This window comes from Pimephales promelas, chromosome 14 (assembly GCF_988280905.1).
Source record: "Pimephales promelas chromosome 14, fPimPro1.hap1.1, whole genome shotgun sequence".
NCBI classification, from domain to species: domain Eukaryota; kingdom Metazoa; phylum Chordata; class Actinopteri; order Cypriniformes; family Leuciscidae; genus Pimephales; species Pimephales promelas.
In genome coordinates this window covers 22067303-22121939 of record NC_142782.1, presented here as the reverse complement: position 1 = coordinate 22121939, position 54637 = coordinate 22067303, and the positions used below count along the sequence as shown (strand labels likewise).

Here is a 54637-nt window from a genome sequence, read left to right as displayed (position 1 = left end):
TCATGACTTTTTAAAATAGAATCTTAACATTGTAGATCAGTGATGTTTAGTCTAAATTCTAATGAACTGTTCTCATATTAACTCAAATGATATCAGCTGAGGCTGTTGATCAGTATCATGAAGGATTTTCAGGAAACTTTACAGCGGAATGTTGTACTAAAACAAGCCTAACACAATACTGAAGTGCGAAGTCATTTGGCACAACAACAATGGAACAGCCAACATCTCTCCCTCTCAATTTTTCTTTTTCAATAAAAAGTCAGATTGTTGCATGGCTTCCAAAAGAATGCAAAAGTTGTTTGATTGGTGTCATCACTCAACTCCTCATTCACCAACAAATAGCATATGCACTACTATAATAACCCCTTAAAAGCCAATATTCAAAATACTTTTCAGTTCAACAGTAGGTAAGAAGTGAAAAAGAAAGTGGATGGCTGGAAAGATTGGGAGACAAATATTTATACACCTATTGTTTGAATTTCTACAGAACTAGTGAACAAACAAGAACATTTACCAGTGACTCAGAACACAGAAACAAGGAACATGAAGCATAGCAGTTGCCAACAATATTGCCTCTAATGTAAAAAAAAAAAGGGTATTTTGCCTTTATTTATTTGATTCTAAAGGATAATATGATACACAGAGAATAGAAGGGAGACAAGATTGTAGGCAACAAAATACAAATTGAAAAATAAGATTGTTTCTTTTCACAAGACCCCTTTCCATACAAAACTAAAATTATTTTTTTAATTTTCGTCACATGAAAATATAGATTTGTCTTTATACATAGCATCTCAGTTACTTTTGCCACAGTGTACTGCATGTCACATGACCATTAAACGTTCAATTAATTACGCTTGTGGAATGATATGTTCCCTCATATTTTGGATGTTGTCACAGTAATCAGTAATGTATTTTTTAAAACTAGATATTTAATAAATAACATTGGTCATTTTGATGCTAGAATTCATGCACCAGGTCTACAGAACAGCCATGCCTATCTATCGTTTTAATAAATCAAATGTCTTAAATTCTATTCATAAAAAAAACCTTTCACCTCATCTCACTGTGAATGGGGTGTTTTGCAAGGCTTCTAATCTTGGTCATAATTTGACAAATATTAAGCAAGCCAGATTGATTTAGGCAGTTGACACTTGAGAGATAGTTACCCCAAAAATAATTTTCTCACCATCATGTCATTCCAAACCTGAATGACATTCTTGCTTCTGTGGGACATAAAATAATATATTTTGAAAATGTTTAAGCATTTTTTTTTTATCCATACAATGAAAGCTAAAATAGTTCTGGACCCCACCGACTTTCATTATATGGACAAAAACAGTTTAAACATTTTTCTTATGTCTTCAGCAGAAGCAAGTTATACATATTTAGAACAACACGAGAGCAAGTAAATAAAACTATGGGTGAACTATCCCTTTAAACAAAAGCTGAGGTGGTGGATTTCACTCATCCATCCGGTATCTGACCAACCCCGTTAACATGTCACAGTAAATGGTTTAGCACAAATGGAAACTCAATACAGGGGTTTAGAGGTTAAAGAGTCAGATGACCTAGTCCTGATAACACCTCCATTAACATTAAGCAATTTTACAATTTACAGTAATTTCCCCAAAATTTAGATTTTATAAACCAATTGTAAAGCATGTGTGTGCCACATTGAATACTAGACACCTTACAGACTGAAGGGAACCATGTATGGACAACGACACCACAGTGACCATGCAAAAAACTATATATAAACACTCAACAAACACCATTACAATCATCACCACACATGCATACACCCAAAGCCACCTCTTCATCTCTCTCTCTGCTCAGTAAAAATATAGACTATTTTATGCTCTTAAAGTATCTTTGAACAAGAGCAGAGATTTGATGTACACTAATCCTCTCATGTTTAAAGGGTCAGTGAGGAAAATGTAATTAGTTACAGTACAGTGTAAAGCATTTCCTGTATAAACAGGAAATTATGCTATTGATATGAATACAACAGACAGGATATGGCATACTGAGAGTACAAGTCGATTAAAAAAAACAAAAAAACTTTAAAACCCCTTAGAGTTAAAATGAAACCTACTGACACATCGACAAGAACAAGACGCAAGATGCCGTTAAAGCTAAACCGATACAGACGCAACGATGAGGTGAATGAACTACAGTACATATATACTCATGTGACTGCAATAGAACAAATCCAATCCAGTGTACTGAGATCAGTGTCTGGCTTCACATTCAAAATCAGCCTGAGAGAGAGCGAGAGAAAGAGGAAAAGATAAAACTAGACAAGAGATCCGCTCTTGAGCACAAACTCCACAGGTGTTCCCTCTCTCAGGAAGACGAATCTGCATGGTGTTCTGAGCATTTCACAGCCTTGCATAGTATCTCTGATTGCGGGGGACTCTGATAACAGACAGACAGACACACACACACACATAAATCGAGGCTGTCGAGGTGGATGAGGCTATTTGAAGGCTGACTTCAACTCTTTGAAAGCGGCTTGTCTTTGTTTCTTCTCTTCCGCCTGACGCTTCTTCTCCTCCTGCTCATTACGGATTTCCGCTTCAAACCGGTTTGATTCGTTAATGGCCTGCACCTGTCACAGAGGAAAATGTACATTTTAGGTGATCCTAAATTGAATTTTCTTATCAGGTGGGATTCAATGCAACACATCTACGAAGGAAATTCAAATAATTATTAAAACAGAGCTATCAGGCTAAGATGGTGAAAATAAAAGTATTAAATGTCATGATTCTTTACTTTTGCCTCAAAGAATGATTTGGCTCCCTTCACTCCCTCAGTTGACACGTCAATCTCCGACAAACGTGCCAAGACGTGAAGTCCACTGTCCTCTGCCAGCTCTCCTGCTGCTGCTTTTCTGAATATAAGGAGAAACTAGAGGAAAGGATGAAGGTGATTAATGTGGGGAATGTTCACCCCAGAAAAAGTAGTTTCATGTGAAGCAGAACTCTTCAATAGTGTACTTTTTGCTGTGAAATACGGCCATATCTGTAACTAACTGTTTTGACACACAGGAGCATTTACCTCTCTGAAACTGAGTTTCCCATCCAAGTCTTCGTCTACTTCTTTAATCATGTTCTTCAGGCCCAGATGAGTCTGAGGTGCTCCGAGTTTCTCCATCATCAGCTTCAGCTCCATCAGATCGATGAAGTTATCCCTCTCTGAATCATACCTGCGTGCACACAAGAAACCAAATTATTGAAGCAAAAATGTATGCACGGTTTCTGAAAGGATCTGTCCATTTCATCACTGGTGATATTACTGCAATGCCTCCAATGACCAATAGAGTGCAGTGCTGAAGAATAACTGAACCCCAGCTTAGCAGGAACAATTGTCTGTGTCGGAAAGCACTCCTACACTCTTAAATAGTGCTCTATTTGAGGGCACAGCCATTTGTAGTGGTGTCGAACTTTATATCCGTAACACGACTCGGATGTACTGTAATGAAGTGCACTTTTTCATTACTGCAGTGATCAGTAACATAGGCCTATCGCTGAGGAGACTGAAAGCTTGATCACAAACAGTTGCAACAGATCCATCCTTGAGTATCAAATGATGATGAATGATCTTACAAGGAGTTGTTCTGAGACAGTGCTATGAATTATGGGGATAAAAAGCACTGGGTCTATCTTTATCATTATAGGGTTGTTGTGTACACACACACTGCCAACACACATTTTTGTTCAAACACCATAATAGGTGCCCTTTAAGAACTAGTATGACCAACTTGCAGTTAGTTAGAGTACATTTTGGTATCAAATTAGACCAATCTACCATTTTATGTACCTGAAATTACAAACAGTCTTGATCACTAACTTGATGACTAACCTGTAAAATTGATGTCTAACTTGTAAGACTAGTCTTATCAGTTTATGCAACTGGCCCTATTACAACCAGTCTTGTTTTCACTTATGTACAATTAGATATGGCGTCAACCCACATTATATAAAGTTATATACATTATGCTCTGCCCAGCATCAATATCATTAGTCAGAGCAGAAGTGTTTATTAACCTGATGTTGAGATCATCTTAATGCCTCCCCTGCATTTTTAAAAAACAGCTTATGAGCTGTTGGTAATTTATTGAGTTAATAGCAATCAAAGACAGCAGTGTGTACATTTGGCAGCATTAAAATTTGGGACAAATTTTAAACACAAAATCTGCAGACTAAACATAAGCTAAACATTCAGTCATGTCTCGTTGATCTTAAATCTCTCTCACAAACGAACACTTCCTGTGCTACAGCAGAGATGAGATCGCTTATGTCTTATAAAACAAGAGACATTAATATCTGCCTCCTCTTCTTTTCTATCTATAAAGAGAATGTGTGCTGAACTGATCCACAGTTGCACATTTTCAGGTGCAAAGGTCAGAAAATTGTATGTTGGTGGGTGAGTGGTTGTGCAGCAATGTGTTAGCGAGGATAGACTAGTCATTCGCAATCATTATGTATGAGACCACTTCCTCCACACGTCCACGTACAAGCAGAAACACGCATATTGCCCAAAGATGAGGTTTTACGTTTCCATGGCAACATGGTCATTTTATTAAAGGGTCATGAAACTCCCCTCTTTCAGCTCAAGTCTAGCTCACAATCTTTTTGAAAAATGCAACTTAAATGGGCATGGATGGCTGTGAGAAGAAGGAATGGGAGTGGGTGTGGCACAGCACGGCAGGGCAGGGCAGGGGAGAGCGGGATAACTGTCATCGGCCTGTGGCCCATGCATATCAACTCTCACTAAAAATCAGTGATAAAACGTAAAGGAAATGCTCGAATTTTTATAGCTGGCAAAGTTAAAGTCAAATGAAATACACTGACATCTTATTTTTTTTTCCTTTCAAAAGTAATTGACTGCCCTGCCTATATTAGCCTACAGCAAATTGTAATTCTATTTAAAACGCATTAATCTACATGTACAATTAAAAATGTCATTATAAAACATATATGTGTTTATATACACACACTATAAATGCATTGTTTTAAAGGATTCTAAAGGTATACTGCTCTTGCCTGGGTGAATAGTAACTACTCGCTGAGTTTTGTTTAAGTTTAAAGACAAGCTTCCGAATAAAAAGTTCACGGAGACAGAGAGGCAGAAAGCACATCCTGTGTATTTTCTTTATTTTATAAAAGCACACAGTTTTGGTTTGATTGTAAGTGGACACATAAAAAAGTACACATTTAACAGTTTATTTTGTCATATTTCTTAAGTCTGTACAGTATGACCATAAATAAAGTATTTTACTGCTATGTGAAAAAAATCCAGCAAAACGCGCCGGCGCGTTTGTCGACCCCAGAAGTTTAACAAAACTAAGGCAAGTAAAATGGCCACGGTTACATTTTAGACACACACAAACACACACCTCTGAAGGGATAGAAAAATTCTCGGGACTTGGTACCGCATCACTCACAAGACGCAACTCGGATTGGTGAACAAGGCCGAAGTCCACCAAGCTCTCTCGATACCAAAATGCTTGCTACACACACATAGATTAGATGTGTCCGTGGTTGATGGCCGGCCAACCACCTGCAGCCAGAGTCTATGCAACGCACTGAAACTTTTGCTCATCTACTGCGCGATATTACAGTTTGTCTGTCATTGGAAAGATCCACGTGGTGTCATGAATAATTAAGAGACAGTGTCTTCTCATAGGATAAGAAAAATCAGTCTCATGAATAATAACACCGACACGTCCACAGAGACAGAAGATTTTAAACCCGGAAGACAAAAATAGCGGAGAAAAAAAAAAAGTAACTATTTTCCCTCTACTATTAAATCTAACAGATGCTAACATTGTCTTCAATGGTGTTCAACACACATACCTCTGTTAAAATTTTAGAAAATAGGGTTTAGGGTTTCATGACCCTTTAAAAGTAGAGGCCAATTTTTAGATGAGGCTCTTATCAACTATTTGAAAAATCCTCTTCCTCTTATTCTCACTTCCTATTTATTTTGTTCTTCCTTCCCTCAAAGATACACCTGACAGTATCGTAAGATTACTTTACAATGCATTTTGGACATCTATATTTTGGACACAAATAAAACATAAGATAAAATGAAGTAAGAGAAATTAAAATATTCTGACCCATTCCCATTTCCTTCTGGATTCTGGTGAGGAGTTTATCCCTTGTTAACCTCAAGGCAATCCCAGCATGCAGTGCACCCTGCTCATGAATATGGAGTGTGTCCATCTGCCTCAAAGACATAGCTATTGTATTCCTGTCTACCGACACAAGACACCCTGCTGATGCCAAGTCTCTCTCACACACTTAATAACTCCTCATTAACCCTGTATCACAAACTAACTGACATCTTCCTATCAGTAATTCAAAGGCCAAAAGAGTCTGTTCATGTTCAGGGGTACAAAATCTCTTAAATTAACTCTTCATGCTGTGGCATCTGACACATTGGGCTAACCTTGATCACAGGGCACTGAAAAATGCTGTTTGATGAGAGATCGCTGTTGTGAAGCTTGTGTTTCTCTGTGACCGCTGCTATCGTGTGTTTGGGTAAGGATTACAGTACAGCAGCAGTTAAACACACTAATGTGATTTCAAGGCAAGCAAGATTGAGTTGGTGGTTTATTTTTAAAAGGCAAAATCAGATCACTTTGGAAACCGGGCAACCCGTGTCCATAGTGGTTTTAAATCAATAATTTACGTCTGCATATGGTTAGTCTGTTTAACAACAGAAAGGTCAAGCATGTCCAGTGCAATTAAAGGTCAGCTGTAATTTAAATCCACCATGTTTAATTATGCAGTCAAACCTCAATGCCCGAAATCACACAGGGCTAAGCTTACTTTTGAAAACCTTGCTCTTCAATGACCCAGATTTGCCAAAGATTACTGCCAAGCTTCGATTTTCAGTGTTCTTTTTATTTTATTGTCATCGGTCAAGCTAAATCACTGTGTTAAATAGTGTCACTTCCTCTCGGTCATGCTCAACAGGTGTTTTTACCATGAACATTGTACATTTTAGGATCTTTTGTTTTACCCCAACCCTAATTTACATAGAATCTGACATAGCCTGCCAGATAGTTTCAGAATTTGCAAAACGATGTTAATCAATATGGCACATTTCCTGTCTTAAGCCTTGAACCAAAGGAATAAGCTTTGAGATAAACCACATCACTAAAATTGTTCCATGAACTGTTTGGGGTTATAAAACTTCTGATCTAGGTGTATCTTAGTTTGTGTAAGATCAAATGGTAAAAAAAATCTGATTCCATCTACTCTAACCATGCGTTTTGAGGCACGTCACAGGTCATTAACAGCTCCAAAGTGCTAAAAACCCAAAAAGACAAAACAGTAACAGTTCAGCTGGTTGCACAAATCTGGGACATAGATTATTTCTTACCAAATGCAGCTTTTACAATCTATATGTACTGCAGATGCTGCCCAAGTGCCGAAATAAAGAAATTTTCCCCTTTTAGTCACCAAGTGCAACTTCAGGAAGATCAACATTTTTGCCCAAATAAGTCAATAACTTGAATACCTCACACTACAAATGATTGAGGAAGCAAATGCAATCAGCACTTCCTTAGAACCATGAGAGAAATGAGCAGATTCAAGCTTCCTTCTGCCTTGCAAAAAGGTTTGACTCATTTGATTGGCTTTGCTGATGCATTTGAACCATGAGTGAAATCACGAGCTGTTGTTGGAAAGAAATCAAGTTTGATGAGTAATTATAGTCAAGAGAAGGAATACACAAGCTAGCATGTAGCTATATTTGTGCTCTGAGTATTTAAAACAATCCCTCTTTCAAGAACTCTTGAAACACTTCTCCATGCAAGCCTGAACTTGAATGCAAGCTAAGGAATTTTTTTCTTGCTCTTTAAAAAGGTAAATGTTTAAACTTGCAACAAGTCTCAGTGTTGGAGTTGTGCACAGGGACAGCTAATGTGGGTTAAGCTCGGGTACTGCTGACTGCTCCTGAAGATGGACCCGAATGTGCTGATAAATGTATCCTGCATACTTGACATGACACATTTTAGAAAAACAAAGACCGCCAGAGACCAAGTGAGAGAGAATAAGGAACAGGAAATGCATGAATAGTCTTGTGAGAGCTTCGATCTGTTATTTCAGCACTGACCCCAGAAAAGCTTACTTGCTGCACTTCCAAATTCCTTCTCAAAATAAATTAAAGGTTTTTAAAACAAACACATCAGTTGAGCCATCCAAAAGCAGACATCTGATTTAAAGACAATCATTTTGAAATAGGCAACTTAATGGACACTTCAAATCAAAGACATTAGCATCAGTTCCTTATAGACAACTCAAAGACTGTGTAAATATAACAAGACCGTTCACTCATATTACAATGAATGGGAGAAAGTGCAGCGTGCAAAAAAATCTAAATAAAAGAGACAATTGGTAATTTGTAAAGTCAATGCATCACTGCAACTGTCCTTTAGAAGCTCTGGTTCCCATAAAAACAGATTTGTCACCTGGGATTAACATTTGAGCATAGGAAACAAATTATGGGACAGTTTATATCAGATTTTGTTACTGCTTCAAATGTAATATGTTATTTAAATGCAAGTTTTCTGCTGAAAAAAACCCCCATTAAATTCTTTTTAGTTGACCATGCTTCTCGTCGGCTAACATTTAGTCAACAAAAAATTGGACAGATTTTATTATCTAATTATCTTATTATTTAATCTGCCATAGTTTCTATAAGCACTACAATCACTACAATTTGTATATTGAAAATGTATTTGACAGTTTACTCTACAACAATAACTAAGATTTATTTCATTTTTAGAGAAGATAGGTATGCTTATTTTATTATCACAATATTTTTTTTACTACTTTTTTTTACTGATATTTTTGTAAAATTCAATGTAAAGGTACTGCAAGACTTCCATAAGACAACAGCTAGTCTGATACTTGGCAATCAGCAATAGCTTCTAAGTTGGCATTGGTTAGTGGTCTCTTTAAACTTGAGTAGTACTAAACTAAGTTTAGTAGTGAAAAACATTTTAGCGAAACTGTTGATGCTAACCCCTCTACTAAAATACCACCAGTAAAATTCATGTAGACTATTACTTAAAGCAACCATAATGGATTGTGCATTGTGGACTTTGAAAGCAACGGTTTGTCAGAATGTGAGGCATGCAACAGGATTTGAGATTAAGCAATTGGCTAAAATGCTGCCTGATGTTAGCCTTAATACTCATGCCTGTCAGAACAGTCATGCTTTAATGCATGCCTATAGCTACTGCTGATTTAATTATAAAAATGTCTGATTAAATTTGAGTGGAATGATGTCTTGGAGCTAAACAGAGACAGCAGTATACCAGGCTGCAGCTTAAGGTGGTCTGAAGGACACACACTAGCATTTTCTTTAATATCAGCACATCATGGACAAAACTTCATACTGCACTATGACGCACAAGGAGTGACCAACCAACACTTTTCCATCATCACTCCCTTTTCTATCTCTCTTCCTGCCAATTTTCTTAATCCAAAGTTGCCAAGCAACAGCTAACGGGAGAAGTCATGGGAAAACCCTCACAAACAAACAATCAATTCGGAGCACATTCTTTATGATGGCCCAGTGTAACAGGCGTGATCAATCAGGACCACACAAACACCTAAAATGTTTGTTTGAGCATTTTACATCCACTTCACATCTGTGCAGCGTGTGTGATGACATCATTCACGCTCAATTTCATTTCTGGAGATGAGATGGGACGTGGGAATGGTTCGGAGAGAGACAAGAAACAGCAAGCCTCAACATAAGAAAGAGAATGAAATCAAGGTCAATTACATAACAGATGATTAGAGAATTTAAACATCCCCATATTATCAGGCACAACTTGATATGCAAATCTGAAATGAACAACCTACACAAAATCATTTCTAAAAGACCTTTCGTAACCTTTGAAAGGGATTGGTCAAAAAAAACACAAAGATAACTGTTAGAGAATACATTTCTGCTTTCAAAGCAGAAGCTGACAGCTTCCCGTTCATGGCCTTGCCACCACCATCCGATCCACTTAAATCAGTTTCCCCATGAATTAGCGGAGATCAATAGCATTCAAGGCTCTTCACAAACTTGAAATTCTTGCACAGATGGTTGCTTTGAAACTTCTACAATCAAGAATATTGACAGCAAAATGTTTCAGATCATTTTAAGCTTCTCCACTTGAAGATGATCCAGGCTTCGCAATTCTGATATTCAATCCAGCTCACAATATGAAGACAGCGTGCTAAAAGCATGAAGGTTTACATTTTTTCAAGATGGATCATTATCCACCCACTCCATAGATGACAGTCACTGCAGTACTGATTAACATGCAGCAAACAAAAAGAGAACCAAAACTGAACCAAAGGCTCAAAACTGCTGCGTAACACACTAGAATGAACCCTATTGATTCTCGCATGTCAAGCGAACATGCTTGAACTTCCATTTATCATAACTGATGTGTGTGTTGATGAATGTTTATATGTGAATAAAACACTAAGTTAAATCTTTTCAGTGTTAAATCTGCTGAGTGTGTGATTCGCCAATTTCTGCGAAGTTTATTTCTGTGACTAACCGTCTAATCAATATTTTGATGACTAAGCCTCTTCTTGTAAACTAATGTTTAGTTGACTATCAAGGGAAAGCCCTACCTAAAAGCATGTATGTTTCTGTGACTGTACAAAGCCCATGAATATTTAATGAGGTAAGCACTGATGCAGTTTTTGTTTGCAGCAAGGCACTGCATTTTCCAGCGCTAACCTTGATCTGTCGGGATTATAGACCAGGTGACTAAACATTAGTCCTTAAGCAGAATCCTTCATGGATCAGCCAATGGCCACAAAATCCCATAGGCTATTTATAGTGAGCAAAGAGTGCAAAGCATGAACATTTTTTTTTTTTATCACAAACAGAAAGAATAAGGAGGAATGGCCTGGTGGAACAAGAACTAGAAGAGGATAACTTCCTGAAGGAGTACTGAGGTTACATATGGCCTTTCTGGAAACATAACAGCTAAACTAATGCACTTCCTGCTGCCTAAATGAGTCATTAGGAGCATGTGATTGTGTGTGAAAGCCAAATAATGGTGTGCGTCTAAATAAACCTCACACCTACACAATTACTGGCAACGTCTGCAGAAAAAACACCCCTTGCGCTTCTGGCAACTGTCTTATATTACATTTTGCTGTTAAATTGTTAAATTGAATGACGAAAACCAAAAGGGAACCTAATTAAAAGTTTTAGAGACTCCATTCAAGAGCTTTGTATGGTTTGAGTGATCACTTGCTATCCGTTTTAAAGTGTAAATACCCCCCTTTAATATCTTATTTGCTGAGACAGCGTGCATTGATTGGCTTCCTTTTTTCTCTTAACTTTGTCTTATCCTCTTAGGTCACTGTGTCAGTTGGATTTAGCAGCATGCGGGAGATTTTGTGGATAAATTCCTTGGCTGTATTTACTTTTAGTGCATCTACATCATAGAAGCACAACAATACCCTGCTATCCAAACTGAACAACTGCGCTATTTTTTCCCAAACATACAGGATATTCAGAGATGAGGAAATGGGTGATTTAGAGAATAATCACATCATTCTGTTCTCTGCAGGGAGAAAGGCATAACCATTTAAGGACTTGGCAAATATATGAGCTTGAGAGTGAAGTGTTTATTGCATTCTGCTATAATACATTATGCATGACTACAATGAGTTTATGATGGCCGCCAATGAGAAACAAGCTGTATTTTTCCTACTGACATCTCACTCCTACACCTCTGTGCCCTGCATATATGTCATGACTTACGTCTAAACATTCCTAAATGTTCAGATGTTATCTTTTCTAGGAAATATGTCCTGGAGAAAAGTGTACAAGCAAAAAGAGGCCAGGCAGAAAGAGGAAGAGCACAGAGTTATCTTCTGCTTCCCGACTCCGTAGGAACACGCCTCATAGGGCTAATGCTTCTTGCTCATACTGTATGTAGGCACAGCATGGGGCCTGCAAACATAATCTCTCAGCCAATTAGGGCAACCTGCCATTCACATGATCAGAGACCGTAATGAGCGGGGGGATAAGAAGGGTTGGAGTTCATCTGTTTGAAGCATCTAAGATATAGCTGCCCCTTAAAATATCATACAACTGCATGCAGAAGTAGAATGGATTTCCATTTACTGGTAAAAATGAATCTTGAAAAATCAAATTTTGACATTATAATCATTATACATTATAATTGATAGTGTGAAAAAAGAATTCATATTGAGATTTGTGTTTATTTATAGGTGTTTTTACACCTTTGACTGCAAAACCCCGTTTCACTGCCTGGAATTCCAGTAGTTTCTGCGAATTGCAGCAATCCATTTACAAAAAAACATTTGAGAACGTTTTTTTGTGTTGGCTGCATTCAAACTTAATACCAACGCTTTAACTCAGTTTTTGCCAATTGCAGTGACTCCCATTTACTGTGACTCTCTCTCTCTCAATTTCAAATTTGCTTTATTAGCATGACTGTGTAACACAATGTTGCCAAAGCATCAACATATTATATATAAATAATAAAACAAACAAGTAAAACATAAGTATAAATCATGTCATATCATTCAGCGTCACTGAAGCGGATTGACAACAGAACCGGAAGTCCTGAATAAAGTCGAAGTTTTTGTTATTTTTAAACCAAAATGTATGTTTGATGCTTCAAAACATTCTAACTAGCCCACTGATGTCACATGGACTACTTTGATGATGTCTTTATTTCCTTTCTGGACAAGGACAGTATACCGTGTATAAGTTTTCAATGGAGGGACAGAAAGCGGACTAAATTTTAAATATCTTAAACTGTGTTCCGAAGACGAACAGAGGTCTTACGGGCTTGGAACGACATGAGGGTCATTAATGAAATAATTTTCAATTTTGGGTGAACTACCCCTTTAAACAAAGTAGGTGCATTCGACAGATCCTACAAGTATTTTAGAGTACTTAGCGAACCGTGAACAATACATGCATTTATACACATTATTATCAATTACCACAGATATGTAAAACATCTGGGTATAGTGCCATTTTTTTATTCTGATAAAAATAGAAAATATGCAAATCACTACTTATAACAACCATACAATGAAAGATAAACGACCTACGCAAACAGTTTCACATTAAAATTCCCCACAAAAACCACCTAGAAATGATGGGTTTGAATGCTGATCCTGAACCAAAAGTTTTGAATCCCTCTGAAAAGTGACCCGAGGGCAAGGCAAAGCCTGCATTCCTCTTATCAGCTGGACTCTGGCCAGTCTGTGGCTGTTACGCAGTTCTTTCTCTCTCCCTGTGTTTTTTCTGCCTCCCTCTGCATATAAACAGTTAGAAAGTAACATTGAGCCTTTATCGAGTACTGAATGTACCAACAGAATGTGATGCAAAGCTAAGAATATCAGTATTAGTAGAGGGTCATAGGTATGAGATAATCAATGAGTTCTTATGACTGCATAGTGCATACAGCATAAAGCGTTCCCAACCTGCCTCCTCACCAGCCTAATCCATGTTTCGTTATCTATATTCAGGGCTTCATGTAACAGCACAAACATCTACTATATAGCTGGAAAGTAATAAATCAATTGAAGATGAGCACAATCATCTGTTGCTATAAACCTGTATGGAGCTAAACAAAGATTCTAAAAGGGGAATAGACCATGAAATCCCCTAGCTAATGTTTAACCTGTGAAGTAACCTGCGGCTTTGTTTAACTGTGACAAAGGTAGTTATGCACACTTCACACTCTCCTAAATATGAAACCGGTCTCATTCGGCCCATATAAAGCCAAGGGCTACAACATCAAAGAAAACTAAATGAAACTAGTGCTATTTCTCACCCTGGGCGTGGTCTTGCAAAGTGAACTCGGCGTTTGGCTGCACAAAGAATTCGTTTACAGATACAATAGAAAAGGTGATACTCTGAAACGATAGTCTATTAACAATTATGTAGCAGAAGAAAAAGCTCCAGCAAGCCTTTATCTACTTTTGTAACACCCATGTGGTTATCTAGAGGTAATGAAACCATTGCGATACATCTATTTTGCAACTAGATTAACCAGTTGAACAGCCATAATGAATTGTTTTCTAATGCAGATTATTCTAAATCAATTATTTAAAGAGACAGTTCAACTAGAAACTACATTTTGGTCATCATTTACTCACCCTCATGTTATTCCAAACCTGTAAGACTTTCTTTCTTCCGCAGGACAGGACACACAAGAATCTATTTTGAAAAGATTTCAGTCGTTATTGTCCACGGAGTTCAATGTTGGTTTGGACAAAGTGACTTTAATTGTGTGGACAAAAAAAATAAATATTGAGACACTTTTCAAAATATCTTCTTTTGTTTTCCATAGAAGAAAGTCATACAGGTTTGGAATGACATGAGGGTGAGTAAATGACAATTTTCATTTTTGGCTGAAGTATCCGAATCAATGTGCTTATTGTTAACTAAAACTAAAAACTGAAAAATAAAGCTATATAAAAGGCCATAACAAATTTACAAAACAATTAAAAAAAAATGTTTAAAGCTAATTCAAAATATAAATAAATGCTATAATAGTATATAAATAATAATAAACAAATGTAAAAAAGAATCTGTGAAAATAAAATATCACATTCTGATAAATTAAATTCATGTGTACGAAAAATGCTACACAAGCCAACTCATCTAGATGCAAGGGGCTCCTCACACAGATTTGGGCGGTCTGGTTTGGCTAATTTACAACAATGGTAGCTTTGTTTGATAGCAGAATCGGGGAGAGGAACCCATCACTTCCTCAGTGCACTAGTTTCTCAACTAGCCCCCTTTCTCACATCGCTGAGGCCTGTGTGAAACCGACTCTGCAGTCACAGCTTCAGACTGACCACTCCACCACAGAGCGCACAGGGGACGCATTCCTAGAGCGACTCTCACGAAGATTCGGCTTCCTGTAGCTGCCTCTAGTTCCCAACATTCAGCTCAGAGGAGTTTCTTTTGTTTCCTTCAGTGAAATTAGCCTGACATGAAAAGCCCTGTGCCAACCCTGTATGCAGCAGACAGCATTTACAAAAGCTCTGACAATAGTTGCAAGTCGAACGTGGGGAAAATTCTAAAACTGCCTTCATTCAGTAACCATAAAGGAAGAGAGCAGTCTCACTAAGAATCCGGCCAAGGTGGCAACAGAATTGTGTCATAGTGGGCAGTCTAGACAGCACGGCATGCCTTTTGGTTAGAGATGCAATTAAACCCGACCATGACCTATAAGGGACTTTCTCAACCCATGGTTCAAAGTCCTACATATATCTATGTGTGAAAGCAGGTGGAATATAAATGATACAGACTTGGGTGGGGCTGAGGTTATGGTCCTTTCTTAGATGTGTGAAAGAGTTTCAGCCAAAACATTTGCTGCAGAACGGAGTAAACAGAGAGTGACAAAAGTAGCATAAACATTCAGTTAAGATTTAACTGGACAGAAATATGAGTAAAGACCTTATTAAAAACATACTAAATTAATAAATAGGCTAATGTTGAACTTTCATTTTAAAATAATAGGCTACCTAAAACTAAACCAGAGGAAAAATTGTCACGATGTTTCTTCTAGGTCATTTATGGTAAATTCATTGGACAAATGGTTGGATGGACAGACAATTAATTTTAGATAGATAGATAGATAGATAGATAGATAGATAGATAGATAGATAGATAGATAGATAGATAGGACATGAACATGTCGTACATCTACTGCAACAGCACTGCAGGAGTTAGAGTAACTTACTCTTTGAACATCTTCTCCATGTCTTTGATCTGCTTCCTCGAGAACTCCTTGAACTCTGTGTAGGGGTTGAAGACCTTCATGCTGGGCTGCTGATGTCCACCGACGCCCTCGTTCAGCTCCCCGCGCCGCTGCAGTTTGGCTCCCAGCTCTGAATCCGCGCTGGCCGTAGCCGGTTTCTCGTGAGCTCCATTCTCATGAGAACAGTCCAAAGCCACCGCGTCGTGGTCGCCGTCCTCGATCTGCAGCCGACGGTTCAGCTTCGATGACAGCTCGTCCGTTGCCATTTCGTCTTAATCTGAAATCTATATATCTATGGGCAAAATACAGTAGGATAAAATGCTGCAAAGCGCGTGGTCCATATAAAGGTTCAGTGGGTTAAATCCAAATTCAGATAAGCATTTGGTTAAATACGTTTGAAAATGCAAATCGTTCGACTTATAACTGTATGAACTGAAGGGATAACGTTACGCGTCTGTAAACCCACTGATTCAAACGGACAGCGCTCGTGCGTATGATGACGCCAAGTGATCGCTGACGGTGAAATAAGCTCGTGCGTAGCCTACTATGCAATAAGATGGACACAAACCCGCTTTTTTACGCCACGCCTTTTAAAGAGACTCACCGGACACGAAAGACCACTTACAACACCCCGATGATACCTTTTGATATTGCACAATATAATCTCTCCGCGTGCGTTTTTAGTTTCAGGAATTTCAGGACTGAAATTCAGGTTGTTATATGGCGTCATTTATTTCTCATGCGAACCAACTTCTTTTGTCGACCAATTCCAAAGACATTAAGCTGTTAAATTATCATGACATCCATTTTATAACGACCAATACCAACCTGATTTATTGTTTTATTTTATTTTATTTTATTGCTAATCTATGTTAACAGGCTCAATAAGGTTACTCCTAGCTCGGTATTTTACATTTTACCATGTTTAAATCCATTCCATTATTCATCAGATATTTTTGAATCAGTTCTGGGAAAAAAACAGCAGATAAGAGATGTGAGAAAAGCATTCATGTATAAAAGATAAACATAAAATATTGTTTATTTCAAGCAGGAAATTGTGTTTATGTGGGTGTATGTGCTGAGGTATTATTAGCCTATCATGCATGTGAGATATAAGCATTACATCTGAAGGCATCAGCGGAGTGACTAAAGGCTGATTCATGAAACAGGAAGTCACACACACACTATTTGAGACATCCCCCATGGTTAATGGAGGAGGGGCTGCTACCTGCGTTCTCTCCTAATATGGAGAAAGACAGAATGAAACATAGGATTTCACCACAGAGAAAGGAGTGTTTAGACCATCACACCTCTCTGAGGAGCTAAATGTGATTTGGCATGCTGTAATGCACCACAAAGTGAAAATCTTTCCTGTAGTGAATGGTGAAAACCATGTCTGCATTAAAAGGGCCAGTACTCCATGGTTCCAGATGTCTGCTTTATAAACACTTTTCTCCAAGAGAAGATTCAGATATATTATGATAAGCATAAATCATTGGGGGCTTCGTTTACTACTCGCTGGGAAGGCCCTTTGCCTGAAGGAAATGTGAACCGTAATCCTTTCTGTACTCTTGGGATATATCTGGCCTGGGTCTGACAAAAAAAGGAAGGGAGTTGCAGAAACACACACAAATCTCCCCTTGTCTCTTTCTGCCATTCAGCTTATTCGGCCCCTCTTTGTGTTTTATATATCTCTTTTTTTTTTTTTTTGTCTCTGACCAATGTGTATGAATGAATACAATCCATTCATTCAATCAAATAAGATACAATAAAATAAGATTGATAAGACCATGAAGTGAAATTACTAGGCAGTAATGCAAATCTCAAATCCTTTAGGTGTCTAAAATCCAAAAACGTAACATTCGCTAGGTCATGGTAATATCTGTACTCTAGAGTGTTGACTCATGAAAGTGAAATCATTTTTTGACAATGACCTAGAAAAACAAGGTATCACAATTTAGCTAAGCCGCTGAGTTGGTGTGTGTGTGTTTATGTATTATACAGATTGCACAGCTCTCAGCTATGTAGCGCTATAGCAGTAATTGAGCATCATGCTAGTGCGAGCTGTTTGAGTCTGGTCTTTGGATGGTTGCCCAATCTCATAACAGTGCATTTTCTTTGTGTGAGAATAGAAACAGGAAGTCATGCAGAAAAAAAGAGGTTAACTTTTGGATAAAAAAGGAAATAGGCAAATATCCAACATAAATATGCATTGTTGTAAAATATTAAAGCATTATGTTTGACTAAAGTAGCAGATTATCTCAAATATCTATGCCAGAAAATGTATTTTTAATGTACTAGTACTACCTAAATCATACATACCATTTGTCTACATTCCAAAATGTATCAGACTGCAATTCAAGGCACAACGTAAAGAAATGTTGCATTCTTAACATTGCCACACAGGGCACTATCTGTCTGTCAACAAAGATTTTAAAAGAATGGTTGGGGGGGAGCATTAAGAATCATTTTTCACACATGAACTTGAACCTCTGAGTCCAGACCTCAAATTCACTGAAAGTATTTGGGATGTGCTGGAGGAGACTTTACAGAGTGCCTGACTCTTGCATTGTCAGTACAAGAACTTGAACAAAAAAAATGATGTAGGCTACCTCTTGATGGAAATAACATCACAACATTTATTTCTTTACTCTGTAAAGTCTACTCCAGCACAAAGACTTTCAATGAATTGAAGGTTTGGACTCAGAGGTGGCAGTTCATGTGTGAAAATGATTCCCTCCCAATTCTTTCACAATTTGAGCCTGACTCTTAACATTGTCATGAAATATGGCCATGATATGTCTTCCTACACGATTGTTTAAGAAATAAAACCAACACAATCCATCAATAGGTTTGGAGGAACTGTTGCCAAACTGATAACATGCTAGAAACATTATAATCACTGCAAAAATTATCCAAACATAGAGTCAAAACATTTTAATTCAAACAGCAACTTTATTTTGCCCGCACAGTGTATATATCTAAGTGAAGCGGCTTCTCGAAATGAGAAAAAAATGTAGGGAAGGATCGTTGTTCTTTGCTAATTGCTGTGATTTAATGTGAGTGAAATGTATTTGCTAACAAAATTAGGAAGCTAACAATTTTGCTATATGGATATATTTGCAGTTTTATAAACAAAAAAAAAATTAAACCACTATAACTGACAAATTAGCAGTAAATTAGGTGAAATGACTTGACGTCTATGACTTGATCGCAGGCCGTGCACTTATAGCAATGGGTGGTCATAGTGAAGCTGTGTTTGTGTCCGCAAGCTTCAGTGAGATGGGAGCTCTCCTAGCATTTGAGACAGACTGTCTAACTCAAGACAGTTTTACAGTTCTGCTGCTCTTTTTATTCTAGATCTTTCTTCAAAGCCTGCAGCTCACGCTTACTCCTTCAACGTCTCCTGCCAGGTCTTTGTTTGCCCCACTAAGGCCATTATAAGCACACACAGACACACCCACGCAGAAGGCAACAGGAAATTCAGATTTGGAGTCTGTAATAAAACAACTTCAAGGGAACATGAACAGGGATTTAGGCTCTATTTACAGCAGTGAGTCTTAAAACACATTAGGCTAAATAATGAATTAGCTAGTGCTGGTGCAGCTGGAGTTGTAAGACCTATTAATGACCCAGTGTGATGTTTGGCTATAAAACTCCCTGCAGTCGAGCCTGTGGTGGATGACTTTAGCTCAGCGCCTGAACTAATGCCATCCACCACAGGCTCGACTGCAGGGAGGCTCTATACATTTATCCTGGAATCAAACGCATACACGCACATAAACACAAACCGGATAATGACAGTACTAGTCCCAAAGGAGAATACACTGACAGGTCTGTGAGTATAGTACAATGAGATCAGCTGTTATATGAATTATTAATGAACACAAGACCAGTGAGACTATTGATGCCATCTAAGTGAGAAAAGGAGCAGCTTTCTGATGACATTTACTGGATTCATTCAGAAACAATAGACAGGTCTCAACAGACCTGGTCTGACAGCTGTCTATGTGAGTTTCAAAACACCAGTAGGCAACTACAACAAAACAATATAACTAAACAAAGAGAAAGTTGTATATCTACAGTTTTTGGCTTAACTTAACCCTTTGACATCATTTAATCCAAAAGCAAATTACTGCGCTTTCAATCTAAACTCAGTTTTGATTGGTCAATCGCACCAACCATATCAACGCTATCAGTCCACTCATCTAAATAAAACTGATGCATACAAACACAACTGGCGCCATCAATTAAATATAATAAAAATATCAAAATAAAGGGATTTTTGGAATCCCTCACTCCAGATAATGATCGTATTCCAGCTGAGCTGCAGCAATGGTAAGTTTTAGTCAATTTGTTTGTTGAATTATAATCACAAGAATGACATGGCCATTTTCTTCCACATCTTGAACCAAAATACACCTCATCAAAACTCAATGGCACTATAGGTTTTGAGACTAGTCAAGGCTGCTGGCTGGACCATTACCACATCTGTTCAGTGTGAGTTAAGGCAAAGAGAAAGAATGGGCAGTCAATAAACATGCTCAGCCAAATGCAAGGGCGATATCAACCAAAGACACGTATTTTGTCCCACCCTTAATCAGCCATGTCAGCCATGAATTCCCTGAAATGTATAAGCAAGGAAAATAGTACGAGAGAATCTTAACCTTAGACACAAATGCACTGAGACATAATTTGGCAGAAATGATGTAGTCTCATGATGTGCCTTGATAGTTTATCCTTGTTAATCTATTGGTGTGCTAGCTAGAAGACTTAGACATGGTGTAAATCATTTTAAAATGCATTATGTGTATTGATCCCTCTGGCTTTTCTGAGCTAAATTAAATAAGAACATTAAAGAAAGATAAATTAACAAACAGAAAGGCACTACAATGTAGTTACACAGGCTCTCTCTCTCTCTCTCTCTCTCTCTCTCTCTCTCTCTCTCTCTCTCTCTCTCTCTCTCTCTCTCTCTCTCTCTCTCTCTCTCTCTCTCTCTCTCTGTGTGTGTGTGTGGTTGTCAAGCTCCCTGCCAATCCGTCTCTACACGGCATCACTATCCAGCTAGATTCTTCCTCAATCACCCCATCAAGGTCGGTCAGAAATCTTGGAGTAATCTTTGATGATCAGTTCACCTTCACAGACCACATTACAAAGACAGCTTGATCATGCAGGTTTGCTATGCACAACATTAGGAAGATCAGGCCTTTCCTAACTGAGCATGCAACATAACTTCTCATCCAAGCCCTGGTCATTTCTAGGCTTAATTACTGCAATTACTTAATTACAGCTCTTCTGGCTGGACTTCCATCATGTGCAACTAAACCTCTACAAATAATCATCCAGAACGCTGAAGCTCATCTTGTCTTCAATGAGCCCAAAAGGGCCCACGTCCATCTCTCTGCACTGGCTACCACTCGGTGCTCGCATCAAGTTCAAAGTGTTGACACTTGCTTAGAGATTTACCACAGGCTCAGCTCCCCCCTACTTCCACTCACTACTACAAGTCTACATCCCTACCAGAAGCCTACGATCGGTCAATGAGTGACGGCTCGTGGTACCATCACAGAGAGCCTCAAAATCACTCTCCAGAACATTCTCATTCACAGTACCATGCTGGTGGAATGATCTGCCCACCCTCATCCAGAATGCAGAATCCCTAACTCACCTCTTCCGTGAGCACTTAACATAAAAAAAATAAATAGATAATTTTCCTTTAAATCCTTGCGTGTCTGGTTATGCTACTCCGAGCAATGTCTGAACTTCGTATTTTGAGCACTTCTTGTGTTGTTTTTGCCTCTTCACAATGTCAGTTGTAAGTCGTTTTGGATAAATGTGTGTGTGTGTGTTTACATTCACACCTAATAACAGTGGTGTAGGCCCTATTAAAGCTTTAAAAACTGGTCATAATTTCATTCTCCCCACTGAAACCTGCAGGCCCGTAAAAAATGTTTGCTTAAAATAATTAAAAAATTTAAAAAATGCTTAAATAATAGCGTGATTTTATCTATTGCATTGTATCTCTCTCAGTCAAGGCCCGAGGACAGAGCTAATTGAAAAAAATCCAGTGTACCTGGAACCTGGCAGTTTAGCCTGGATTTTTTCATGACAATTCTAAGCATTTACTGGTTGTTTAGGTGGACTAGTCAGAATTTGGAGTGATTTTCTTGACTTTGCATATAACTGGCAGTTCCCACATACAGATCTGTTAGAGGTTTGACGTAAATCTAAGTAAAGTCTGTCTCTTTTTGTGTGCTTTCTTTGAATATGGGGTGCCTCAAAGCTATTTCACTGAGCTGTTTACTGATTCCTTCTGTTTTTGGTGGGGTGTAGTGACCCCTATAGGTATATCATGCTCATTACACCATACTCTCAAGCTACAAAGCAGATAACTAAATTAAAAAGGTAGCCTACATTTGTTTGGGAGCACGATCATCCCATCATCCCATCAACCTCACCAACCACTGGCATTTTAGTTCAATTTCCATACAGACTAAAGACTTTTGTTATGAAATCGTGTGTGCCATTCAGCTGGAAGCAAACAAACTAGCCAACAAAATTTTGCTCGTTTGTGATTAAACTAAGAGAGATAGCCTAATACTGTGTGTAACGCATATGTGTAACGTGTGTAATTTTATCAATGCTTAGCAATGTAAACCAACCAGTTTTTCAGAAGATTTTCAGTTGTAATAGCCCTGTTCAGCCAGCAGATGACAGTCTTTGTTCATTCAATGAACTGACCTTGCTTTCTTACCGTAAACCCTGGATGAAACTGAAACCCATAGAGTCAGACTTGGTGAGTTCAACTTGAATTGTTTTTTAAATCGATAACACACTGAACCTACTCCACATCATTTATTTAACTTTACTCACACAATGATAAATTGTTTTTTTTTGGCTCGTTCAAGTAATGAAAGCTGGTCTCACAGAACACGTTTTACATTTAAAAACTGCATGTTGACTGCCATACCTGGCATTGGTGAAATATGCTTTCTACACTTGCTACAACTTGTTTTTGGGCATGTTTGGGCATCTTAGGACATCTACAATTTTTACACATCATCTTCTCCTTCCTTGCATTTCATGCATTTTCTTTCTTTCTTGAGTTTTTCTCACAGGAGGTCGTTTTGCATTCTGTCAGTCATATGTCTCACTGATATTTCACTCTGGATGATTCCCTCCAGAATCCGTACAGTTCTTTGCGGGCTTATTTGCTGAAAATGTGGCTCTGCTTCTGCATAGATATGACATGTCCCATAACTCTCTGCCTGGCCGCTGGAAAAGGGTGTGGAGATGGTGGCATCCTTGCATTGTTGAGAGCTCTGGGCCTTTATTTCTGGTGTAGGGCTGGCCTTACTATGGCTCACACACATCCTGTGGCGAATGTTTTGGGTATCCTGACTCAGGATTTTGCGAAAATTGGGTTTGAAGAGAAGATAAACCATAGGGTTGTAAATGGTGGAGGATTTGGCCAGGATAGCTGCCAGCGCAAAGGCGGTGGGTGGGACCGGCTCATTGGCACTGAACGCAGCCCACATGGCAACAACCGCATATGGGCTCCAAGCCGTAACGAAGCCAATACACACAGCCACTGAGAGCTAGAAGGAAACACACACATTCACTTAGTTCACATGCAATTAAATAGAATGATTTGTTTTTAAATATTTTAAGATCATATTTTGATCTCTGTAACCCATATTTTCTCTCACACACTACTTCAGGAAGAATGTAGCCTATTACGTTGATCAAAAGTGACAGTAAAAACATCTATAATGTTACAAAAGGATTATATTTCAAATAAATGCTGTTTTTTACTTTCTAATCCTCAAAGAATGCTAATAAATGTTTTTTTTTATAAAACATTGATTATAATGAAAAATGAGAATGATTTCTGAAGGATCATGTCACACTGAAAACTGGAGCAATGATGCTGAAAATTCAGCTTTGACCACAGAAATACATTACTTTAAAATACATTAAAATAATAATAATTCAAATTCAAATTGTAATAATATTTTTAATAATACACTATTACAGTTTTTACTGTATTTTCGATCAAATAAATTCAGGCTTAGTGAGAACTTCCTTCAAAAACATAAAAAAAAAATCCTACCCTAAACTTTTGAAAAGTAGTGTACATGCAATATGAACAGAACAAACAGTTATATTTCTTTGTTAATCAGCATTCTGCTTATATTATGTATTCCTGTTTATGACCAATATGGCTAAATGTGTGCAAATGTAAATGTGGCGAGAAGGACGAGGTCGAGTGACGTGAGAGCGACACGAGAATAATGAACGACACCTGTGAGACGAGGTCTGATTTTATGCTGTTTTTTGTTTCTGTTTTGTGTGGCCAGCAGTCGTCCGTGAGGGGCTTACACTTTCATTTTTGTATTTTTTTATTTATTTATTAAAATCGCTGAACATTCGTCGGTTCCCGCCTCCTTCATCCCATAACATCTGAACCCGTTACATTACCCATGTTTTGAGAGAGGATTTCTCAGCCTCTATATTCAACATTTAGCATCAGGATAATTACCAGGGCTTCAAGCATGACATCGTTTCGAAATTAGGCCGGGCCTGGGACAGCCAAAGGTACAGCCAGTCCTTGTCCAGAGGACAGAGGATTGTTAATCAGCATTACTTTTTGAGGGACATTAAGTACATACTTAGCAATAGTATCACGTTCCTGCTGTCTGCTCTACTGGGCAATAAAATACGATATATTTGCACAGTGAGACAGTGTGGACACCACACATGTTTTTGTGCACTTTTATTTAGTCACACCTTTTTTTTTTTTTGTTACATGAAGGTCACTATAGACATTAATAATAAAAAACGACAACAAACAAACCCATCAAATTCCATTAACCCTCTTTACCTTGACAATAAGAGTGTGTGCGTTGGTTTCTTTGGTTTTTGGCGATACATGCTTTTGAACGGCTTGGCGAGACCCCCTCACTCTGAGCAGGATGAAGGTGTAAGATAGGATGATGATGGTACAGGGGACAACGTAACAAAATATAAAAAGACTGATGATGTAAGACATAGCAAGGGCATCATGGGATGGAATGTACCTTGGAACATACAACATGGAAAAGGTATCATTATAAAATCAGTTTGCGTTAGTTGCATATTAATGCTAAAATATTTGGTCTCATACCAGTTTATGCAGCAGGCGGTTCCGTATGGTTCTGGTGCAAAACTTCCCCAGCGGACCAAAGGTCCCACAGCAAACACAGACGCATAGCACCAAACCCCAATAACCATCACACAAGCATGATTGGATGAGAACTTGTTACCTGGGGAAGACATGCAGAGGACTGCATGAATAAATATTTTTACAAAAAAAGGTGTGATTGGTCAAGGTGACTAATTGGTCAGGCTGTATGAATCTCCTTCATGACACCGGGTTGAACAGTAGGAATAATTTTAATTCCATATCCCACAGTAAAAGAAGGAAAAACTGACCCAGTGTTTCAAGCTCCAGCAATCCCTAAATGTGCTCATTAACTGTCCTTCGCTTCATTTGTTTTTATCACTTTGTCTCTCCTTTTGTCTCATTTCCCCTACATGTTCTCTTTTGTTCCACATGTTCCACTTTTTTATCTTTCTCATTTCATCTTCATCTTTATCTGTCTCTTTCCATTTGTTTTAAACTCAACCTGCATATTTAAGCCAGAGGGCCTTTTCATTTCACAGTGAACCGAATGTGACAGTTTTCAGAAACTTAAGACAGAACACAGCGCTAACAGTCCAAAACACTCAGACCTGATTCTGCTGTGTGAGATTAGACTTGATCCCAAAAACACACCAGCAAAAAAGAGAAGATCCAGCATTGTTGGTCACCAGTGTGAGGTCTGTTTTGCATGCTGGTTTTCTAGTCCTCAGCATGGGAAGCAGGAGTGCTGGTGGACCCAATCCACCAGCTCTAGAACAGCACTATACCAGCTCTAACCAGCATAAACCAGCCAGGACCAACATGGAATATATGCTGGATCTTTCATCAGGGACTTCACATTTTAGGATGACAATGCCATTTTGGACTGTGTTTATTGTTAAAGGATTAGTTCACCCCAAAATGAAAATTCTCACCCTCATGTTTTTCCAACTTTCATTCATCTTCCAAACTCAAATTAAGATATTTTTGATTAAATCTGAGAGCTGGATCACTCCTCCATGTAGGCTTCTAAGGGTTTGAAACTTGCCGGCCCAGAAAAGTTATTAAAGACATCTTTAAAATAGTCCAAGTGACTACAATGGCTCAATCTTAACAGAGAAGGAAATGACTGGTTGAATGAAGTTGTTATTTTTGTTTGTTTTTTGAACAAAAAGTATTCTCGTCGCTTGATAAACTTAAGATTGAGCCACTGTAGTACAATATATACAGTAAGTTTACGAAATAAAACATCTGTTATTACAGACTTTTAGCTCAGTGGAAAACTTTTTCAAGGATGTCTTAAGTTTTGTTTATGTTTTTGTCTTCACAGTTCACACATCTGTAAACATTTGAATATTTCATATTTAAAGTATTGCTTGGGTAAACAATACCACTTCATAATAGTCTAAATGTACAAATTAATTTAGTAAAAGGAAACAAAAGAGCAGCATACCGTAATTTGGGCAGCAGACTTTGAGGCAGCATACTGATGACAAAGCAGTCAGGTTTGTTAGGCTGCACAAGCCAAATAAAACCCCGCACACAGCATAGCACAGACATACCACCTCCCCAAACAACCATCTAGTGTGAAAAGAAAGAGAGAATTTTACTGTTTTTGCTCAACTCTGAAATAACTTTTATCTTTATTTGTACTTCAGAGTTATGATTACTTATCTGAAAAGTACATCAAACTGTTTTAGGCATTTGCAAAAAAAAAAAAAAAAAAAAAAAAGAAGTGAGAAATGAGAAAGCAGTGAAGCTTTGTACGGAGCCCAAAGTGACGTGGTGGTGGAAAAAAAATTAGGATGGGAGAATTTTTTTCCCCAAATCTTTTACGTTCCCTCACAAAACATTTGCGTTCCCTCTCAAAACTTCTGCGTTTCCTCGCAAAGATATTTGCATTCCCACACAAAAGTTTTGCGTTCCCGCGCAAAGATATTTGCATCCCCACGCAAAATCTGTTGACAGCTCGGACAGACACGTCCTGTTTAATGTTATATCTTTGCGAGGGAACACAAAAAAAATTCTCCCATCCTACTTTTTTTTTCTATGTCCCTTTTTTCTATGTTTCTATGTAACCAGCAGGGCTCCATAGCTTTGAAATCAAGAAAGTAGCAAGCTCCAAGCTAAGATTAGCACACTACATTAACATTAATTAAGGTAACAATATCTTTTGTATAACTATTTTTTTAACCTTTACCTGGCACCAAAAACACAACACCATTATAACCATTACCAACACCATTATAAAACAAATAGCAGCATTTACTTTATTTCACTTTGAAAAGACGAATGGGTTCAAAAGTTCAAATGAGTCATTGAATCGTTTATTTAACCAGTGCACTTTATGAAATTATTTTACATCTTACATCTTTGATATTTTACAATAATAAAAAAAACAAAAACATTTTTGGTAAACCATGAAGCAGGATCTCACCTGTGTGCTAGAGCAGATGGAATGGCCAGAGGAAACAGAGACAAGGTCATCCCTAGATCGCTCACAGACAAGTTTATGACAAAAAACTCTGCTGGCTTCAGAGATGACCTCTTACGGTAGGCTACAAACAACAGCATGCCATTTCCCAGAAGCGACAATACACCTGGTAGAGAAAGAGAGATCTATCCATCTGCTCATGTCTATTCATCTTTTCATCAAAGCTACTGAATTAGTAAAGCTGTATTGAAGATGTGCCACTGACAGTGTGACATCTCCATCCCATTCCTGATAAACCTGTCGCATAAAGACACTGTTTGATCCCAAAGCTTAGAAATGCTAAGCAAACCTTGTTGTCTGGTCTGTCTCAGGATGGTCAAGAATAACAATAAGGTCCTTGATTCTTTTAACAGACTGAAGTTAAATCAACCCAGCTTTAATAATCCACGCAATTTATCTGCTACATCGTATGTAAAGTTGTCGCTTCTTAAATGTCAAGCAGACAGGCCAGAACTAATCGCCCACATTCACACACATCACATCCATTCAACTGGTATGCCCATATTCACAGACAAGGCTTAAGCCTAAAATGTTTGAGCTGTCTAAACTGAAAGAAACTTGCACTAACATATCCTACATTTTTTTTTCTAAGGCACGTTAAAAAGCTACTTAAAAGTCTGAATTGAATTAAGGCCTTATATTAGCTTAAACTAAGCATTGCCTGTGAAACAAAGTCACAAAATGCCACAAAGTTCTTCCTGACTTATTTTTTAAACAGATTTTTCAAGAAACTGTACTTCATCAGAGATGTAGCTATCACTTCACTACATTCCAAACAATAATTTTTGACTGTATAATTAAATTCATTTCATTAAAACATATCGTTCCTCATTATTTCGAAGTAAATGCTTCAAGACACAAGTGCAAATTATTCTATTATATTCTTTTCAGTGATTTTTTTCAATGAACTACATTACGATTCTGAATAACGGGTTTATTTTGCGATAACGATCGTCAATTACACTACATGGCTAGAAAAGGACAACGCATTCTCACCCCAAGGCGTCACCTTTGACCATGCTTCAATATTTGACGTTTTAGGCGCCCTTTAGCGTCACTTACATGACGCGATCCTACGGCGTCATCTTACTGACGCTAAAGGAAAGCGTCAGTTAGAGGACGCGGTTAGGTTTAGGTGTGGGGTGGGGGTAGGGTACACGCGATCCTAGGGCGTCATCTAACTGACGCTAAAGGGCGCCTAAAGCGTCAGATATTGAAGCATGTCCAAATGCTTCCCAAGGCGTCAGTTAAGTGACGCCTTGGGGGTGAGAATGGGCTGAAAAGGGATAAATACATGGGCATAAAATATTCATTTAATATTATTAATGTTATCAATTGAATATGATATTAAATTAATTAATTATTAATTTAATTTAAATTAATTTATTAATTTTAAATAGAGTTTATTATGTGAGCAGACAGATTGTGTACAAGGGTACAAGAGACACAAAACTATAGAACATTAGGAAGCCGGGGACTATCATAGGCTTAAATATATTTCATTGCAGAATGCCATAATAACATTCATAAACGTAACCTGATATGCTTATGTCTCATTTTGATTTTTCAATTGCTTCATTGCTTCATAAATTAATGATAAATAAAGACAATCAAGTGTGAGCCACCCCAATCATTTCCCCAAACTAATTATAGACCCTATCTCAGGAAAGCATTTAAAAATATATTTGATCATCCTCAGGACAATTTGGCCTAGGTGGACACAGGCAAGGTAAGCGACACAAGAAGGTTAATGACAGCTGAATCATTTCAATTATTCATAAGAAATAAAGATATGCAAAGTCATTGAGGCATTATTTGATGTTCTACTCTGATTAAACTACATATGAAGATGTAGAGGATGCCAAAACATAATGGTGGTTGTGGACTCACAGAACACTGAATAAAGTGATCCCATGAGGATGTCGTGCTGTCTGGAGATTGTGGATACGAACAGGGCTGTTTCTGACACATTACCCATCTGTGGGGAAGAAAGAAAGAGAGCTGAAGCATGTGTCAGATTCAGTTCCAAACAGAACTTCAAATGCATCTCTCGTTTGTCAACATTTCAGTTTATCTGGTAGGCTAATTCACAGCCATTCACAGCCTATAATTTATGTTCTTAAATAGTGTGTGAACAATTAAAATGAATATCCAATATCAAACCATCCGCATTAACAGAAATCCTTAATAACATACACCAAAAGTGAAATAAAATGACAGTTTTCCTGTTTGGACAATACAATACAAAGATATTTACATTAAAAAAAAACATTTATCACCAAACCGTCAAATATTCTTTAGCAGCAAACTTTCAGGAACATTAAATAAAATCTCTTCATTCTGTTCCAGCTTCACCCATAACAATCACCATTGAAACTTGCCACAGAATAACGTGACCCCAGTTTGGTGATGCCTATTTTAGGCGGCTCTACACCATGTCAACTCAATCACAAACCAGTTTTAGGTAAGTTACTCTAAAAAAGTAATTAATTACTAGTCATCACTAATTAATCTTCAACAGTGTAATTAGATAAAAAGTTTTGCATCATTTATTACTAATTACTTTCTAAATCCCATATCGAACTCGACCAGTTGAACAAGGATAGACATGAAACTGCACTTTTAATTATTTCATATAAATATATTATAAAATTGCATAAATATTTGTTGAACTGACCAAAGTATTCAAAGGGAGACGGTTACATTAAAAGCATGAATAGATCCTTACTCAAGGGAAAAGTAAATGAATTGTAGTAATTAATTACTTAGTAATGCAGTACAACCAACACTGGACAGAACTTACCTTTCATGAGCGAGTTTGTGCTTGAATACCCACATGGAGTCCAGGTAGAATCCAAACTACAGCAAAACTCACAAATAGAATGATGGACAGTTCATTACTGAGAGATATGGAAGACATAAAAGAGGTGCGTCCCCAAATTCGGAGAGCTTGAGGTCTGGTGCTCTGCGCTGGAGGATCAGCAGGCGAATGGCAGTCAGTGTGCTTTGACAGTGAGCAAGACACAGTACTGAGGTCTGATGTCACTTAGAAAGCACACTCTCTGCTATACCGGCCCTTTTGTTTTTGCTCTTTCCCCTCCCCCTTCTCACACAAAAGGTTTTTGACCCTCTTCTGCATTCCCATTTTATGATTAGCCTCTCTCTCTAAATCTTTATCTTTCTAAATATCTCAATCTATTTCTTTACTTCATTGAAACAAACATTTTCCTCACACTTACCCCTCTCATTTGTCTGATTGTTTGGAAATTGTATTTTATAATTTTTGGAAATTGATTTTAGGTTCCATACTGTAAAAAATGGTGTGTAATGTCATTTTTATCCAGTCATCCACTAATTTGGCTATTTTGTTTTTTTCTTTCTGTTGCTTTTCATATTAGAACATTCGTGATGAATATATATTTTTTTTTCTGGCCTAAGGCTTTTCAGAATTATTCTGCATCAACCTGCTGCTGAACACCAAGATTTTTCCATTTCTGTGAAAAATACACAACATCATCTGCTGCCATGTCATTTGTTAACTCAAAGCCAGGCAGCATAATTGTCAAACTTTTCTTGATAATTGTGTCAATGCTCCACTCCTTTCATTTTTCATTTCATCTCCTCTTTTTGGGTGTGCATTTTTCATAACTTTTTGGTGTCCTCATGAGCAAGGTATCTTCTCTTAATGAGAACTACCTTGTATCTTTAAAGGGATAGTTCACTTTGAAATTCATTTTTGATATGTTTTAGCTTACCTCAAGGGCATCCAAGATTTGTTTCCGCAGTATTTTCAATTTTGATATTTTTAGATCAAACCATTGTTGTCAATCAGTCATATGGAGATTTATGGAGCCCACCTCAAAGAGCATGCACAGAGAAGTCCAAATTAAATATTACTGACTAAAATTTCTACATTTTTAAAACCATTTTAAAAAACTATCAAATTAACTAAAGCATAGAAATATAAAAAAAATTACAATTGCAACAAAACCGAAAAGAACTAATTTATTGTTAGTATTTAATTTCACCTAACATGTCTGAGCCGAACAGCATTACTGAAACTGAATGTTTATGCGACTGTGAGAGCAACTGTGGCCTGTGGCCTCTGCATGTCTGTGCACATTTTTTTCCCCTGCTACTACACCTTTTAAATTTATCCTCAAAGTCAGTGGGTGAAAATAAGGTATCCCACTGTAACTGCAGGGTACAGACCGACTGCATGAAGACGAGAATAGCAGAAAGCAAAGATGGGCCGATGGATTGAGGGCAGGGGGTGGGGGGGCTGGAGAATGAGATGATATGGCAAGCAATGTTGCTTCAGGGTGATAGAGCAAAGTTTGTTCATCTGACTCAGCAGCAGCACCCAATTTTGGGAGGTCTACACACATGATCCCATACACATTAAAAATTTATATTTTACAGTTTGTGAATATTACCCAATATTTCCCTGTAATTTATTGTATGTATATATCTATATATATCTATCTATATATATATATATATATACACAGTGTGTCTGTGTGTATATATATACAGTGTGTCTGTGTGTGTGTATATATATATATATATATATACACAGTGTGTCTGTGTGTGTGTTTGTGTGTGATTAATCTCATATATATATATATATATATATATATATATATATATATACAGTATATGTATATATATATATATATATATATATATATATATATATACATACATACATAAACTGATGTGGTATTGTCAATAAATATACAACATACTTTTTATAATATAAATATATCAAATATATTTCTCTTTTACAACTAAATTTAAGATGTTGAATACAGTATTATATTCTATAACATTTAATTATAAATATTTATAATAAATATTAATATTTATGTTTTACTGAAATTATAATGGAATTCATGACCCTTCATTAGATTTAATTCTGAGGCTAGTTTGGTTAAGTCATCCTGAAAACTGTCTTTTGTTTACGGGAAAAAGGAAACAACGTGATGTTACAGTCCCGTCACATGATCAGCCAGAACAAAACAGCTATCCCCTCAACTGAAAACCATTTGAAATAAGTGGGCTTTTTGGCAACATGTTAGGCCAGCTGGTGAGCACCGCCATCATGTCACAGGGAAAATGGATTTTGTTTACACACACAAGCACACACACACACACACACACACACACACACACACACTTTGTCCACATTTCTCAAGTACAGTGCCATCCACCTCATCTATTACTGTTATTTCATTCTGGCACCTGTTGGGAACATCCAAGAGATGATCAGCTCCACAGACTTTAAAATAGCATATACTCTCGAGTACTCGGTTAAAAGTTGAATTATGTAAACCAGAACTGTTTTAGCAGTTTGGAATGAGAATTAGCCTCAAGTGCTGTTCTGGAATTTCATCCTAAAATGATCCACGGAGAGCTAGGAGATCTTGCTCATGGCTAGAGCTGAATGTTATAGGCAATGTTTTCTCTGTTTATCAGTTTATCTGATGCAAAATTTCTATATTGTAACATACATGCTGCTATGTTCCTGTTTGCCTGTTCAGTTTGACCTTGTTTCCATATTCCCGCTTCTTATTGGTTGTCATAGGTACTGATTTGATTTCCTTGTTATTGATTCCCTTTACCTTTGTGCCATCTTGTTTCCTTTGTTTGCTCTGTACGTATATTGAAGCCCTCAGTTTGAGTTGGTTCCCTGGTGAAAGTGAAAGTGTTTTTTAGTTCTTCATCTTTATTTATTGGCACCCTTGGTGAAAATGATCAAAGAAGGCTGTGAAAATAAATATGGATTGTTTATCATTTAGATTTTTCTTAAAAAAATCTAATCTTTCATTAAAGTACGACTAATGAATATGTGTGAAGGCAATAATTAAGAATAATCTGCATGGAAGAGGATAAGTGCGTTGTCTTAAAGTGCCCCTTTTAAAGGGGTGGTTCACTGCTTTTTTTCTTTGCATGAGTGTTTTTGTGGGGTGTTTTTAACATATATTCATGGTTTTTCTTTTTTTAAAAATCTTAATTTTATAAATAAAATAAATAAATAAATTTCACCTTTATTGTAAGCCGTTTCTCCTCTGTCATTTGAACGACCGGTTGACTTCCTGAGTCTATGAAACCACTCCCTCAGAAACAGGCAGTGGGGTTCAGCTTGGTTACTCTGGGCCGGTGTGTTGTGATTGGCTAAACTGTGTAGTGCACGTTGTCTGGAAAATTCACGGCCATTACCTTTACGGATGAATGTTTCACATGCTCCGGTCAATGTAAATAATGGTGGATACTGCAGTATCAGTTTGAGCCAGAATCAGACCTAGAAAGCAGCGATAAAGAGAGTCAAGCAGAACCTCACCACACATGGCTCTTACAAAACTTTTCTGAATGGTAATTTGCCTATATATATATATATATATATATATATATATATTACTTTATACTCGTTTGTTTTACACAATAGCATCGAACTAACTGGCTACTAACGTTATATCTACACAAACAGCGTTGGCATTGGTTTATGTTCTTGATCAAATCGAAAAATAACGTCATAAAGTATATATATATATATATATATATATATATATATATATACTGTATATACATGAAAAATACATTTACAACATTAGTAGGCTACATTTACAAAATTCAGGTCCAAAATGTTTGTACGCGTTTGTCGTTGACACGAAATAGCATAACTAAGTGGCTATAAAACTAAAACATTATGTCTGAAATTATACATGCAAATACATTTAAAATGATTAAGTCTTAGCCTACTCACTGCTGCCCTCTGGTTTTAAAGTTGGAACTGCTTCATGTTTTAGTAACAGTTTCTTGTTGAATCCGGCATTGAATTCGTGGAGATTCTGGACGCTGTCTTCCGTAAATGCGCAGCACAGAGAGCTAAATTATGATTTTAATTTTCAGGAACATAATCAAACATAAATTGTATCCATTATTGACGAACTATAATGTCCGGGAAGCATGAACACAGAAGACCTGACAGCTGGGTGAAAATAACACACTTTTGACAAGCCGCAGAAATATGGCCATGCCCTTTTTTGCATATTATGGAGGGTGGGTTGATGCAAATGTGTGGGTTAGTGACGTCTAAAACCCATTGTAGTCCCATTCAAGTTGTTATTGTAGGCATTAAACTTCCTGATTTTTAAAAGACAATATCTCAAATAAATGTACATGGCACTGTCTCTGACCTTGAGAAATATCATGGCATTTTTCTTAAAATGTGTCTGTTATAAGTGAAACCTATCTGAATTATTACTATAGTTACTTAAATAGAGTTAAATAGCATCTCTATTCTTTATGATGGAACTTTCCACATCTTGGTACAGAACAAAAAGCAGAAAATATGGAAAGACAGAGTGTGAGTGTGTGGCAGAATGTTTGTGTGGATGTGAGTGTGCAAGGTCATAAAAGACAGACAGCAATTCAATTACTGTGACCAGAGAGGTTATTCAGCTACAAACCATCATAGTATTCCTGTTTTCTTTTTGTGTTAAAATTACTATTGCATACATTGAATTGTTTGCCATAATTAAAATATAGCAAGAGCAACACTTCATGAATGTTTAGGAGCATTTGCATTGTTCCAAGAAATTGTTTTTTTTTCAATAACCCTTTGACCAAATACTCTGACTGAACTTTAGTTCCAATCCGTGTCTTGAAATGTTATTCTTTGTGTAGAATAATTTGTTCTCTAAAGTGTCCAGATGACTTGTATTGACAAGAGTTTCTCTGTTGAATGGAAGTTGCTGTCTGATGTAGTTTTTACAGAGAGCTGTTCTTGATAGCCTGCTGTTATCACCACAACTGTCTCAAAAGAACAAACACAGAATGTTGGAAGTGCTTTTGATTGCTGGATTTTTCCGATGACGTGGTTTTGTTGAGTAAAGCTTTGAAAGTTTTGAAGGAAATCAATGAATTATAAATGAAATCACAGGGTTTCTTATCCTTGATCTCTCTTTCTCTTCTCTGCATTTTTTGTACATTTCTGTTCTAAGTTTTTCAACATACGACTGTTTACAATAAACATTCCTGCTTACACACCCATAAAATGATTTGGGCTATTATTATTGAAAATACTATTATATGTGAAACACAAGATCCCAGTCAGATAAAATATGATATGTCATCCACAGAGGGCAGTCAGTATAATCTGCATAGTTGCTTCATCTGTAAAATATGACGTTCAAAAGACGTTCTAATTACCTAGAGATCAGAAAGATGTTGTGTTTTTAGGTTTAAAGACTTTTTGATGTTATAAACAGACAAAAAAGTTAACCATGAAAACACAAGAACAAGACGTGTATGTTAGCGCCTCATTAAAACTCACTAGGCAGAGTAATGCAATATAATATGCAAGGATATGAACACCGGATAGCGTAGCAGGAACGGCGACTGAAGGCGGCGAAATCAAGGCCAGCAGCTTCAGTTGAAATGGCTCATCCTGCAGAAGGCTTTCTCGACGGCGCAGCTTCTCACTCTGGATCCAGCGATGCGTGCACTTTGATGAAGAGATGAAAAATCAGTGATATCAGCCCATCGAGCTATATTTATAGGCCTAGGCCATGCCCGGTTCGGCGGGAGTGTTACGCAGTGGGCAAGAAGCGCCCCCACTGGACCGTCACCAAAGGGCCTTTCTCAATAGGCTGCTGCAGTTGCCGCAGGACAGCCAATAGGCATGCTAAGTCACCTTGCCTATGTCTGCATGCTGCCGCAACACGTTTTACATTAATACAAAATTAAGGATAATATTTTGGGTTCAATATTTCACGGAAAAGAGATTTCATCATTGTGCAGCTCCACCAACGTCCCTGTCACGGATGTTGCTGGTTCACACACTTGGTTAGACTTACTTTGCAAAGCAAACAATACCGGCACAAGACAGAAAGGAAAATCCTCATATATCACCACAGCTGCGAAAGACCAGACGCGACTCTTCTGATCTTCTTCCCACTTTATCCTATTTTACAGGCAACAGTTAATCTGTCAGCCGGGTCTCCTGAGCCGGGCCCTGAAACAATAACATAATTACTAACATTATTAGCCCTATATGTAATTCTTTCAGACATATTGGCGGTCATTTGTGTAAACTGCCACAGTCCTCCGTCTGCACCAGTCTGTCTTGTCTTCAGCACTACACTTCCCAGGATCCTCTCGTCACCCTATCCCGTGTTCACTCCCTCATCAGCCACCTGTTCCTCGTCATCGTCATCTGTTTCACCTGTCTTCACCTCATTATGTTTGATTCTTCTGTGTATTTAGTTCCTTCTGTTTTAGTCAGTCCTTGTCGGTCGATGTTGTATGTACCCGGAGATTCCCTGTCCTCCTACCTGTATTATTGATTAAAATAAGTATCTTCATGTTAATCCGGACTCCTCCTATTCCTTCTGCCTGCACCCCTGTACTCCACCACCTCACACCGTGACAGATCGACCGACCTCCAAACATGGATTTACCAGCTGTACAGCTTCTCCTCCTGAAGCAGGAGGATCAATCCCTCGAGGCCCACACACAGAGGTATTTGGATTTGGTACCTCATGTTCACTATGATGATACCAGCCTCTGTGTGTTCTTCCGGGCAGGCTTAAATGCTGAAACCCAGGCACGCCTGCCCGGAGAGGGGCCTCGAGGGGACTTTGTGGCCTATGTGGAGTGGGTGCTGGTGTCATGTGGATCTCCCTTTACCATGTATGACGTCACCAGCCCCACTCCATCGCTCGAGTGCTCTTCACCGCTGGTTCCGTCCAGCTCTCCAGAGTTTGAATGCTCTTCGCCGCTGGTTCCGTCCAGCCCTCCAGAGACTGTATGCTCTTCACAGCTGGTTCCGTCCAGCCCTCCAGAGACTGTATGCTCTTCACTGCTGGTTCCGTCCAGCCCTCCAGAGACTGTATGCTCTTCACAGCTGGTTCCGTCCAGCCCTCCAGAGACTGTATGCTCTTCACTGCTGGTTCCGTCCAGCCCTCCAGAGTCTGTATGCTCTTCACAGCTGGTTCCGTCCAGCCCTCCAGAGACTGTGTGCTTTTCATTGCTGGTTCCGTCCAGCCCTCCAGAGACTGTATGCTCTTCACTGCTGGTTCCGTCCAGCCCTCCAGAGTCTGTATGCTCTTCACAGCTGGTTCCGTCCAGCCCTCCAGAGACTGTATGCTCTTCATTGCTGGTTCCGTCCAGCCCTCCAGAGACTGTATGCTCTTCACAGCTGGTTCCGTCCAGCCCTCCAGAGACTGTATGCTCTTCACTGCTGGTTCCGTCCAGCCCTCCAGAGACTGTGTGCTTTTCATTGCTGGTTCCGTCCAGCCCTCCAGAGACTGTATGCTCTTCACTGCTGGTTCCGTCCAGCCCTCCAGAGTCTGTATGCTCTTCACAGCTGGTTCCGTCCAGCCCTCCAGAGACTGTGTGCTTTTCATTGCTGGTTCCGTCCAGCCCTCCAGAGACTGTATGCTCTTCATTGCTGGTTCCGTCCAGCCCTCCAGAGACTGTACGCTCTTCACAGCTGGTTCCGTCCAGCCCTCCAGAGACTGTATGCTCTTCACTGCTGGTTCCGTCCAGCCCTCCAGAGACTGTATGCTCTTCACTGCTGGTTCCGTCCAGCTCTCCAGAGATCGTCCAGCCAGCGCCAGAGACCGTCCAGCCTGCGCCAGAGACCGTCCAGCCTGCGCCAGAGACCGTCCAGCCTGCGCCGGAGACCGTCCAGCCTGCGCCGGAGACCGTCCAGCCTGCGCCGGAGACCGTCCAGCCAGCGCCGGAGACCGTCCAGCCAGCGCCGGAGACCGTCCAGCCAGCGCCGGAGACCGTCCAGCCAGCGCCGGAGACCGTCCAGCCAGCGCCGGAGACCGTCCAGCCTGCGCCGGAGACCGTCCAGCCTGCGCCGGAGACCGTCCAGCCTGCGCCGGAGACCGTCCAGCCAGCGCCGGAGACCGTCCAGCCAGCGCCGGAGACCGTCCAGCCAGCGCCGGAGACCGTCCAGCCTGCGCCAGAGACCGTCCAGCCTGCGCCGGAGACCGTCCAGCCTGCGCCGGAGACCGTCCAGCCTGCGCCGGAGACCGTCCAGCCAGCGCCGGAGACCGTCCAGCCAGCGCCGGAGACCGTCCAGCCAGCGCCGGAGACCGTCCAGCCAGCGCCGGAGACCGTCCAGCCAGCGCCAGAGACCGTCCAGCCGGCGCCAGAGACCAGGATCCCACCCAGCCTCCCTCGCCCGCCTCCTCTCATCTGTCCTCCCTCTGCTCTCCTGCCCTTCAGCTTCCCTAAACCAGCCTGGTCCGTGTTTCCCCGGCCTTCGCCTCACACCTCCTCCATCTGGACACTTCCTCGGCCCCCTGTCCCATCAGCTCCCCCGTGGCTCCTACCTCCCTCAGCTCCTCCATGGCCCCTCAGTCCACCAGCTCGACCAGGCTCCCTCGACCCTCCAGACTCCCTTCGTTCCCTCGTCATCCTCCCTTCACCTTTGGACTTCCTTCCCTTTGCTCCGCACCGTCAGGTCACCCCCCCGGTTCTGTCGGACTCCTCACTCCCTCCAGTCACCCGTCAGCCCTCACTCCCTCTGGCCTCACCGTGTCCCTCTGTGCCCCTGTCGTCACTTCTGTCACCTGAGCCTACGGTGTCCCCATGGTCCCTCGGTCCCTCGTCAGCATCCGATGTCGTCTGTCCCTCTGCTTCACCCTGGTCTCCTCTACCATCTGCTCCGCCCCTGTCTGTCGGCCCCCTGGTGTTGTCAGCCCCGCTTCCATCGGCTCCACCAGGGGTCCTCCCTCCATCTGCTCCGCCCTGGTCTCACCCTCCATCTGCTCCGCCTTGGTCTCGCCCTCAGCCTGCTCCGCCCTGGTCTCGCCCTCCATCTGCTCCGCCCTGGTCTCACCCTCCATCTGCTCCGCCTTGGTCTCGCCCTCAGCCTGCTCCGCCCTGGCCACGCCCTCAGCCTGCTCCGCCCTGGCCACGTCCTCAGCCTGCTCCGCCCTGGCCACACCCCTCTCAGCCCCCAGTTCGTTCCCCCTCCTTCCTCTGTTCTGCGGCGTGAGGTCACGCCTCCCGGGAGGGGGGAGTTCTGTCACAGTCCTCCGTCTGCACCAGTCTGTCTTGTCTTCAGCACTACACTTCCCAGGATCCTCTCGTCACCCTATCCCGTGTTCACTCCCTCATCAGCCACCTGTTCCTCGTCATCGTCATCTGTTTCACCTGTCTTCACCTCATTATGTTTGATTCTTCTGTGTATTTAGTTCCTTCTGTTTTAGTCAGTCCTTGTCGGTCGATGTTGTATGTACCCGGAGATTCCCTGTCCTCCTACCTGTATTATTGATTAAAATAAGTATCTTCATGTTAATCCGGACTCCTCCTATTCCTTCTGCCTGCACCCCTGTACTCCACCACCTCACACCGTGACATAAACATTATTTTTATTTTATCATGGTTAATAAGCGGAGGTAAGACTGCTTCATGACCGATTTAAAAGTTCTGTGTGACTGCATCTCTAGGCGACAATCACACATAAATGTCGGTGGGAACTACAGTAACCCCTGTCTTTTAGTGATGGGAACACAAACCCAAATCAGATCTTTCCCTAATCTTGTAGCAGTTGGACACATACTGTGTTCCTATCAAACAGCATTCCTTCAGACTCCTAATCATTATTTGTTAATTTATCAAACATGTTGTGTATAATTTTAATTTAGTTATAAAACCTTTCTGCAGATCATGGATTTGCTTTGATCACACTGCCTTGACCGTGTGGTTGTGTCTGCTCTCTCTTTCTCGCAGTCTCTGTAATTGATTGTGATTGTGAATAAGAATGGCAGCAGACCAGAGGCTTTAATTGGGAATGTCTGGTCTTGTCTGGTCTAGTGCCATCAAAAGGCCTGTAAAAGAATAAACCCGCTTATGACACAATCCCACAATAATGCTCATATCTACTACATGATATCAGTGACGCAGATTCAATTTCTGGATATAAGAAGACATAAAAGGGATAGTTTACCAAAAAAATAAAATAAAATACATTCATCATTTAGATTTAAATGTCATATGACTTTCATTTTTCTCTGGAGCACAAGATGATTTTTTAAAAACATTTCTACTGTTGTTGACAGAAATGGTTAAAAAATGATGGAGCAAATAACAGCAGACTGACAGCAGCTATAGAGTGATAATAAGAGGACAACAGATGAGTAGTGTGATGAATGCTGACTGAAAGATGAAAAGATACCATGTGATCTGGAACGCAGGATGACAAACTGACAGTATTGGAGAGGACAGATAGTGTGAGTGTGTTTCTGTGTGTGAGACTGAGTGTGTTTCCGTAAGTGAGTGTATATTCAAAGCCTGGACCGGCAGCACTTTTCCGGCCTCATTATCGTTCTCTTTTCTCCTAGCTTCTTTCCCTCACACTGAAATGCACCACACGTATTTGTGTTTCCATATAACCAAATTTGCACCAGCTGTTAATTCGTCACACGGTGTGTTGGATAAATGTGTCACTGCAAGCTAATGAGATAGGAGACAGAGTTCCTTAAATTAAAGCTACCAAAAATTAAAGAGTGCTGTCATTGGTCATGACCTTCCTTTTCCTAGAAATATGGCATATTGAATTTGTGGAAAGGTCCTGTTTAGTATTCGGTGTGTGTGTGTGGGTTTAAGGGGGATGGGCAGAAGCAGTGGTCTCCGTTAGGAAAATATATATATAATGGCGTAATGAAAATCGAAATAAAGGTTTCTGTTAGGGTTAGTATTGAAAATAGAAAATATCCCTATAGTGTGCATTCAGGTTTTACATACATTGTGAGTAAGGTCCAAATGATCCTAGGACAGTAAAATATTTGGGGTACCAGATGTTCCACAAACCCAGTATATTGTCATAATGAAAATGTAAAAATGCTGAATGATTTAGGGTTGGGGGATAAAAGAAAAACATTAACTCAGTATGGAACTCAATGGAAAGTCTTTGCCATGATAGATAAATGTTCGTGTGTTCAGCCAGGATAGACAAACGGACATAAACCATTGAAATTAAAAACATATTGAATTTGTGGAGGAGCTAAGTCTTTGAAAATACAAGGAACTGTTTTGAGTGCGAGGGGGTGAGAACATTTTATTCTTTCGGGCTTAAGTATCACTGTAATAACTTGTGCAATAACACCAGTCAGCATCTCAGTGGGTAGGCTTACACAAGACCCCAGATGTACAGGTGAGAACAGGTGAATGAACAGCCGAGGCCGGTTTTGTACATGATCTTCTTCACACATGAGGTCGCATCCTCTGTATAATTGCATAACCTTTTCAGACTCTGATGGAATTTAGGATATTTGTCATCACTTAATTATATCACAACTAGAATAGGCTTAAAGAAGCTTCATACATTGTGAGATTAATTGTGTCTGCCATCTAGTGGACTAGATAGGACAATACATTAATGCATTGAATGTTGTCATTTGCCTTTGCATTTGCCCTTTAATCCTTAAAACAAACTATGTATTTTTATATTTAGTAATAGTACGTAATCCCATACTTATTAGGCTAGCAAACTATATATTTGTATTTCAGTAGTAGTAAATATTCATTACTCATAGGGACTAATACTTACTCCAATGCTGATTGTTACTGACTTACTACTAGTCATTTGTTAAAACAATTTAATAGGTAGTTTAATTGCTGCTCACATCTTACATGAGTCATTTTCAAATCAAACAGCTTTCTGTTGGTCATCGAATCCGCGTGACCAACTTGAGGTGGTGCTACTTCCAGCACTAGGTTAGCAGCAAAGCAATATTGTAGTAGCCTTTCAATCTACTAGTGACTATTGAGTTTAATTAAGTAATTAAAAAATACTAGTAACTTAAAATAACTACTCGTTAGTTTGAAGGAATAGATAAAAACGGCTGTTAAAAAGGAAAAACCACTTGTCTATCGTGCATGGGGAAAATATTACTACATTTCCCAGCAGTCTTAGCCAAGCAGCAATGTAAACGACACGCCCAGTCGCAACGCTGGGAGGTGACGTTTGCAAATCTGATGTTTGCGCTTTGTGGCTGTTAGCTGGAAACACCACACTCTCAAACAACTAAACAAGCTGAATTCTTGTAAAATGACAATGTTAGGATATTAAAAACATCAGCCGGGATATTTATTTCGGATTCACGGTTTCTGGCTTCAAACCTGTTACCTGGAGGCCTGGTTGTGAGAGGAAATCCCCGGACTGAACTGCGACTCCAGGCCGGTTTGGGAGGACATGCCACCGGAGAGACAGCTTCTCAAAACTCGCCAATCTTCGCGTGTTTTACCCGTAAAACATACGGCAAGTGCCTGAACTAAAGCCAAAAGACTTTTATAAGACACTGAGACTGTCCAACTGACCTACAAAATGTGTTAAAACAGACCGAGGAGGGGAGGTTTATGGAGTGTTAGCAGACGGTGCTGATAAGCAGGTAGAGTACCGACTTTGATAGAAACGCACAAGTGATTAATTACATGTTAACAACTCTGAAAACCCTGAGCAGGTAGATAGTCATAATAATGTTTTTTTTTTCAATATGGTCAACTACTTATTCAGCAACAGTTAACTTGAATAAAACTTTAGTATTTTAAGGTGTTTTGTATGCGCACATGACAGATCAGATTATATGCTGTATTTGCTAGGAAACAATATTATTTAAAGCAACAGTTCTTTTTTGTTTGAGCAAGGTTAAGGTCTACTTATCTCAACTCAAGTGTTGCAATCACCAAGTAATCGTCATTTCCTCCCCCCATCCCAAAGTTTCTTATGTTGCAGAACCTCTGTTGATGAGGCCACACTGCATACATGTTGAGTTTTTGGTTTCACCTCCTACTTGTGTTGCTTATGTTTGACACAAGCTGCTGATTTCTTAGGGTCACCATTTCTAGAGTGTTTGCAACTGAGGACTCGAATCCGTCAGGATGAACCGTTACCTGCCTGTGGCACGACAGCACTTTCTGAGTGCTCTCGCAAGCACGAGTGTGGTGGTCAAATCCTTATGTGCCACTGTAATCCTGCTGTACCTGCTCTCCTGGGCTGCTAACACTACTTACCTGCTTGCTGTCACACCTGGCTTCCTTTTTCCTCCCAACTTCTGGATTTGGACACTTCTGACACATGCGGTGGTGGAGCAGCACATTTTTGGTGTGGCAGCAAACGTTGCTACCGTGATGGTTGCCGGACGGCTTTTGGAGCCATTATGGGGAGCGCTGGAGCTGCTGATTTTCTTCGCTGTGGTAAATGTAGCAGCCGGTCTCCTATCTGGACTCTCCTACCTTCTCACCTACGCTGCGACCTTTGACCTGGACTACCTGTTTGCCGTGCGGGTGTACGGCGCACCCGCTTTTCTTGGGGGCATTCTTGTAGCGCTGAAGCAGACTGCGGGAGACACCACAGTGCTTCGAGTTCCTCAAATACGCTTGAAAGCAGCCCCAGCACTAGCTCTGCTTGCAATAGCTGTGCTGCGGCTAGCGGGGTTGCTGGACACTTCAGCTCCACTAGCAGCGTGTGGGTACGGCGCACTGTCTGGGTGGGTTTACCTGCGCTTTTACCAGAGGCACTCTAGGGGGCGTGGAGACATGTCGGACCACTTTGCCTTCGCCTCTTTCTTCCCAGAGGCTCTCCAGCCGGCTGTTGGGTTTGCAGCCGGGCTTGTGCACTCCGTCCTTGTGAAGATGAAAGTTTGTCGTAAAATGGTGAAGCGCTATGATGTTGGGGCTCCATCCTCCATCACCATCAGCCTGCCAGGCACAGACCCTCAAGATGCAGAAAGGCGGAGGTACGTTTAACTTATTTTAGTATTATATACTATTATACTAATTATAAATATTTTGATTTTGCTTTTATCATATATTTTTTGATTTAGTTTTTCTTTTTCCGTTTTTCTTTTATTTTTTAGCAATTTTCTTACATGCTTTATTTCTTTTTATGTTTTAATATTTTTTGTTTTACTTCACTGTTTTTTGTTTCTTTAAATTTTACACAAATTAACTCCACGAACATGTAAAACAGTGATAGATGAACTGACACCAAAGTCAAGGCACTTTAACCTCAACCTTTACGCAGAGGAAATCCAATTCTACTTTGAATGGAACAAGCGAAATATGATTATTGATTTCTGCTCAGCTAGTGACATTGGGCATAATTTGTTTTTGTTTTTTACCTTACCGTTGCCAAATCTTACATTTTAAAATGCTACCGGTGCCTGAACCGATACTTTAAAAAAGAGCCACAAAACAACTGGATTTGTTAAAAAAAATTCTTTAAAGAGTAACTAAACCCTAAACCAACTTTTTTTAGTTTATGATCTGTAAGAATGGGGCATTTTTTAATGCTGATCATTGATTCAAGTAATTTTTTTGACATTTGGGTAAAGTGTTTCATTTCTACAATATGGTGTAAAAACGTCTTAGTGCTGCCCTCTTCAGGTTGAATGGTGGCTGCTGCAGTTGAATTTTCCTATTGGATATTTGTGGTTCTTCGTGACATACGCAGGTTCCAGCTCACCACGCCCTTGGTACGAGCTACCACGCCCTCGGCAGTTTAAAAATAATTTTGTCAAAACCACTGTGAGTCAAGAAAAGTTGGAATTACAAGTATTGAAAACCATCAGGAGAGAGTATTGTAGTAAACGTCAAATTTTTATTTATGTATAAATAAAATTTATATTCCATTATATTCCCATTGAGTCATTTAATTTTACAGCATTTTAATTTTTTTTTTTTACAATTGATATAGGCCTAAGCGAATTAAAGTTTTAATAGTGCACGCTGCGCAAAAGTTCTGTTAGGCTTATCAAAATTCTGGCCTAATAGTTCATTTACTTTTAAACATTTATGTAAATTTTTGTTTATATCATTTTAGTGTTAGTTATTTAGTAATTTTACAGCAGTTTGTGTGTACAATGGATATAAGCCAATTTCATTTATCGTGTGCATTGAGCAAAAGTTCAGTTATCAAAATTGTGGCCTATAGTTAACTGACTTTTAAAACTTTTATGTACATCTTTGTTTATATAATTTTTATTTATATTATTAGACCCATTCATTTAATTTTACAGGACCTTTTTGTGTAGGCTATATTCCTGTTCTTACATAGGCTAGGCCTAATTTGTAATTTGAAATAAAACATTTCTGTTTGGAAAATGTTGTTTTGTGGTCTTAAGTTAAAAGTGAAATACAATTACATGCCGATTTTTTTTTTTTTCCTTTTTTGGACCGAGCAGGGTGCGATTTGAGCAGAGCGGCCTGGTGTGGCTTTGAGCGGGGGAGCTTCTCACCGCTCCACTCCGCTCATATGCTCTGTAGCAGCATCAGTTTTATTTTCTTATCTTTTTCCTTAGGCAATTGGCATTGAAAGCTTTGAACGAGCGCCTCAAGCACACAGAAGACCAGTCGGCTTGGCCCAGCATGGAAGATGAGGAGGATGACGAAGATGAGGAGGTGCGGACAGACACTCCTCTCCTTTCCAGCCGAGAGACTTTGCCACCAGCACCCAGCACCACACAAAATCCTACGGGACAACAGGAGTCCAGCATCATAAGTTTCGAAGATGCTCCAACCCATTCCTAACACACAGACAGACACACATAGTCCTTCTTTTTGTCCTGCAGTGTTCAGTTTGACCTTACACAAATGCTACTGGAGACATGACACACACACTATCTTGGTAAAGTTTTACATAAAAACAAGGAGTTGCCACTAAATGAACACATCACCCAGATAGGTAAACTGAATGACAAAGACATCCACACTCAGTTTTTCAGCTGTACAAAAAACCCTGGACTAGCCTGAATCATAGCATCTGCAGTGCTCCAGTACTTCTGCTTTGTAAAAAGAATATCTTCTCTCCCTCTGGCCTCTTGTGTAAGGTTCCTGGGATGCATTGTCTCTGAATAAATGCTCTAATGATTGATGGGGATTAAATCTCAGTTTTTAAATGTATGGCAGACTCTAAAAAATGTTCATGGGTTGCCTTTTTTTGTTTGGTATTTTTTGGCCTTGTATCAGGAAAGGCAATATTCCTGATATTTATTGAGCAGACCATGGGACTTATTGCTGATCACTGATGTAACCGCATTATAAGAATGTCAGGAACATCAAGGGCTGGATTGCTAAAGATGAAGATTGTTTGCAAATGTTGGGACTTCAAAAAACGTGATCTCTAATTTAAGGCTCTGCTCTCATTGGTCAGGTTGTGGCCCTTTGATTTCCTGTTTTCAGTCACGGTGATGTAATAGGTGGAGGCATAGAGAGGAGAGAGTTGGATACAGTCATTTCAAATATATTTTTGTTCAGGATAGTTTGAAATGATAATAGCAATATAGAATCTGAATCTGTTCCCTGTTGTACCTTTTTCCTCCTCTGTACTTTAATGATATGTCTATATGTGTTGGCTTAGAGTGCTGCACTCTAAATTATGAGCTTACATAATGGACCTGTTTTTATAAAACACAGATTGTCTACACAATGTGGCTTTAGTTTGAGTTTGTATTCTGACAAATAGCTCAGCTATTTCTTTGGAGAAATGTGGTTATGTATGAAATTTGGGTAGGGTTCCTAAATTTTTTCATTGATATTTTTAACCTTTTGTTTTTTCTTTGGGGTTTTTTACTAGTAATTGTTGATCTGTTTTCTCATGGTTCCAAGGCTTCAACCTTGATGCTTCTCTGGTAGTCTCATTCTCTGATTCAGATCTCAGCCTAATTCTCTGACCTCTCCATCTCTAATAAAGACTAAATGAACACACCTGTACCAGAGGACCTTATTGATTCAAAACAAATGATCAGTTATTTATTAACAATATCCGTCAGTGCTTATTTTGGTGTGCAAACTGTGCATGGATGAATATTGAACTCACAAGTGCCAGAGGGGTAGTAACAAACCACATGTTGTTTTGTTGAGCTGAAAACCTATCCAAACAAAATTGTCTTCTCAGCAAAATTATGTATCTTTTGTTTATCTATTTAGTATTAGCTTGCACAATGCCTAGAAGTGCGTTTTATATTCTTTTTGGATAAATTAGCAACTCTGAGGTAGTTCAAAAAATGATGGGCCAAAAATGACCCTCTGGGTTAAACAAATTTGGTTCTTTGAGTGACTTTGATGGAGAATGGTGACAGTCCTGTATTTGGCTAAAGCCTTGAAATAATTGAATTTGCATAATGTATATTTCTAAGTTTCCTCAGTAGTACAGGTTCAGAGACTAATGTAGTATATCTTTTCAGGGAGTATGGCCGCTCCCTATTCAGGACAGGGAAAGCAACAGACAAAGATCACTGTTAAGATAAGTATTGGAGCAACTTGAAGCTGATGATAGTAACTTTGGCCCTGAATTGGACAGCGATAGCGATTCTGATGAATTGTATCACAACCGCATGAAAGTGATGGTGGTGAATCTTCTGACCAAGACAGTGACTCTTCCAATAACTTGTCCAGCGATGAAGATGTGCTGTTTGCCGAGACTGCTAGCCCACAGATGAGCCAAATTGTGCCGCAAAAACTTACAGTTGGTGAAAGAAAGGCTTTGAGTTGCCTGATGTGAACAGGTTGAGTCGTACCAGGATGCCTAAAGCCCAATGGGTCAAATTTGCCCGCAATCCAAAGTTAGGAAATGAAGGGTTAAAATTGAAAAAGTGGATATTTTGGTGTTCAGTGAACTTATAGCAGTAATTTAATACATAGTTCATAATTTTCCAAAGAAGAAAAGGGTTCTTGGGTTCTCCAGGGTTAATAGAAAACGTTGTTTTAATTTTGATATGGTTATAGCCATATCACCCTGTAGTAGCCAAAGACTGGTTGCCCACTGAAGCCAAGCAGGATTGAACCTGGTCAGGACCTGGATGGGAGACCTCCTGGGAAAATCAGGTTGCTGCTATTAGTGAGGCCAGCAGGGGGTGCTCACCCTGTGGTCTGTGTGGATCAAAATGCCCCCCATGGGGACACAACTGTAACAAGCACTGTTCCTCAGATAATACATGAAAACGAAATCCTGACTCTGGTAATTAAAAATCCCATGGCACTTCTCATAAAAGAGTAGAGGTTTAACCCCGGTGTCCTGGCCACATTCCGTTAATTGGCCTTTATCATGGCCTCCTAATAATCATTAACTGAATTGGCCCTATCACTCTCTCTCCTCTCCACCTATAGCTGGTGTGTGGTGAGCACACTGGTGCCGTTGCTATGTGGCTGCCATCGCATCATCCAAGTGGATCCTGCACACTCATTTTTGTTGCTTTTGATCAATTTAATGTACTTTTGGTGAATTAAGAAATCTTACTGACCCCAAACATTCAAATGGTAGTATATATACACCTTAAAAATGTCAAAATGCTATTAAAATAATGAAAGAAAATCTCATGATTGCAACACATTTAAGCCTTAATCAGAGATCATTTCTTTGCATGTCCAAGAAGACCTAAAATAATTGCAGTTAACAAAGGCTCTGCATGAGGCTTAGGCCTTCTGTGTTTTACGACAATTGAAGCTGGACCACAGTATAGCACCCCCACCCCATCATTCACTTACATTATCCTATATGGAACAAAGATGCAATAAAAAGTAGATAATGGTGACTAAAGCGTTCATTCTACTTATGTCTCTTTTTGTATTCCACAGAAGAATATTAGCTTGGAACAATGTGATATTAAGTAAATAATTACAGAAGTTTATTTGTGGCATAAATACTAAAACATAGGTTTGTTTGTGGACTTAAGGCAGTGTGTAATGTGGTACAGTCGCCAATAGATGGGGCAACAAATACGCACCTCCAAATACGGATTTCCTAATCTATTCAAAACAGCAAACTCATTCAAGTCCTGTTAGTGTTAAATGCGATTGCCTCCTATAAGAAACATAATAAAACATTATTAACTTTCACGCCACGATACATTTCCTCTTCCAAAGGTATTCTTATGTGTTAGGTTGTTTTCGGTTGGAATAAAAGTTGTTCGTCGGTTAGATCATAGTAATTTTTGTTCCATGAACGGCACACATTTTTTAGTTTTTAAATTCATACATAATACAAAACTGCCTTGTTATAGTGGTTAAGGGTGGACCGTTTCTTATAATGACTCATTCATCCACCGCCAAATAAACTCTCTTCAAGAACGTGCTCGCGCAGGCGTGGCCCGAGCTCGTGCACGCCATCCCTTCCCCCTTCTGAATGCCCGCGCTCTGCGCGTGCTCGTCAACGTTTTATTGTATCGGACAGAAGAGGCGACGGAGCTCCACCGTTGGAATAAAACAAAACGGCGAGCCATCTAAACTGCAGGTAAGATTAGTTTATCTTCTCATCTCCGTGTTTATACACATGTTATAAACTTTATAAGGCCAATTCGACGCTGAATGGTTGTTTTAAAACTACTTTTTGATATCATGGAAAGGTAAGAGCTCAGCGACTGACCATTCGCCGCTTCCGCAAGCAACCGCCGGCCGGGAGTAACGCTGCTTACCCTCGGCGTACAGATTTTTAAAACCTTTTAAAGCCTTATCCATGTATCTCGACATGAAAAGGAGATTTTAAATGTTAGGGGAAACTGGTCAAGTTTACACAGAAGTGTTTGGTCGTAAATTTCATATGTATTACCGGTAACAGTTCTATATGTGGTAAGGAGCTGTTTGTTTTTTTTTTTTTTTAAGCAGAGAGCTAACGTAAAGCTCGACCTAGACATGCGCAAAATCTTAGATTTAGACAGAGTATTAATGATTTTATGTATTGAACCATTGTCTTCAGTGGGTTTTCTTCGGTGGTAACTTGTATATAAAATATATAGATGTACAATATAAGATTCGTAATCTAAAATAAGCATGTTTCATAAACTGTAATTTTAGCAAATCTTGTAAATTATAATCTGATTGATTGGTGTTTGATTTATTAACCTTTGAATATATACTTATCTGGTTATTGATCATTTGAAATGTATGAGTTTCTCAGGGATAATCTTTGGTATTGTTTTATTTGGTTGGACAAGGAACTTCCATGTAGTGTAGCTGCTAGCAATAAACGGTAATTAGCTGTGTTCAAGTGAGATATGTTTATCTAAAATTATATGTCATTCAAATTTAAAAAGTTGAATACAAAAGCATAGGAAGTCAGATGCATTGACCCAAGCTTCACTTTTTTCCAGTTTCCAGTTTCCATTACAGTTTCTCAGTGACCATTAGAAGTTATTGTGAGTTATAAACCTTTAAATATAGCAATAATCATAGTTGTTTGAAACTCCCATTGGACCTTAATTACGCTGTCCATTGTCCATAGATAAATATATGCATATATACATTGATTAATACCACAGCATTTTTACACAAAAATGTGTTCTCCATTTTTCACGAATGAAGGTTTATTGGGCCAACAGGTGCCATCCAGATTAATCTGTATCACTTTAAATAATTGACTAAACCTTAGTGTTGCCATGCAGTTACCATGGAGGTCCCAGAAGCCATGTGGCCATATACAACCCAATGAAGTTTTACTTCCACGAGGATACAAGAGTATAAGTTTAAGGAGTTGTTGATATGAACATTATGTTCATCTTCAGGCCTCCTTGCCTTATCCAGGCCCTCGGCCTGCACATCATCGCATATTAATATATCATTAGTATCTTATCTCCATTTAAGTAGACATGTTGAAGTTAAGAGTGAGAATCTCCCAAATCATTACACATTTATGATTAGTATAAGGCCATATGGAAGATAGAACCAATGGTTGATATTTAGTGCGCAAGGCTTTGTCTCTTCTGCTGTTTTTCAGACTTTGATCTTCAGATTTTCTGCACTGTGTGTGTGTCAGTGTTTAATCTACTGTCCATCTGAGCTGCTCTCATCGCCACAGGCCTGTTCATCAATAATGTGGGCTCTGTTCTGTAGATGCCAGCTTTATCTTGGCCACTGGGGTGCAGCTTGGACTTCAAAGACATCTGGCCCAGTTAACAGACACTTCCAGATCTGCCTCTATTTAAACGTCTGTTCTGGATCAAAAAATTAAGTGACGCATCACGTTGATGCGATCGGATGGTTCTGCTGTGGTCATGTTGAAATGACTCTGGTGAAGGCTTGTCGCATGTCACCGTTGGCCGTGATGAGTCAACAGAGGACTCTGGATTCTCTGAACGCTGGATAGCTTTGATTACTGGGCCTAAGGGATGGGATGGTGTGTATTTACAGGACTTTATAATAGTGGAGGACTGCCACGAAGGGTATTGTTCATATTAGAGATTGAATTTTGCAGGACATGACATGGTATACTTCAAAAAGGAAGTATACCAACATTTTAACCATGGCGATTATCCCAGCTGCTGCAAAAAAGATGACGGAGTGTTTGCAGCAGTGTTTAACTGTATACCTGTGTGTCTTTTGTAGGAATGGCAGCTATTCGCAAGAAGCTGGTGATTGTTGGAGATGGAGCGTGCGGTAAAACCTGTTTGCTTATCGTGTTCAGTAAAGATCAGTTTCCTGAAGTATACGTACCCACGGTGTTTGAGAACTATGTTGCTGACATCGAGGTTGACAGCAAACAGGTGAGCAAAACACACATGAGAAATACAATGTGCATAAGCATCCTTGTTTTTCTGCTGCTTTATGTACTTAATGTATCAAATAACAACACTTACTGAGGTTAAATTATGCTGGTTAATGAAATTCATTTGTTCAATGAAGATGGAATTAAAGTTTGGCTCATTTATGTGTTCACATATAAACCCCAAAACCCAGTTTAATAAGTTGATTAAGTCTTTGCCTGTCAGTTGGAGATCTTAGATGTGGCTTTAATGTGAAAATATTGACCTGATCCACTTACCTTATTTAGCTTAACATGCTGATGGCCCCTCCATCTGTCCTTTTTTTGCAGTGCAAGTCCATTTTAATGGTTTGGGATGTTCAGAATGTGCATTCAAACTCCGTGTGTCTCTTTACCCGATAGGTAGAACTTGCTCTGTGGGATACCGCAGGACAGGAGGACTATGATAGGCTCCGTCCTCTTTCATACCCAGACACAGATGTCATTCTAATGTGTTTCTCTATTGACAGTCCAGACAGTTTAGGTAAGGATACACTTTTTGGTATATCTTTCTGTGTTCCTTTACCATACGTGATTGCTTAAATTACACGTACTTTCTAATTTTTGAATAAAACTAGCCTTTGTTCTCTGACCTCTGTATAGAGAATATTCCGGAGAAGTGGACACCTGAGGTGAAACACTTTTGTCCAAACGTTCCCATCATCCTTGTTGGCAACAAAAAAGACTTACGGAATGATGAACACACACGCAGGGAGCTGACCAAGATGAAGCAGGTAAACAAATACAGACTGTCTGTTTGAAAATAGAAACGCATACAGTATTGGGTCATTTTTACTATTGCATAGACAAAATCAATGTGCAGATATTGTGTACTGACAGCATATTTTGTTTTGGCCTTCCAATAGGAGCCTGTTAAGGCAGAGGAAGGTAGAGACATGGCCAATCGGATTGGAGCATTTGGTTATATGGAGTGCTCAGCCAAAACAAAAGATGGAGTTCGGGAGGTGTTTGAAATGGCCACTAGAGCAGCGCTGCAGGCACGCAGAGGAAAGAAGAACAACAAGTGCAGTCTGCTGTGAATACTAGCCATCAGACTTTATGCCTCTACTGGGGCTCAGAAAGAGTGTGTGAGGGGCACACTCCTATTTACAGTCATACATCCCCCTCACATTCGCCAAATGCTTTTGGGAAAGATCCCAGAAAAAAAGCTTTTTGTCTGTTTTTTCCCTCCCTTTTGGTCTTATATTTTTAGTCATGGAGATGTTTATCAGTATTTAAGAGAACTTTGAGAAATGGGACTTTTTGTTGATGCTTTACCAGGATTTGTGGTATCATTTAAGCTTGCCCATCTGCCAAATGATGTCATGTGACCCTGTGGGCTGATTGGAAAGGAGTTATCCTGTGAGCTGCCAATCAATACTTCAGCCCATCCCTCATATGCTGGGCTTTTTTCTGCAACATGAAACAGGGCTGAACTTGATTGTTTCTGTATGTATGAATTATTTTAAGGTTTTTTTTTAGATCAGGGCAAGATTGGGATTTTAGAACAATAACTGTTTTAAAGCAAAAAAAGGGCATGGGGTGGGTGGGGGGGTTGATATGTATACATACTTGTACATATGAGCATGTGTGTATTTATATATACACATATTCAGGACTGGAAACCGTATTTGTAAACTAGACTTGGTAATCTTGTGTAATAAAATATGTTCTATAAGGAGCAACCCTGTTTTTGTGTGCATGTAGAAAATTATTTACAGTGCATGTCTAAACCTTCAGAAACTAGCAGAATGTAAATGATACTAATATAAAAAAAATATTTTGTTTGTCCTACTTTTTTAAAGTAGTAGTTCACTGCGAAAAATACGGTTCTGTAATTTACTCATTCCAAACCTGCCGTTTGAGAAGTGTAGACATTTTGAAGAATGTTCACACTATTTTTTTTCCATTCAATAAAAGCATATATTCACCACAGTCATGAATGGACTTTATGCACACCTACTGCATACGTATTTCTGCTTAAATGTGCTATGTGCGCTTATCCCATAGCAAACTGATAACAGCAATTTTTCTTCTAATTTCCATTAACTGTTAATCACATATATATATATATATACTCACCTAAAGGATTATTAGGAACACTTGTTCAATTTCTCATTAATGCAATTTCTAATCAACCAATCACATGGCAGTTGCGTCAATGCATTTAGGGGTGTGGTCCTGGTCAAGACAATCTCCTAAACTCCAAACTGAATGTCAGAATAGGAAAGAAAGGTGATTTAAGCAATTTTGAGCGTGGCATGGTTGATGGTGCCAGATGGGCCGGTCTGAGTATTTCACAATCTGCTCAGTTACTGGAATTTTCATGCACAACCATTTCTAGGGTTTACAAGGAATGGTGTGAAAAGGGAAAAACATCCAGTATGTGGCAGTCCTGCATTGTGGGCAAAAATGCCTTGTTGATGCTAGAGGTCAGAGGAGAATGGGCCGACTGATTCAAGCTGATAGAAGAGAAACTTGAAATAACCACTCGTTACAACCAAGGTTTGCAGCAAAGAATTTGTGAAGCCACAACTTGCAAGAGCTCACCAAATTTGGACAGTTGAAGACTGGAAAAATGTTGCCTGGTCTGATGAGTCTCGATTTCTGTTGAGACATTCAGATGTTAGAGTCAGAATT

At 39.3% G+C, this 54637-nt stretch overlaps 4 protein-coding genes and 1 long non-coding RNA gene across 6 annotated transcripts; 2 read left to right on the top strand and 3 right to left on the bottom strand.

Annotated features, from left to right (window-relative positions):
• Positions 1–1935: 1935 nt before the first annotated feature.
• Positions 1936–16353, bottom strand: efhd2 (EF-hand domain family, member D2). Its single transcript, XM_039678597.2, has 4 exons — positions 15785–16353; positions 3064–3211; positions 2779–2913; positions 1936–2614 (listed from the first exon to the last, which is right to left on the bottom strand). The coding sequence occupies exons 1-4, from the start codon at positions 16066–16068 to the stop codon at positions 2483–2485; spliced, it is 699 nt and encodes a 232-aa protein (XP_039534531.2). The 5' UTR covers positions 16069–16353; the 3' UTR covers positions 1936–2482.
• Positions 16354–22689: 6336 nt separating this feature from the next.
• opn7c (opsin 7, group member c) lies at positions 22690–30438 on the bottom strand. Its single transcript, XM_039678607.2, has 7 exons — positions 30263–30438; positions 29350–29437; positions 27403–27565; positions 26419–26546; positions 24969–25107; positions 24687–24882; positions 22690–23400 (listed from the first exon to the last, which is right to left on the bottom strand). The coding sequence occupies exons 2-7, from the start codon at positions 29435–29437 to the stop codon at positions 22915–22917; spliced, it is 1200 nt and encodes a 399-aa protein (XP_039534541.2). The 5' UTR covers positions 30263–30438; the 3' UTR covers positions 22690–22914.
• A 2977-nt stretch (positions 30439–33415) lies between these two features.
• LOC148973726 (uncharacterized) lies at positions 33416–34417 on the bottom strand. The gene is made up of 2 exons (XR_016146427.1): positions 34226–34417; positions 33416–33763 (listed from the first exon to the last, which is right to left on the bottom strand). It is a non-coding gene; the product is annotated as an uncharacterized LOC148973726 (long non-coding RNA).
• An 8028-nt stretch (positions 34418–42445) lies between these two features.
• tmem115 (transmembrane protein 115) lies at positions 42446–46584 on the top strand. 2 transcript variants are annotated; one of them, XM_039678619.2, is made up of 3 exons: positions 42446–42875; positions 43318–44222; positions 45786–46584. In XM_039678619.2, the coding sequence occupies exons 2-3, from the start codon at positions 43366–43368 to the stop codon at positions 46012–46014; spliced, it is 1086 nt and encodes a 361-aa protein (XP_039534553.2). In that variant the 5' UTR covers positions 42446–42875; positions 43318–43365; the 3' UTR covers positions 46015–46584. The 2 variants fall into 2 exon arrangements, with proteins under 2 accessions (XP_039534553.2, XP_088975725.1); XM_089119599.1 differs by lacking the exon at positions 42446–42875 and having other exon boundaries at positions 42997–44222.
• Positions 46585–49559: 2975 nt separating this feature from the next.
• Positions 49560–53932, top strand: rhoab (ras homolog gene family, member Ab). The gene is made up of 5 exons (XM_039679055.2): positions 49560–49714; positions 51802–51959; positions 52361–52481; positions 52601–52731; positions 52864–53932. The coding sequence occupies exons 2-5, from the start codon at positions 51804–51806 to the stop codon at positions 53035–53037; spliced, it is 582 nt and encodes a 193-aa protein (XP_039534989.1). The 5' UTR covers positions 49560–49714; positions 51802–51803; the 3' UTR covers positions 53038–53932.
• The last annotated feature ends 705 nt before the right edge of the window (positions 53933–54637 follow it).

Excerpts from the sequence above, each read along its gene's own strand:
- efhd2 (XM_039678597.2), bottom strand. The coding sequence starts at position 16,068 with ATGGCAACGGACGAGCTGTCATCGAAGCTGAACCGTCGGCTGCAGATC. Across the intron at positions 2,914-3,063 it reads GGAAACTCAGTTTCAGAGAG|TTTCTCCTTATATTCAGAAA; the intron begins GTAAATGCTCCT and ends CCTTTCCTCTAG. Across the intron at positions 2,615-2,778 it reads AATCATTCTTTGAGGCAAAA|GTGCAGGCCATTAACGAATC; the intron begins GTAAAGAATCAT and ends CCTCTGTGACAG.
- opn7c (XM_039678607.2), bottom strand. The coding sequence starts at position 29,437 with ATGGGTAATGTGTCAGAAACAGCCCTGTTCGTATCCACAATCTCCAGA. Across the intron at positions 27,566-29,349 it reads ATCACTTTATTCAGTGTTCT|GTGTATTGTCGCTTCTGGGA; the intron begins GTGAGTCCACAA and ends TTTCTCTACCAG. Across the intron at positions 24,883-24,968 it reads ACCGCCTGCTGCATAAACTG|GTACATTCCATCCCATGATG; the intron begins GTATGAGACCAA and ends GTATGTTCCAAG.
- tmem115 (XM_039678619.2), top strand. The coding sequence starts at position 43,366 with ATGAACCGTTACCTGCCTGTGGCACGACAGCACTTTCTGAGTGCTCTC. Across the intron at positions 44,223-45,785 it reads CAAGATGCAGAAAGGCGGAG|GCAATTGGCATTGAAAGCTT; the intron begins GTACGTTTAACT and ends CTTTTTCCTTAG.
- rhoab (XM_039679055.2), top strand. The coding sequence starts at position 51,804 with ATGGCAGCTATTCGCAAGAAGCTGGTGATTGTTGGAGATGGAGCGTGC. Across the intron at positions 51,960-52,360 it reads TCGAGGTTGACAGCAAACAG|GTAGAACTTGCTCTGTGGGA; the intron begins GTGAGCAAAACA and ends TTTACCCGATAG. Across the intron at positions 52,732-52,863 it reads AGCTGACCAAGATGAAGCAG|GAGCCTGTTAAGGCAGAGGA; the intron begins GTAAACAAATAC and ends GCCTTCCAATAG.